The sequence below is a fragment of the Glycine max genome, chromosome 14, assembly GCF_000004515.6.
Source record: "Glycine max cultivar Williams 82 chromosome 14, Glycine_max_v4.0, whole genome shotgun sequence".
Lineage (NCBI taxonomy): Eukaryota > Viridiplantae > Streptophyta > Magnoliopsida > Fabales > Fabaceae > Glycine > Glycine max.
In genome coordinates this window covers 46,823,818-46,887,404 of record NC_038250.2, presented here as the reverse complement: position 1 = coordinate 46,887,404, position 63,587 = coordinate 46,823,818, and the positions used below count along the sequence as shown (strand labels likewise).

Genomic DNA, 63,587 nt, shown 5'->3' with positions numbered 1-63,587 from the left:
AATATATATAGTTATATTTAAAATAATTTATGATAGTTTATTTTATATAATAATTATAAATAGATATATATTTGCAGACAAATTATTATTATTATTATTATTATTATTATTATTATTATTATTATTATATGACTTACATATATTAATTATATTAATAAATATTTTAAAGACAAAATGAATAAAATATAAGAAACTAAAATGCAACTTTAAGTAGTATTTAAAATGCTAAAAATTACATAAAAAGTTTATTCATATAATATTATTAATATAATCAAACAAATATTTTATCTAGTAAAAATATTAAGAATATACTAAAATGTTGGTCAAACATATCTTTAATAATTTTTCCCTTTTTCTTTTTTACCAAAAATATCACCCAACTTACAGGTTGAGATCGTACCTAGCCTTTTAATGTAAGCAAAACTTCTAATAAGTCTAACACTTCGTGTTTTTGTTTTTTGAGGGCAAAACTTAGTGTTTTGTTGATTAATGAGTATGTGCTTACTAATAATGAAAACAAAAAAAATAAATGAAAATTATAGTACGTAAAAACGCTCACGAATATTGAGTTGCGCCCGCTGCATGATTTTTGTCAAGAAATCTTCAAGTGATTATTAAAAAAAAGACTTCCTCTATTTCATCATAATTATTATATAAGAAAAAATTATCCTAAAATAATTATCATTTTAATTTTTAAATATAATATTAATTATCCTTTTCTACTTATATCTTTATAATATTAATGATGGATGATAAATTTATAAATAAATTAATAATAATAATATAAGATTAATTTTATAAAATTATTATTTTTCTTCATCTATTTATTATTTTTTATTTGTTTATTTAAAACAACCAAAGATGAAAATTATTTCGTGAGGAAGGAAGAATTGTTAAGGGATACTTTGTAATTGTAATTGAAAGATCACAATGAAAAATGGTGAAAATTTGTTAGAACCCTTTCTTGTCTTGGAAAGAGACAGCGCTCATGCACTCTTCATTATTCCATTTCTTTACGTCAATGATTAGTAATTTTACATGGTTTCTAGTAGAGTTTAATGACTTTTGTAAATAAAAAAAAAAAGGAATTTAATGACAATATATATAAAACACTTTTACATTTTCATTAATTAATAAAAAAATACTACTGATGAGACTTTTAAAATAGTTTTTTTATAAAGTTAATAAATTTATATTATACATAATATAATTTGTAATTAATGTGTATAATTCTTTTTACACTATGAGTGTGTATATAGTCCATTTTCCCAGAACTTTTTTTAGCAGTCTTTTATTGAACTCTTTTTTTTTCCAGTAGAAAGTTAATAAAGATTTGATGATCACCTCAATTTTTTTTATAAATTCTTGACTATTTTAATTTAAGCTTTCTATTTAATTTGATCTAACATCAATTATTTAATGTTGTTATTTCTCACAATAACATATTCTTTTAACTTGGACGTGTCGTCTCCTAAAATTGTTTAATGATTATATGACTACTTAAAAAATAGCATAACTAATAAAGAGAATATTATCATCTATGTGATCATATCCAATTTAAACATATTTTTTTTAAAGAATACCTATATTTTAAAGAAAAAAGTAACATATTTCTTAATAATTCATATATAATTATATGTTCTTCATTTCTTTCAGTCAATGCTCCTCTCCCTTCTTTTTCTAGTTTAACAAAAATACTCCCTTTGAAGTATATAAAAGCTGATTATTTCATTATGTGCAATTGTGTTGACATTGAGGTCACTAATCAAAGCCACGTCAGGAAAGCATTAAACCGATAGTGTCTCGGTCAAAATGTTTAATTTTAATATATTGTGAAAGCCTGAAAGCTAATCATTCGAGAGACTGAGGTTCGGTTTGTTATTTATTAAATTATATATTTTTAAATTCAATTTAGTTGTGTATAAATAGATGTCCAATCCACTTCTAATTTTTTTATTAGATTAAGTATAATATTACAAGTTAACCCTCTCTAGGGCTTAAATCATTAACGCTTAGTTTGAAACATGAAAAACTGTAAAGAAAAAAATAGCTAAAGAAGAAAACATAAATTTTCACTAACTTTTTTTTTAAAATACTGCCAACGTATTTCTTTTTGTTTAATATATAAGTACAAAAGAAAGGACATATTTACACGCAATCCATGCCAAATCTGTTTTTCTTTACACTGAGGAGAAAAAGAATAGAAGAGAGGGGAAAAAATGTTGTTTGCCCCCCACCCACCCTCGCTCTTCTTTTTACCATTATTTTGTGCATCTTATTATTGTCTTAAAGTATATATAATAAATTTCTGCATTTTACTATATATAATTTAACTAATCTATACTTTAAAATTTTATTTTAACAATAAATTTATACTAAAATTCAGTATAAAATCATTAACTAATAATTTTTACTAGTTAAAAATCATTCAATTTTCAGTTAGAGGCTTAAATGTCTTCACAAAAAAAAATATATGTTCTTTCTTTGTCTATTCTTTCTTTCATACCAAATAATGTGGGGAATTTAATTATTTTCTTATCAACTTCTTTCTATTTATACGTTTTTTTATTCCTCCTAAAACCAAGCAAATGATAAATTGAAGTATATAAATAACTTTTTGTTCATACTTTAGAAATTTCTCATTCATTTTATTTAAGTGTAAATAATCTACAAGTACATGTTTATTTACCTTGTGCTAGATTATTAAGTAAAATTAGATAAATAATCAATACTCCCTCTGTTCCAAATTGACTGATGTTTTAACATTGAAAAAAATCATATTAATTGATGTTTTCAATTTTGAATGAGACATTAAAATATTTATTCTAATTTTTCTCTCCAATAAATATTATTGTTTTGAAAGACTTAATAATACTTTTATTGAAATTAAGAAAGAAAATAATTTTTTTTAATCAAATTGTCTCCTTATAAATGTTACTAACTAGTTTGGTGTTATTTATAAGAAATAAATTGTATTTTTCTTTGATCCTAATTATAAGAAACAATGACTATTTTTCAAACTTACTCGGGGTTAAATTCATTTTTTATTATTAATTTATCGTTAACTTTATTTATAAGACATTCATTCATTTATGATTATTGGCATTAAATGTGACCATCATTTGCAATATTTAAACTAAAGATTTTTATGGAATAATATTTGAATTTATGGTAGTATTAATTAAAAATAACTAATTTAACCACCTTGTTTGGTTTTGACTATTTGTCTTATGTTTCTTGTATATAAGACAAAAGATAGTATTGTCTTGAAATACTTCTTTTTGTTAATTTGTGTGAAAAAATCTTAAATATTATTTAATTTGGAATAGAGGGAGTAATAGTACACTCACAATAATTTTTCTACAATAAAAGTTAGGTTCTAGGACAAAAACTTTAGAGTGTGTTTGGATGAGGGAATTTTAAATTCTGAGAAATTTTAAATTCTAACAATTTCAAATACTTCAATTGAAATTTTTTTATTTTTAAAATTTTGTGTTTGGATAAAAAAAATTAAAATTGTGAGGGTAAAAGAAAATAAATGCAAAGAGAAGAGAAAATATGATTGGTGTGTTTCCAAAGAAAAGAATATTGATGTGACATGGAAAGTGGCAAGGGAACGGGGACACGACTGCGTACATCATCATATCCGACCACAACATTCAGGCAACGACGCAAGGCATGTCCCAGGCCCTCTGTGCTGGTGAGCATCTCCATCGTGTGATAGGCAGCAACGACTCCTCCTCTAACTGACGGGTGCAGTTCTATGGGTCATCCTACTCCCGCATTCGATCGACGCTCCGCGAGCTCAGACATTGTTTCTTGAAGTAGAGGATCATCGGTGTGAGGGAAGAGTCGCGAATTCGAGAACGAGATTTCAGAAATTTTCAAGTGGAAGAGAGGATGGAGAGGATGAAGGTTATAAAGAAAATACACAAATGTTTTAAAAGGTTATTATATCAAGAAGAGAATTTCAATTTCTCACCTTTTAGAAGGAAATTAAAATTTCACATTTTTAGTTGTTTAAAATTCTGTTTTAAAATTTCAAAAATTTAAATTCTTTATAAAAAACATTCAAATAATGAATTTTATATTAAAGAAATTTAAATTCTCTAATAAATTATTTTTCTCGATTAAAATTTTCTATTCAAACGCACTTTTAGTGATTTGTTGAGAATGTGAATGCGAATACAAATCTCCTAAAATTGTAAACATAACTTTAGAAAGTAAATTTTTACATCTCATCATTTATCTTTAATTAGAAGTTAGCTATGCAATGATCAAACTAAATTATTAGATTATTAAAATTTTGATATCATATTATCAACAAATTTTCGTAAAAGCTCAAACAATTACCTAAAAAAACAATTAATTAACACTCAATACTTATACAATCACAAGAACTTTTAGTAGTGAGATTGTTTAGTGGTCAAATAAAGAATATAAGATATGATAAACTATCATATTATAATTTTTGGAAATATAAAATTGATTTAATGATAAAGAAAGAAAAAAAATAGAAAAATTATATATATGAATCCTCTATTAATAAAAAAATTAATAATTAATAATTAATATTTGTCGATAACAAAAATTATATTATATTTTTAATTTATTATTTAGTAACCTAATAAGATATCATATGCTTATCCTATTTATTTATCATATCTATTCATTTCTTTAGTTATCCAAAGGAAGGAGAGATGAGTTAGCTAGAAACAATTAGGATAATATAAAGTTTTTTTTTTCTTCTATTACCTTTCCCTCACACTACATAACTTCTTTAATTATACTGTTTCACCACCAACTACCTCAATTGTTTTGACTTAATATCATCATACCATTATTGACATTTGACACCATTAAATCAGCTCGATTATTCATTAATTATTTAAACTTAGATTCGTTAAATGTTTGATCAAATTTATCTGTTTAATTAAACAAATAAACTCAAACTTAAAATTAAGTTTAATTATTTAAAGGAGATAAGCCTAAATTTAACAAAGCTCTCTCTTTCTTGATTTTAATAGTATTAAAAATAAAAAAAATAGACATAGTTTCTGAATAAAACATATTTTCATATTTTTATGTTTTTTCTTTTTAAAGGTTTTTTTAATCAATTTTACTTTAAATTAGTTCTCTAAGTTAAAATTCTATTTTCTTATATGTCAACTTTTGGTACGTGTCATTTTCTTAGGCAATAAAATATTGTTGGTACATGAAGCCACTATAATCTGTTAGTGGTATTAACAGGGATAACCTTAAAATATTATATTGATATAATTATTTACAGATTTTTTAAACAAAAATTTAACTGATGCTAATATATAATTTGAAAATTAAATTATCTTAGAGGATTTCTTTTGCTTACTTTACTAGTACCTATATAGTGGAATTTTTTCTATTAATACAAACTAAATTTGAGTTTTTACAAACCCAATTTATTTAACAGTTTTTATATATTAAAGATAGTTAATGTACAGTTTTTATAATCTAAATTAAATAAATAAGTTAGAGGATCTGATTTTACAAAAATATTTTAAAAAATGTAATTATCAACCACAAAAACAGAAATTGGCACAGTTATAAATTAAACCAAAAGTTTTATAATATTTTTACATCATTCATAACGTGTGTTTCCAATAAAAACAAATTAATATGTTTTACACTTGAAATTATTTATCCATGTCTTGTGTACACATTTCAATATGAAATATACAGTCGAGATTAATTTAAATCCACATCTTAATTAACTTCAACATTTTATAATCATTTCTATCACAATCAGTTTTACTTAATTTTAAAACAAATTGACACCAAATATAGAACCCAGTAGAGTAATTAGAAGAAGAGACTTTTAATTTTAAACAAAGTTTAATTTTCATGTATGATCAATATATGATTTTTATATTATTAATTAATGAAACAATATTTTAAAATAAACTCTTTTAAATAATTTTATTTCAAAATATCATTTAATAAAATGACTTCGAATTATAACTATTTATTTTCATTATTTAAACTCGCAAATTACAAAATCCATAAGATATTTGTTGGAGACGAAGCATTTTCCAAAACGGCAGCAATCTGTACTTGTGAGAAGGTAAAACAAACAAAAACTATTAACTATATTACATACAAAAATAAAATAAAAAGCAAAAACAATCGATCACAACAACGAATCACGGTTGCACCACGTGGCGCACCATGAGAGGAGGGGATTATAGGTCCGGTACCAGCCAGTGGACGGTAACAGTACACTGAATCAAGGGAAAACGACGGCGTTTCATGGAGCTACTTGGTGGAGTCTTATCATTCATATATTATTATTTATATTTATTCATGCTATTATGCATATAAATACGTGTCTTTGGGAAGAGTCGTGTATACCAAATTGCTTAAGGTCTTCAACTTCACCCATTCATACGTGGTGTTGTTACTGCTGCTCTTTTCTCTTTTCTTTTCTCTTTAGTTCTCTCTTCCCCTTTCTTTTTCTTTTTCTTCTTCTTCTGAGCTTGTTTAAGCTTTTCTTCCATTAACATATTATCACAATGTGTGGTATTCTTGCTGTTCTTGGTTGTTCTGATGACTCTCGAGCCAAAAGGGTCCGCGTGCTTGAGCTCTCTCGCAGGCAATGAATTTATTCTTCTGTGTTTAGAGTTCGTAGTTGAGTCTAATTTCGATGCACTATAATATAAAAGTTTTTACTTGTTAAATTGATGGATGATTTTTAAGATTATTATCATAAAAATTAATAAATTTATCATATAATATCATCTAATACTAAAATTAAAACTCATAACTACATATATACTTTTCACACTTCTTAATATTAGACCAACCTTAATGATTCAAATCATACTTATTTATTAGTATATATATTTTTTAGAATTTTATAATCTTAAAAGGTGAGTTTAAAGTTAACTTAATCTTAAAAGTTAGTTTAAGGGATGAGAATTTTTTAGTTCACGTGAAACTTGAGTTTTTTTTAATACATTTCCGCACGTCTAACCTTTCTTAGGCTTGGTGTGTGATCTTTTGGATGAATCTTAAATATAATCTGATACCATCTTAAAATACAAGTTTAAGTTTAACTCAACTCAAAAACTAATTTAAGAAATAAGAATTTTCCCTTATATATTCTAAATCAATTTTATACTTATGTTTTTTCCAATAATACTTTTATTATATAACTATTTACTTTTTGTTATGAGTTAATAATTTCTTTACACATTCAATGTTAAAAACAATGCTATCTTTCGGTTAGTCTACAAACCAACCTCGTTTTAATATCATATAGTTTGGTTTTCATTAATTTGGGTGCTTTGGATTACAAGTTCATGCTGAAGAATTGATGGTACCAGCACCAGCAAATCCTTTGTTGGAAGTGATTGATTTAGATAACAAGGCACCAGTCTATTTGACAGGGTTTTGTGATAGAGTCAGTGTATGATTTGTGACATTTCAATTTGAAGAGATAATCAGTTATATTTATTTATTTTTTTTATAAAAATTAGTAAAATAGTTTTTTTTTTTAAAAAGAATAAGTATTTTGACAACATATAGAATAAATATGGGACCTAGGTGACGAAATTCATGACCTCGTTTCAACTTTCAACTGGTTCCTGGTCCGTCAAAAACTTTAAAGGAATGGATTAATCATGGTGGAGTTTGAAATTAAAATTGCTTTTTATGCTGGGACTCTTATGTCCATCAGTGAGATTTAGGATACATGACGTTGATAAGGTTAAGTGCGCAACTATGAAATAAAATATACTCTGAAGTCACTGATTGTTTATGAATAAGATAAAGTAGTGAGATGATCGATCGTGAGCTCCTGGTTGAAATTCAATTATTGGTAGTAATATTTAGTGAGAACCTTCCAAAAGTGGATGACGATTGAAAATCAAATAATTAAAAGGGATTACTTGGTCGTAGAATTATTCGATTTTATTTAATGAAAATGATTTTTCTTATTTTGTTTTTAACGCTTACACATATATGACAACAAAACATCTATTCAAAATTGTATGATTTGTGAATAAAATTTAAATTAAGTTTCAAGTTTAATAAGCATGTATTATTAGTATAAATTTTTAACATAGCATCTAATTTTAAATTATTGTTGATATAATTTTTAAGTAATTATTATAAAATATAACAAACATGCTATACATGTCAATTTATGATTGAACCTCAGTTTTAAACAACAAAAAATGTTATATATTAATGATACAAAATAATTTTACATTATTATTTAATTGTTTGATTATTTTAATATTTTTATTAATTTTTATAATAACTATTAGTACTTAAATTATGATATCAGGTTTATTGACAATATGATTTTTTTTTATGTTGAATGCATGTACTTTTTCTGTTTTTTTTAGTGTTGAATTTTTGAAAAAAAAATTATATTTATCTATCATTTGTAAAGTTTAAGATCACATTAATTATACTTTTATTTGTTTTATAATATTTAATTATTTTAAATATATATTTATTGTGGAGTGAAAAAAAATAAAAAAATAAAAAAATAAAATTTTATGAATATTTTATTATAATCAATAAAATTTATTGTCTTTTTAGATTTTTATATAACAACCTTGAAGCACACCTTAAAAGGAAGGGAGAGAGTATTATTTATTCTTAAGTTTGTTAAATTCTGCTTATTAACTTCTCAAATCAAACAATGATACATAAATATTTTCTGATATTAAATGGTTAGGGTTAATGGCATGTTACATAATTTGCATATTATTGAAATTTGTTTGTGGTTGTTGACGTCACAGATTGAAGCACCGTGGCCCTGACTGGAGTGGGCTCCATCAACATGGTGACTGCTTTTTGGCACATCAACGGTTAGCCATAGTTGATCCTGCTTCTGGGGATCAACCTCTCTTTAACGAGGACAAATCCGTCATTGTTACGGTAGACCATTGCCTAAACAACAATAATAGTTCTACACGATAGTTTTTTTTTCTCTTTCATTCATATGTTATTATGATGATATTGGCAATTTTAACGAGACAAACCCGAATCTTCTATACCATCATGATGTGTTGTTGTGAGGGTTGATGCAAAGTGTTTTGTTGTTATTTATTTATTTCAGTTATTAAATTTTGTATCTTATTGTTCTAATTTAATGGATGTAAATCATGATTGATGATAAATCGTCATATAACTTTAAAACAGGTAAATGGAGAGATTTACAACCATGAAGAGCTCAGGAAACAGCTGCCTAATCACAACTTCCGAACTGGAAGTGATTGTGATGTTATTGCACACCTGGTTAGTAATATTTAAGATTTATGTATAATAACTTCTCAATTGAGATGAATTAACTTTAACTAAGTTATTTGTATAAAGTATTTTCGACTTTAATGATCACAATGAAGATAGTTCATGTCATGGGTGCGTGCATCATGTATTAAGCAATACGACTATTTTTTTTTTTTAATGAAAATGACAGGCAAATGAATGATCAGCGTTAAAATATAAAAGTCACGTAATTTTCTTAAGTAATACATTTAAATAATTTTCAATCTTGATTATACTAATATATAATTATGATGTCAAAATTTAATACTAACCATACAGTCATGCATGAATCATTAAGATTGTTTTACTTAAACATATTTGATTATCCATTAGTCAAAAGAAGTTTTTGAAGATCATTTCTTTCATGACTGTCATTTTTTCTTAGTCTAAGCTAAAAATTGAAGCAATCAAGATTGAATATGTAGTTCTTATCAACTCATTGTTATTGATATTTGATGTTAATGTTTTCAATAGTACGAGGAACATGGAGAAGACTTTGTGGACATGCTGGATGGTATCTTCTCATTTGTTCTACTGGACACCCGTGACAACAGTTTTATAGTGGCTCGGGATGCTATTGGGGTCACTTCCTTGTACATTGGATGGGGGTTAGATGGTAATAATTCATAATATATTCAACTTTTGAATTGAATTCATGGGTTTTTAGTTTGTACTTGAATTTTGGATTGAATTGAATGGACAAAGTGTGACAAGTTTGGTACCCTCTCTGTATTCTGCAGGCTCTGTTTGGATTTCATCAGAAATGAAAGGCCTGAATGATGATTGTGAACACTTTGAGTGTTTTCCACCTGGTCACTTGTACTCTAGCAAAGAAAGAGGGTTCCGCAGATGGTACAATCCTCCTTGGTTCTCTGAGGCTATTCCATCTGCCCCTTATGATCCTCTTGTTTTAAGACACGCCTTTGAGCAGGTTTGATTCACAAAAGTCTAAGGTCATGTTTGAATAAACTTCTCTATAAACAAAAAAATAGGAAAGGAAAATTAGAAAGTAAAATTTAATAAATTTCTACTATAAAATTATTATTAGCTTATATATAAGTTAAAGTCAATTTTTGAAAAAATTAAATAGAAGAACACAAATTAGTTTATGCACAAGTTAATTTCAACTAATGGGAAATGCTTATTTTATTTTATATTTTTATTTTCTTCTCCTATAAGTGTTTATGGAGAAATTTATGCAAACAAGGCCTAAGGACAATCGGAATTGGAACTTCATGTAACTCTTAAAGTTCCTTTTTTTTGTGCAACAATTTTTGCATGAACAAAATAATCTATAGATACAATGAATCAAATGCTCAAGATAAATGTTAAATAACTTCAACAAACTTCATTAAATAGTGTGTACTATTATTTAGGTCTTAGTAACCAATGTTCTTAGGGTATTAGTTAAGAAACTAAAATGATAAAGTATTTATAATGAAGATTATAGACAATGTAAAAAAAAAGTAATGGATAATGTAATTTTATGCATTCTAATAATAATATTTTTTTTTTAATTTCTTAACTAATATCCTTAGGTTAACATTTGCCTTATTATTTTAACGCATCTTGAGTAATTGTTTGGTTGGGTCCATAGGCACTATGGTCATGCTAGAATTACTGTTTGAAAGCTTTTTCATGAATAAAGCTAACAAAAATGAATGTGATTACAGGCAGTCATAAAAAGGTTGATGACTGATGTGCCTTTTGGTGTTCTACTCTCTGGAGGTTTGGACTCTTCTTTGGTTGCATCCATCACTTCTCGTTACTTGGCCAACACAAAGGCTGCTGAGCAGTGGGGATCAAAGTTACATTCATTCTGTGTAGGCCTTGAGGTGTGCAATCTAATCAAAACTACAAATGACATTGCAAATTTAATAGTTGTTTTCATGAAATCCTTTAATATTGTATTAATCTTTTGCCATCTCATATTGAGTAGGGCTCACCAGATTTGAAGGCTGCAAAAGAGGTTGCTGACTATCTAGGCACTGTCCACCATGAGTTTACCTTCACTGTTCAGGTAACTAAATACATGAAAAAGTACTTTTCAGCTCACAATTTGGGGTCCTTCAATTTATTAATAAATAATTGATATATGGTGTGTGCAGGATGGAATAGATGCCATTGAAGATGTTATCTACCATATTGAAACATATGATGTGACTACAATTAGAGCAAGCACACCTATGTTTCTCATGTCTCGGAAGATTAAATCACTTGGTGTCAAATGGGTTATCTCAGGAGAAGGATCTGATGAGATCTTTGGAGGGTATTTGTACTTCCACAAGGCACCCAACAAGGAGGAGTTCCACAGAGAAACATGCCGCAAGGTCATAGATTTATATTGTTCATTGACATAAACAATACCTAGTGGGATAAAGCTTTGTTGTTGTTTTTGTTGTTGTATTGACATAAACAATATAAGGGGTTGAAGTTCAAGGGATAATAGTTATGTTTTTTATATGCAGATCAAAGCACTTCACCAATATGATTGCTTGCGAGCCAATAAATCAACATTTGCTTGGGGTCTAGAAGCCCGTGTACCATTTTTGGACAAGGCGTTTATCAATGCTGCAATGAGTATTGACCCTGAGTGGAAGATGGTAAGAGTAAAGAATATGATTTGGCTGGTTCATGACTTTAAAATTTTTAAGACACTTATTTAGCTGGTTTACTAATTTAATGTTCAGATAAAAAGAGATGAAGGACGAATTGAGAAGTGGATTCTGAGGAGAGCCTTTGATGATGAAGAGCATCCTTATCTGCCAAAGGTACTATGCAATTTGCTGCAATGTCTATAGATCTTTGCCAAATTAGTTGGCCAATAAAACTAACATCTAAACATTTATTTTGATGCAGCACATTTTATACAGGCAGAAAGAACAATTCAGTGATGGAGTTGGCTATAGTTGGATTGATGGCCTTAAGGCCCATGCTGCAAAACATGTATTGAATCCAACCTTTTTACTACAATTCAATGATGGGGTTTGCTATTGTCATGAAATTTATTTTGCTTATAATTGGTTCTTGTCAATTTTTCCATAGGTGACTGAAAAAATGATGCTTAATGCTGGTAACATTTACCCCCACAACACCCCAAAAACCAAGGAAGCATATTACTACAGAATGATCTTTGAGAGGTTCTTCCCTCAGGCAAGTTAATCAACCAACTCTTAATTTAGTTTCTTAAAATTTGGATTTAAGCCTAACTGAATCCCAGAAGCTAATAGGTGAGGATTGCCTCCAACATATATACACTATTTTGAACATATCACTATCCAATGTAGAATCTGTAACATAATTAAATAAGGGCTGATTCAAATGTGTGTTTGTTGATTTTGTTCTGCAGAACTCAGCTAGGCTCACTGTTCCTGGAGGAGCAAGTGTTGCATGTAGCACAGCCAAAGCTGTTGAGTGGGATGCTGCTTGGTCTAACAACCTTGATCCCTCTGGTAGAGCAGCACTTGGAGTGCACATTTCAGCCTATGAAAACCAGAACAACAAGGGTGTAGAAATTGAGAAGATAATACCTATGGATGCTGCTCCCCTTGGTGTTGCCATCCAGGGCTAATACAAAGATGTGACAAAGAATAATTTGGGCGACAATGAAGATAACTAAGCTAAAGGTGAATGAAAAATTTGCCTGCAGTGTAATTTCATCTGGGCAAAGCTTTTATAGTTTATAGTTATAAGGCTTTCTAAAAAGTGTTGCGTATTGTATTATCTTGAATGCTGTGATTTGAAGTCTTAATAAAAGTGTTTCCTTTATCAGTTCATAATGAATGCAAAGTCCATTATTTTAGGCTGTATTTTATTTCACTTTTAATTAGCTGAAGCATATTCGTCGTGTTAAGTAAAAATGACTTTGAAGTCTCAAGATACTGGATACTGAAAAGAAAACGATTCACAGTAACACAAAAAGTATGAACTCAAATTATTTGATATGTATGAGATTTTAGAAACTACTCCGTGAAATACTGGAGTATAATAAAAAATGCATATAAATTGAAAACGGACCTACACGTGAAGTAACATCACTACCTGAGAAATGAGAATTGTTAGTCAAGGCATAACATTGGAATTGGAAGAAAAAAATAGTGTTAAGTAGAATGGGTCTTGACACAGACACTAGCCAAGCCCAACTATAGCTGGACATTATGATCACAATTAAGAGCCCAAATAAATAGCAGCCTAGTTCTATGCCAGGCAGTTGCTTCCTGCATTCCAAAAATTGTTTTATGCACCAATTTAGAATTTGTTTTTTTTTTTTACCTTTCGGATTGGCCAATCCAGAAAGTTATTTTTAAAGTGCATGAAGCAATTGCCTTTTATATATCCTTGTACTCGGTGCAAAAAGTTTCTTTTTTTTTGGTGGACTAAGAAAAGTTTTATTTACTTGGTCCACTTAAGACAACCATTACCTATATACTGATCCTGCTACGTACCGGAAAGAAAAATCAACTCAGATTCTGCTACATTGCTATTGAAATGTGCCCATGAAATAGATGCCGTTTGATTTTTTGAGTGGTTATTTTATGTTTTTATTTTTATTTTTAAATTTCTAAGATCTATAAAATATGTACCGGTGGAAATTTGTCGAAACTACGTAATCTTGAATTATGTAATAATTCTCAAAGGGAGAAAATACCATATTGTCTAAAATCATATATATGTTTATGACTGATTTTTATGTGATAAGTTATTAACTATTTTTTATAAATTGAAAAATGGAGTTACGAATTATGTGTGAAAATTAACCAGATCACAAAATTCTATATCGATCTTGTAATATTTTTTCCTCCCAAGAAGGATATGCATGATGAAACAAAAATAAATGTCAAATTATGTTGCATTACAACTTGTTTGGTTTCGCTTCTTCCTGTAACTTCATCCACCAGAAGCAACAGCCAACATGTTATAACTTTCTGGGTGAGACATATTTTGAATATGGCAATATCAATGCATTAGCTTTAATAGCTTGTATCCGAAATTCCTCGTTTCATTTAGGGAATCTTACTTGAGGCAAGGTAAATCTATTTTAAAAGGTGAGGACACACTATCAATTTTAGCAGCAATCTATGACATGATTCATATTTATCTACAAATAAATTAAGAACAAGTAAAATTTTTACAAATTATGCATATGTCATAAGCAGCCAAATGTTTACTACGTGAACCCTTTTACCCTATTTCTGTCCATTGTCCAACATAAGCTGTCATTCATCCTGTAGAACGCCCTTTTGTTACATACTGAAAAGTGAAACCTTTCAAATTCAATTGATACCTTTGATAGAATTTATACTATAATAGTGTAATTCACACTTTACATTAATAGAGCAACAAAGAAACTTTTTCATTTCCTTAGCATACATAACTTCACAGTTGCAACGAGTTGCAATAATTATGCAACCCTCAATTAATGCACCACCTACTAAAGATAATTTGGTGGCAGAAACAAAACAAAAAATAAAAATAAAAATACAGTGAGTGAACAGTGTTAATTAGCTAGTAAATACATAATTTAGTAGAACAAAGCAGTGTAGAATAGTTCATTCCAAGTATCAGGCAATCCAGGAAGACACCAATGGCTGCAATCAGCTCGATTAGGGTTAGCTCTCTTTTGAGGACTCAATTCACCACTGTAAATTGAAGGGTGACCATCCTTCCTCAATGCTGATAACATTGTGATGTCCAAAAGATATGCAGGGTTTTTCATTTCTCTTATGACCATATCAACAACCCTCATCTGCTCAGGGTATGCTCCAGGGTATGTTGTGCCACTGATTGGGGCAGTTTCACCATAGCAGTTCTTTGTTGTCATCACAGTTGTCTGACCCACATTCCATTCATTTGGGCTGCATATTAGTGCCATCTAGTTAATTTGTGCTCAACTTTGTAATAAAAGCATTTAGACAAGCTTAAACAAAATAATTAAGAGCAAATTACAATATCGCCCCCTGTATATTTTCTTTGAAATTCACTCGATATCCTTATCTTTTGTTTCCATGCACTAACCTCCCTTAATTGTTTAAAATATGTTATACTGACATAAGTGCATCCTTTATTACCAAAGAAACACATAAGGGGTTGGTGTAATGTTAAAAAGGCAGAAGTATCATGTAAATTTCAAAAAAAGCAACATGTGATAAAGTGTAATCTGCTCAATAAATAATGAACTTCAAAACACAAATCATTGTTGTATTACCTTTTACTAATCAATGCTTATTAATGTCAAAGACTAAAAGGGTTAATGCTAATGCTACTCAAGTTAGTTGGAAAGTGTTGTGGAAGTGAAGCCAGCCACAGAACTAAGAAGCTGTTTTTTTTAGGTTCATACTAAAAATTATTAGAGACTCATCCATTCACTGTTGCTGACTCTGGACATCTCCATGTGCTATGTCACAGCCTTGCCCCATCGGATTATATAGCACATTTATTTTGGCCCATTTCTGATTTAAATGTATGTTGTTTGCAATTGTTGGCTTCGGATATATCTACTCAGGGGATAGAGTAGTTTTTTTCTTATGGGAAAGTGCAAGAGATAATTTTTAGAGGTACCAAAAGACACCTCATGATCATTCGTGACATGCACTAGCTAGATAAAAGAGAAATACCCCAATGGGGGAAAAAAGTATACAAGAGTTTGTTGTACTATTTTCACGTGTATGGATATTATTAATGTGATGGTGTATCATGTGTATTTTATTTCACCGACACTTTTTTTACCATGACATGCATCACGGTGATCTTGCTGCACTAGGAAAAAACCACCTCTTAAGATCTGACTGGGTTGTTGGGGGAAAGGCAATAAAAGAGCCTATATTGCAAACTCATGTGATCATAAATGACTTTGAGGCCACAAAAGAAGTACCTTTGCATAATTTTGATAGCCTTGTTTTGATAATTGAAATAACGAAACTAATAAGACTGCTATTAAGTTTGCTGTCATAATACTGTTCATATATTGATTTTGATTTTCTGTTGGGCTGAAAACATTTTCATGTTAATACATAAAAAAAGTTTTAGCTTAACTAGAAATTTCTTTAGCGTGATTTTGTTTTTGAAGAATATCTAACTGAACACTTTTAGATCCCATTAGCTAAAATGCTGTTGTTTATACAGAAAGTTCTTTATATATCTTATATAGTTTTTTTTTATCGCAGACATAATTTTTTATTTCACTTGTCTTATTCCTCTTTCTTTCTTTCTTTTGCTTTTTGCCTTTTTGTTCGGATACCACGGCTGATATAATTCCTTTTAAGCTTTAATTTGTAATTGAAATTCCGATTTATTTATATAATGGTGCACCCAGTCATGATGCAATGCTGGGAGTCTTATGCCTAAAACAACTTTGTAGGTGTTAATAACAAAAAGAGACTAATATCCAAATATGTGATAGAGGAATTTAAAGTTGTGAAGGGCAAAGTGCAGAATGATATAATTACTTGTGCGCAAATCAAGGGACTAAGAAAATGAAAATGATATGAATTACTATATAGTCAATTGTTATAAATTGTAAATCGTTAATTTTTTTTTATCAAAAATAGATTTTAGATCCATATTCAGAAAACGTGCAAGGTAGATTTCAACATGTGACAGAGACAGTACCAGTGAGTCCATAAATTTCAACCTCGAGATAGAAGACTCAACTTGCAAGAACCTTTTCGACCGAAAAACTACTTGCAATAATCTATGTGCAAGTTGTCAAGGCCTTGCCAAAAGAAGGGTCCCATTCTCACCCGTTAATGCAAATATTCATTCATTGGATAAAATGCAAATGAAGCTTGACTAGGGGAGAAATATTGGTATTTTGCTGCATGTGTCTGGTCTAATTATCAATCTTCATTTGTTTACTTTTATTAGTTATTTTGCTTCATTTTGGTTAATTTTAAGTTAAATAGAACCAAAATGTCTTTGACTCTGTTTCTTATTAGTAAACAATTTTTTTGGTGTTAATAGTTCCTATCCCAATTAAAATAATATCCAATGAAGCTCAAAAATCAAATAGTTTCTACACAATAATGCAAGAGAGAGAAGAAAACAGTTCAAGATAGTGGAGAGTCAAAGATGGAGAGTCCCTACTTGTAGTGTGTGGGAGAAATGGCCTGAAAGAACACCCTGATTTTGCTTTTATCAATATTATTGTCCACCCAATTAGCCCATGTTTTCATACCCCTTTCCAAAGCTGCTAACCGATCCATATCTGGGTAGTATTTGCCTCCCAATTCTATATAATCCCACCTGAAAGATTGCATTACTAACATTTCTGTTAACCATTAATTGAATAGCTTAATTTTTTTGTATGTGTAAAAAACTTTACATGGTCAATTAATCAATTAATCAGAAATTATTATTAATATGATTTTAAGATAATTAATGTAAAAATCAATAAATTTGTTTTCGTATGTAATGATTTGTGATTGAATAACTTTTATACTCACAAAGCATGGAAAGTACTTTAAAAAACAAAATAAATAAAACAATGACAGACCCAAAATTTCAGTTTTGAATTCTTTTTATTAGTATTTTCTTGAATAAACATACAGAAAGGGCCTACCCTTGAAGAGATCCTTGATGACTCCACCAATGCCCTGTGTTGAAAGACAGCACATCAGCACCCCTCCATGCGTCACCATTCTCATCTACCTTTTCTAGCCTCAGAATTCTCTTCCCTTGGATCACATCCACATCCACCAAATAAGGAGCTCTGTAAAATGAAATGCTCACACCATAGTCCTGCACACATACCATATGAAACCCAGTTTAGACCTCTTCTCTAAAATGCTTTTTTACTCTGCATGGTCTATGTATTATTCTAACTTCTGAGGGCAAAGCATGAAGATGATGTGGCTGCAGTTTGCATCAACTTGACAAATTAAATACCTCACAACACTTTGGGTCCCCTCACACCGATTTTTAAATAGACAGCTACATCTCATGTTCCAATTGAGACTATCTTACAATCACCTTTTCAACAGATTCTTGTCCTATTACAAAATATATGACCCTACCCACCATGGTTTTTAATGAAACTTAACAAAGTGGAAAAAAACAAACAATTTAGTGAATTTAGTGCTGGAAAAATATGTTGTTCTTACCTCTTATTGACCTACCAAAATCTGAATCTTACCCAGAAAAGAATTAGGTAAGTGGCATTATACTCCAGGGTCATGTTTGGATAAATTTCTCAATAAATACTTTTAGAAAAAAAAATAAGAAGGTAAAATAAATTAATCTTTTTTCGGAAGTTAAAATTAACTCAGGGATAAATAAGTTGAATGAGAGAGTTTCAATTGAAGTTCATAAGTTGTTTTTTAACTCAGCTTAATTCATTTTATCTCCTTATTTCTTCTTCAGTAAGTGTTTGTATCCAAATAGGACCTAAATCTTACTGGAAATGGAAATGTCAAGTATTGTCATGATTACTTATTTACTGCTCAGAAAAAATTGATTGGACTCACCAAGAATCTGAAGACTGAAAGAGGATCTCCCCTGACCATATGTGTTTGTGCCTGAGGTGCTGCAGCTGATAGCATACAAATCAAAGACTGCCATTGGTTCCTTCCCAACGAGTCACCGACAAACATCACGGTTTTGCCTTTCATATTCAGCAGAAACTCAACCCCATTGAACCTACCATGACATATTAATAAATGCCACAAAACCATTCGGATTATGCTTAGCATACATACATACACACTAACATTACAACAACAATAAAGACTAATCTCTCATAATGAGATTGGTTACATGGATCACACGATACCATTCGACTTAGTTAAAAACCAAAACTTCAGAAACACCGACACCGACACTAATACTAACACATTATTTTAGGACACATTTTCTTAATGTGGTGTCGTGTCTAATGTTGTTGTTTGTACCTTGGGAGTTCACAATCGACGGGCTTCCAACGGTATTTGAGGTAATCAGAATCGGGTCGACCGTACATTTGGCAATTGAATTCTGGGTCTATGATAGGGCAGCTAGAAGATTGGTAAAGAGGGTATCCTTCAGTTTCATCACGGACCCAAGCACCCTCAAACAATGAACAAATGCTTTGGTTGGTTTTTTGGACCATTGGTCTCTGATTGTTCACATGGTTGTGCTTATGTTTCATGCTTAACAGCACAGCAGAAGAAGCTACTTGGCATTGAAGAGAAACTACTAGGACAAGAAGAGACAAAAATAAGGCCAAAAGACCACAAGAGTTTTGAGAACAACGAAGGGCCATTGCAGAATCTAATAAACTAGTAAGAGAGAACTGAAGAAAGGTGAAAGCAGAAAGGCACAAACAGAGAAACAAAAGTAGTAGTAACTGTATTGAAATGTAGATATAATAAGAGTGGGGAAGTGGGGCTATGAGGTTTAATTTGTCAAAAAATCTAAAGAAAATTTGGAAATGGGGTTTTGTTGTGTGCATGTGAAGGTGGATGAACGTGGTCATGAATCATGATGATGCAACCTTTTAACGCGGTTCAGTAAAATTTATTAAGTGGAATATTGTGCTAATCAAAAGGTTGTTTTTACCCTCGGGTTCATATTAGTGAAGTCACATGAAGGGGACTAAAAATAGTATTTATTAAATTGCTATATATAGTAGCTTTGAATGCTTGTTAAATTTTTATGTATGTTCCGGAAATACCATCAAAACTTTTTATATTTATACCAATTTTACAGTACTTTTCTTTATAGGGGAGAAACAAGAATTTGTGTTTTAGTTTATATAAAAATACTATCAATATCTTTTTTTTTTCAGTCGCCTAATCATAGATTATTATGCATAAAAGTATTGTTGCCTTTTGTGATAAGTATCTTAAAAATTAAAATTATGTTGGATAACACATTTAAGTTAGATTTTATATCATTTTACTAGCTGAAAAATTTGTTTGATTATTTGGTAAATAAGTTTTTTTTAATAGATTTTAACATTTTTTTAAATGCTATTTGAAATAATGTTTTTTAAAATATCTAACTTCTAACTTTTTATATTTTCTTCCATTTTCATCCCCGATATATTTATTTGATTTCCTTTTTATCCTTTTTAAACAAATATCATTATTTTACACTTTTTCATTACTTTAATAGTTAATTTTATCAAACATTTATAATTTAATAAACTAATTTTTCAACTTCATCCTACCAGTTAACTTTTCAGCTAGTTTTATGGAACATGGCTTAAGTTATGTTTTATCATCAAATGAGTGAATTAATTGGTGCTTAGATATCTAAGTTAAGTTAATTCAGTCCTATTTATTTATAATAATACATATAAAAATGCTTTTAATAGGAATGTTTACACATGACATTCTTAAGAGCTCTAAGTAATAAATTTATTTAATTTTTTTTAAAGAGAATTCATTTTAAATTATATAATAATTGTAATTTAATTATAATAATTGATTGCAATATTTTTTAAAAAAATTATGATTATAATAATAAAAATCTATAATAATGCATATGAAAATATTTTTAAATAGAAATGTTTACATGACATTCTCAAAAATTCTAATCAATAAATTCATTTAATTTTTTTTGAAAGAAAATTCATTTTAAATTATGTAATAATTGATTGAAATCTGATTTTTTAAAAATTATAATTATAATAATGAAAATGATTAACAATGTTTATGATAATTATACATATTATATTTTTTACTGCATAGGTATTATTATTATTATTATTATTATTATTATTATTATTATTATTATTATTATTATTATTATTAAACTAATTGTTATTAACTGATGCAAGTAATAAAAAAACTAATTATCAGTGATGAATATGAAATTGCTAAAAATATTTTATACACAATTTTGAATAGGTTAAATGTAATTTTGGTTCCCTTATTTTGCTCAATGTGTAATTTTGGTCTTTTATTTTAAGATAGAGACATTTGGTCCTTCTATTTTAGAAAATTCATAATTTTGATTTCCATATTTATAAAAATGTGTAATTTTTTGTTTAATCTTTAATTTTATCTATGTTTTATTTCTTTTATTTCTTACATTATAATTAATTAAATAATTTTTTATGATACTTTAAATGAATATATTAGGTTTAAGGCTTTGTATCAAAATAAAATAAATAAACCATAGGCAAATTGAAGATTTGACTAAAATTATAAATTTTTTAAAATAATATAATCAAATGTTTCACTATTTTGAAATAGAGGACTAATCATGGTTTTTTTAGAACAGTGGGACCAAATATCTCTATTTTAAAATGGAGAAACCAAAATTAAGGATTGAGCAAAATAGAGGACCAACATTGCATTTAACCTTTTTGAATAAATATCTCGTCAATCTTAAATAATAACATTCTTTGGTATCCTTCATTATTTTTTGCTTATGTGTTAGCCTTGCACTTATTTGTACACATAATAAATTATGTACAATTATTTGCATGCAAAATAATTTTAAGCCAATTATGACATTAAAAAAAATCTTTATATTATCTTTTGATTGAAACATAATTTCACAATCACTATATGTAATTATGTAATTATGAAAATTATTAGTATAAAGTATTTTTATTTTTAATTATAATAGAATTGGAGAATAAAAGACGATTAAAGAAACAAAAAAATGGCAAAATGATGTATTTTCGAAGATAATTTAATATGAGGTAACTATGCGTATCAATAATTAAATAAGTTGATATGTAAATTGAGTAAAAAAAGATGATATCGATAAAAGAAATTTTAAAATTTAGAAACAAATAGAAATATCTTTTATTTGCTTAGTAAAATAACAAAAAATTTAATTTTGATTTGATTGATTTATATGTTAAAATACATAATTTTATTTTTGATGGAAAAATGCATAATTCTATTAAGTTGGTAAAATAACATTTTATATTTTTTTTAGGTCAGAGGCCACATGAGTATCTCCTAACTCATTGTAATTCAATAATTAAAAAAATTAAATATGAAATGAAAATATTTAATCTGAAACACTCAATCATTTATTTTTTAAAATTTAATTTAATTAATTTAAAGTAACTAGGAGTAATATATATTTTAATTTGGATTAATTAATAACATTAATATATTTTGATTCAAAATTATAACATATTCAAATTAAAATAAAATATAAATAATTTATTGAGTGAACATAAATTTAATTCTTATTTTTATTATTTTCATATTTTTTAAGATATAATAATTAATTACATCTTCAACTGACTATTTATATTACATCATAATAATTAATAACTTAAGAAATTTTATATTTATGATACATTATTGATATCTAGCACAAAATTATTAATTTTAGTTTATAATTCCTAATTTAAAATTTTAAAAATTATTTTATATTTTGAAATTTTAAAATTTTTTATATCATTTTTCGGAAATCAGCATATATGATATGAATGACATGTGAGACATTAATTTAAATTTTAAAAATACATAATTGAAAATGTCATTTTATAAATATTTTATTTTGATTTTTTATTATGACCAATAACTCTAAATATAGATTGTTTGTAATATTATTTTTCAAGAATTATATAATTACTAGCCTACTTAACATATAACTAATTATTATTTTTCTCATTGTACTTTTAAAGTCTACTACTTATATATATAACAATCAATAATAATAGAAAAAAATAACTAATAACTAAATGGTTATAATAAACAAGTAAAAATTATAAATAGTTCTTACTAAATTTTTTAAAAAACTATATATTTAAAATTTATTTTATAAAATAATTTTTTTAAAAAATGTTTACCAATGCCAAATTTTGATAATTAAGAATAATATTTGTTAATTATTAAAACTCATACCTCATTTGATAATGTATAGAAACTAGAGTGTTATGACCCATGTCAATTCTATACATTATCCAATGACGTATGAGTTTTAATAATTAATAGATGTCATCCTTAATTATTGAAATTTTGAGTTAATTAGTTTAGGATTAAATTAAATTCATTTTAACTCATCATGTATAAACTTCTATCCAACAGATTCAAATACAATTAATTCCTACTTTAGTAATAGAGTTTAATTTTAATACATTGTTAATTGATATAAAAAATTAAATTATCCTCTAATTAAAATATTATTAATATAATTCTTAAAATAATTCATAAAAAGTTTAGAAATTTAACAAATATAATTGAATAAAAACATAAAATTATAATTTCGGTACATATGCATAAACTATATATTCTCTTTATATGTTATACTACTGTATAAAGAATACCTAGCACTAAATAACCTGAGAAGTTCATCGGTGCACCATGATAAAGTGTTTACGATATAAGCCACATGCTTTTCAAGTACAGGTGGAGGTTATTTAAAGTGGAAGCAGATTGAGAAAGAAAATGTCGTCAAGAACGGGCCATTGTGTTGTAAAGACGAGTGGATAAGAGAAAAAACAAGTATATTCAACTAATAGAGCTGCATGCATGTCTTTATTTATTATGGAGAAGATAACAACTGAGTAGTGAGTACTTTCTTTTTGGGTCAGATATGGGTGTCCTATAATTTACTCTGATACATCAATTTCACATCAATTTTACTAGCAGTGTATAATTGTCATTGATTTTGATTTAAAATTTTCTTAACCAGATCATTAATTGAATACAATTTTTTTTTAGGCCACATGTACATGTCCATTGAAATAAATTTTACAGTAAATAATCGAGTAATTCGCACAGTTTAGGAGATGAGATATAGGATGAACATAAGAGAGGGGGAGATTACTTGAACTGTCATCGATCATTGCTGCAAAATTAATCATTGAAACTGGTTTAAAAAAATTATCTCTTTAAATTATCTCTCTTTTGTGTGTGTTGTTGATTGAACAATAAAGGTTACAAACTTTTTTTTATTGATTTAATAAATTTTATTACTCAATTTATAATTTTTATTGTCTATTCTATAATTTTCAAAGGTAATCAGTATTTTCATTTTAAAAATGTCATGAAGTGAACCCAAGATGAAAACATTAATAAATTAAACTCCTAGGAATAAAAAGCCCAATTAATTAATGAAACTCGTCCTCAGCCTAACACTAACTAATTAATACTGAAAAATCTCCGCACACTTAAACATTAATAAAATTAAACTCCTTGCATCGAAATGCCTAATTAATTAATGAAACTCCTTACCCTAACACTAAAACATAACACTCCTAACACGTTAGTTAATTAATGAAATAAATCATGAAGCATAATAAAATTAAAAACCACCTAGGATAGCTTCCCATATTGGATTGATTCTACAACATATTTCCAGAATCCCAAAGATACGAAGATCGTAAAGATAATGGGAGAATATATTATGAGATGTTCCGATAATCAAATTAAAACGTATGCGTTTCTTGTTATGGAAAAAATCAAGAAAACCAGAAAAGAAGGTGACTGCATAAAATACTTGCTTCATACACCCTTTAATTTCTAATTAAAGCTCTTATTGAGAATAATTTGTTTGCTTTAATATGAACTGATGCCCACTAGTAGGACAAGTTAACAACCTTTCCTTTTTTAAAAAAATAAAATAAAATTCTAACAACCTTTTTTATTTCATCAACGAAAAAAGATGTTAACAGCATTTTGTGTGTCTAAAAAACAACTACTATAGTACGTAAAATTACAAAAAAAAAACTATTTTTTCATCAGTACAAAAAAAAAATATCAAGTTATTTATAGCAATTAATTTTATATTTAAAAATAATCAATTATTTAGAATAAAATGAGAAAACAAAAATTTGGGATAATTTTTATGGTAGACTACGTAATTTTGCTCATGATAAAAAAAAAAGCTTTTACTATTAAAAAAAACTTTTTTCACGAAAACGATTCCATCTATATAGAAGCATTAATTCAAGGATGTCATCCTCTCAAACAAGCCAAAAAGTAGAAAAAGGCATCCATAAAAAGAAAACAAATCTACTCATAAGAGCTTTTCCCATATCAAAGTAAATTTGACACACTATCTTGATAAACAGTACTTATATTATGACATCATATTTTACACTATACTCTTACACTTCTAAATTATGATAACAAATGAAAAGAAAAATTCCAAATTTAAGTTTGTTTCTCAATTTTATTCATTCTCCTTTGCTTTCCCGGTTCAATGCTACTCCACAATATCAAACTTGTCATTACACAGTCTATCTCTCGGTCTAAATATCAGATTAGGAAGAAGTAGGCAAAGTTGGAACACACTCCACCACTTGTAGATCCTTCCTACTTTTGTGAGCCTCTTCAGCTTGGTCCACTTCAAGTGCTGAACTGGACTTTTCAAACTTAATTTTACATTTGACAGTGAAAACATCATGTGGTTTTGGTTGCATCTCTGCTACATGAAAGATCAAAGTTCTAGTTTAGTTAGTAAACTGTTATCTCCTTTATAGCTAAAACAAGAGAATCGACAAAATGTGTCAAGTCAAAACCTCTTGTTAAAACCGATTCGGGGGATGAACTCCTTTTTAACAGCTTCTGGCACATGATGGTTTCCTGAAAATCTAGGAAAGCATAGTCCAAGAACTGTGACCTCTCAAAATTTGTCATCTTTGCAAAACCAAAAGAATTGGTCCATGTTTCTAGCACTCCAGAAACAGCAGGCAAGACTAGCCTCTCCACTCCAAGTTGTGTGAGCCTCTGATAAAAAGAAAAGGTCAACTGAAAAAATGATCCTATACTTAAGAAAATAACAGGAACACTAGGACTTTTTAAGTAAAATCTGACATTGTAATTATTTGAAGTTATAATCGCTCTTACTAAATTCAATACAGACAGATTCTACTACATAGAAAAGAAGTTAATTGAGAGTAAGGAAGTGTATGATTTACATAACACAAGATCATGCTAATAGCTTTTAGTTATGTTTTATAAAATCTCATGTTAAATTGCTAATACATTAAGAATGAACTAAAAAATAGTTGACAGGAATATCCTAATGGAGAGAAAAAGAAATGGCAAGATGGAGGAGAATACTTTAAAGCATCCATGGTGGTTGGAGAAAAAGAATAAATGCATTTAGGGTTGGAAAATTGAAGAGGTGTAGCAGGGTGTTTGAGCAGTTACTTGATTGCCCAAAATGGACATTGCAATATGAGAAGCTGATTATATGAAACCTTATAGGATAAGAAATTAGATCCAAATTGGTGATAGCTTAATTTGAATTCCTTCATAAAACAATGCAGTAGGAATTCCTTTTATAAAAGAAATATGCAATGCATGCTTTTTTATGTTACCTTCTCAAGCTCACCCATTAGAATTCGACACATTCCAAGTCGACGATATTGTATTCTGGTACCTACAAGTGGTACCTCTGCTACTTTCTGTCCAAATACCCTATAAAATGAAATGGCAAGTTAGAATACCATGAAATGACTAGGTATTTAAAACTGCAAATCAAACAGGAAATGCTATCACATTTCATGCAAAACCCACTGCTTGATACTTGGTAGTAGCACAATTCTATACTCACCTAATAGTTGCTACACTTATCAATTCTTCATTTTGCTCCAGAAGTACAGTGTAGAAACCCTCAAAATTCAATCTATTAAGGTCTGACCTACAAATTTCCAAAATACAGATGTCAGGCATTGGCCCTGATGATATAACAAATCCTGAACATAGACAATGTACACTTGTTAACAAATTCACTAGTAAATGGTATGAATTTGAAGAGACTCAGTAATGCACATTATCTGCTCATTTTAAATGAAACAAATCCCCATTAGGACCATGAATCACTTACCAAGATTACCCAACAACAACTTCCCCAACCCCAACAAAGAAAATCATTTGACTTTAAAAATAAACGAACACAGGAAAAACAAAAGCCCACATATTGAATCCAATCGAGACATGTTTAAATTGAATAACCAAGATTGTAATATGAGATTCAAAGAGAGCCAAAATCCTCACTTTAGTCTTATTTCACTAGCTAAATATTCACGATGTCATCCACTGGCATAGAGTTCCACAATAGCCAAGAACAGAAGCATCATTTAAATCACATAGACAACCAAAACTTGCAATTTTAGTTGCAATTTATGTTCCATATAGAAATACGCATAGGAATATATACAAATATAAAGAGACTATTCTAGTGATCTATTCACATAATTTTTTCTATAGTTCCAGCAATTCCATCCTGCATGATAAACCTAGATCCAAAAAAATTTCACAATCTATATATGCATGAGAACAAGCTTCTAAATTCTAATATATCTATCTAATGCATATAAATTTTTTTGTTATGAGATAGCTGGTTTATCAGACAATCTACAATCATCATTCTGGGTTGTGGAGGGGAGCACGAGAACATAGAACTGATTACTCTTGGTTGTGTTACCTGATCATAAATATGGTGTAATGGATAGGTAAAAATTAAAAACAAATATATATCTTGTCAATTAACTGTAAATTGTGAAATGCAGATATGTAATGGATATTAATTTTAGGTTAAGCCCAAAGTGCATAAAACCAGAACTCTATCCTGTCAGATCCCACTTGAATATCATTTTAAAAAATTACGGTGACCTAAATAAGTCACAGCTATTTACTATTGAAATAAGTGTCCAGCTAACATAGAAATATGACCAATGGGATCCAAGCCAAAGATTTACAGATTCAACTCAGCATGCTATAAGAAAGAATTATGAGCATGAAAAACACAATATACAAAGAATTCTTTAAATCTTACGAACATGAATTAACGGATAAGAATTTCAGACCTAGTGTTGAATATAACATCATCAATAATATCTTTACTAGTAAAAGGGTTCTTTAATGGCTCAAAACACTCGTGCATCACCGAAAGGGCAACACTGAGTTTGCTGTATTTCTCTGCCAATAAGTCATTCTTAGTACTACCAACATCACAACTCTCAGAGTTGATAAACTTCACCAATGTCCATGTTAGATTGTTCGCACCCACTATAAGTGGCTTTCCTAATAGACTTTGGAGTCCTTCATATATCTGCAAAAAATACACACAGGTAAATGTTTCTAGCAGTATATAATGAAGAAACGAAGCCTTAAATTTAAATGTGTTCTTCTTGCAATGTCTTAACACATATCCATAGCCAAAATCTTCCATTGTTGCTATTAAATGAAAACCATAAATAAAAGCACATATGACCTGAATAAAGAACTAACTCTTGGACTAGAAAACATTAATTCTATAAGATCTCGTGCCGAATAGTTAACTAGAATTACATATGGGGAAGTAATTGGCAATGATTACTTTTGTTTTGATAAAAAAAAAGGGTAAAGTAATGCTTTCATGGAATGCAAAATCACAATAAATAGAAGAAGATAAAAGGAAAGAAAAGAAAGTTTGAAAGGAGATCAAGCAGATTTATTAATTCTACATGCAAACTATGATTAAAATTCTCCTAATTATAGAAGAAAAAAGGGAGGTGGATTTGATATACCTGTTCACACTCTTTTCCACACAGCCAATTTTTCATATATCTTCTTGACTCAGATTTTTCTCTATCTTTCAAGCATTCAACATGATCTACATAGGGTTGACAAAAAATATCATAAACATTACAATATTGATCAACATGTGCAGTCATCTGCAAAAACAAACTCACAAAAAGAATGGATGAAATATTGAAGCAAATATGCAAATCAGCTTACATTTATGTTCACATTGAATGCAAGCAAGTAAATCACCATCCTCAGTCCCTTCTATTTTGGTTTGTCTGCAAATCCCGCAACGACAAGATGGACAAAACCAGTCACCATCAGGGATATCCTACTCATGCAGAGGCAAATCAGCCCAATGAAAGACCCAAGATGCAAGACCAGTTGTTCATATATGAAAGTAGTGAATTGAAGTAATCACCAAGAGGGAAAAGGAAAGGAAATAGAACAAGAAGATAGATAGTACTTAATATATTATATATGGCATAATTGAGAAGGAAAACAGTTAACATACCTCCAAACCAAGACACGCGCTATGAAATGCTGATGGACATCGGTCACACAAAACAAGTTCACCGCCATATTGACAGACAGAACAAATGTTGTCATTTTCTCCTTCACACAGATCACTGCACGGTCTGTTCATATCTTCCCTTGTTCTATGATCATGCATTGCTTTTATCATGCAATCTAAGATTGACCTACCATCCTTCAAAAAGATACTAGCAGAAGGCCTGCAGTCACTACTTCCACCAGCATGATTAACAAAGCCACCAAGACCATATATTTTCAAGCAACAGCTACACTTGATTCCATCATAAGTTATCCTCCCCTCAACCACATTAGAGTTCCTGCCTCCTTCTGCCCAGCAATAGACCTTACATCTTGACATCACCACACTGTTATCAATCAACCAAGATGAGACATTTCGAGGTCTTTGGTGTGACGGACTAGGGGCAGACACCTTCTGCACCCTTTTGCGTGACCATAGCACACGTGTTGATAATCCTTTCCTGTGGCTCTTTGGCATGGAAGCTTTTGAATTCCTGGTGCATCTATGGTTTCTATTCTCAGTTGATCTACTTGCTGGTGAAGCAGTTAGCAATTCAGACTCTTTTTCAAGCGTTTGGGACAAAATTTTTAATAGGTTCTCACTATCAATATGACCTTCACCGGACTCATTTATGGCTGGGACATTCAAAGGTATCATACCAGAATTAGTCCATTCAGAAATCTTTTCTTTAATGTGTATTCTGCATGCACCTCGAAGTAAGCCCAACCACTTATTTCCTGGAGATATGTACAAAGTTGTCTTTCGCTTCTTGGTTGGGTAGTCAAAGGTCCATCCTTCTGCTAACAAATGCTTCTTTGCTTTCAGTCTCCATTTTCCTCTATCAACCCAATGTTTGTTTGATGCATTCAAGTAATATTTAACAACAGCTTGAGGACAAAATTCCGGCTCAACTACAACTTTGACATTAGAAGGTTTCCGTTTTGGAGGAGGACAAACATCTACATCCTGGTCGTTTGGGGGTAAATCTGAAAGCAGATGTGAAAGATTAGTGTCATTTGTAGAATGCATCCTATTGTGATCAATTTGGGGCTGCACAGTGTTCATGTTGGACTCCATTTGCATGTGTGTCAAAACTTGAATAATTGAAGTGTAAACCTTCTGCTCCTGTGCATCATCAGGTGACTTGTACCTGTAGCGTCCTCGCCCAGGAAAATATTTATCTTCAGCCCACTCAATTTTCCATCCAAGATATGCAAGATGTTTCCTTACTTTAGTCTTCAAAAGTTCCCTAACAGTCTTGCTCCCACATCCATGTATATATTCGTTAATAACATCAGGACAGAATTCAACATTGGTCAGTACCAGCGGCTCCCAATATATGGATGCTGAGCGTCCACGTTTTCTCTTCTTTCCACAACAGCTAGCACCTGGCATTACTTCACCAGCCTCAGGCATGATCTCTTGAACTGGAGATGCTGGTTCTTGCTGCAAAATAATTTCCTTCTCGGATGCCCCATCCACCAAAGGATCTTTATCATATTCCTCTTGAAGGGGAATGCTGTCAGTAGGTTCAACTGACTCTGGTGTTTCTTTGAAGAAATCCTCTGGAAGGTTTAAGGCTGGGAAAACTTGTTCTAGTGTGAGAACATAGTAGTTACCAATCACCTCTTTTACAAGGTCTCTCCACAATTCCTTCACATTACAAGTCCAGTGCTTTATATTGTCATCAAACTCCTTTGTTGCCCTCACATCATACCATATCTGCTTGAATGAGACTGCAACAACCGATTCCTTCTCGCATTCCTCAACCATCTCGAGGAACACCCACTTCCCTCGCGACTCCCAATTCTCAGTAACTTCATCCCAATCCTGAGTTAGCCGCATATGATGAATTCCTACCTTCATTTCATCACCCAAATCCGGGAAGAGCACACTCCTCTCCTTCGTTCCATTGCAGTGATCAAATATAACTCCTTCCCACCAGGCTTCTTCATAATTCACATCAACACAGAGACCAAATGGAAGGTCCCTCTCCCCAAATGCAAGCGGAGGAGGCAGTGGTCTAATGAATCCACATTCATTGCTACAATCTGAAGAAGAACCAAGACCATCCAAAATAGCTGAAACACGCACCACATCCACGAGATACTTTGATCCATCATCTTCTAGAATGTTGTCATATTTGACATGACGCTTCTGCCTCTCACAACGGACTACTGTCCCTGGGTGCCATGAACCCTGAAAACCCTCTTCCACACTCTTCAACTGAAAATAAAAACAAAATCAAATGAAAAATTAATTTCCTGAACTGGAAATTTCAGATAAAGGGATCACCACATTCACGTTTATCACAAAGTAACAATTAAAACGCACACACACAAATGACAATGATAAAAAATAAATACCAGGACTCACACAAATCACAATGAGAAAAAATATCAGGACTTGTAAATGACATTGACTCCACGTGATGTTACCATTAACCGTGCCTCATTTCAATTTTCATCATTTGCATGAACGGCTCATGAGAATTCAAAGCAAACCCTGAACAAGGGTTCGACAAAGAAACCAACAATCGGAGAGGGAAAATCGTGAAAAACATATCAAAACCAAAAATTGACAACAGAACATCAAAGGATCATAAACATAAAAACAGAAGAAAAAATAAGCAAAACCTGAATTACTGACACACCAAGAACAAAATAATTGAGCAATGCATCACCAAATGAAGACCCAGAATTTCAAAAACGAAAAAGGATCATATGTTTACAAAAGAGAGAAGAGAGAGAGAATTTAGATAGCATTACCTCAACTCTCTGGTTGACAAGAAGCTTTCTTTTACTCGACCCTTTTCTACGCTTACTCCTCCCATGAGAATTCTCACCATCAACATCCATTGGAGAATGATTCAGAGACATGGTGAAACAATGGAGAATGCGGCATACACACACCACCCTTTTGGCCTTGAAAAAAACGATACAAAAACCAAAGAGTCAAACGAAACAGCAACAATCCGCTACGTTAGACGAACATGCCCAATTCACCCACCATCAGTCACCACTCTTCATGCGTTTCCTTAAAAACACAAAACACTCACTCACTTCAGTTCTTTTTTGTTTCGTTTCCCACTGTGTTGTGTTTGTTTTGTTTTGTGCTGTGTTGTGTTGTTGTGTTGAGTTTGATCACTTATTTCACTTATACTCTCACATGAAACTGGCAGCGGCGAATTATAATCCTCTGTTTCCTGGTCTCTCTGAGTCCTTTGCTCTCATTGGTCCACGCTGGTACTTCGTGCGTAATATCCCACGTGGCACGCGGGCGTGGTTTTGGGAAGGTGGTTCTGTCCGCAGGCTATAACCCACTCTCTTAACAGGTTCAATAGAAGAACGAGGAGTTAGAAAGTTGGCGGTCTAGTGCGGGAGGGTGCACCGTGTGGGCGCAGCCGACCTAGGAATGGAAGGCACGTGCACGAGGTGATGGACCCTACTACGGGATTTTAAATGTAATTAGGGCATAGAAAAGAATTTCAATTTCATTCAATTAATGCACCATATTTTTTATGATAAAATTCATTCAATTAATGCACCAAATTTTTTATAATAAAATTCATTCAATTAATGCATTAACAGCATTGAATTGAAAAGACGGGGGTGAAAGTGGAACGATGATGCAACGAAAATCTTGACAACGTTCGAGTATTTATGATATATTTGTCCTGATATAAGGATTTATTTTGTAGATACTTATGTTTTTTTTAGCATAAGATAAAACTGTTATGAACCGATAAAGGAGATAGAATTTAATTAGTAGTATGTTATGAGACTTCTAATTATAGTTTTGTAACGTATGATAAAATATTGGCTTTGTAATTATTATTTTAAAAGTGTCATATCTAATATGATCTCTAAATGATTGATCGTATAATTTTTTTAACGTTGAACATAAATTAAAATTCAATTCTTTTAATTATGTGGCAATTTATAACTAGATAGTAAGTAAATTCCATAAATGTATTCCAATTAATTTCTTTAATATTTACTAAAAAGGAAATAAATAAAGAAAATTAACAAGAGCTAAATATTAATTATTTGTCGTGATATTATTAATTAAGCAAAATATACAATAAAATAATTAAATATTTTTTTGTAAATAAATTTTTATTGCATTGTTAACCAACCAATAATAAACATTAGGGAATTAAGCATGTTTCTTCTCTTGTGTAAAACATACATATTTTTTTATGGAGTTTAAGAAAATTACTTTAAACTCAAACAAACCTCTTAAATATGATCTAAATATTTAATAATAATAAATTATGTAAGTTGACATTTTTGATTGAAAAAGATTAAAATATATTTTTTATTCTCATAAATATAAAAATATTTAAAATCTGTCGTTACAAAAAAATTATTTATTTATTGTAGTTGCAAAATTTAAATCTGTTACCTTTTTGTCCTAAAATAAATACAAGTTGAACCTACATGTATATTGTAGTTATAGAAAGTGTTAGGTTTTTTAAGTTTTTATATCACTTTTTTAGTTTTTTTTAAATCAAAATTATTCACACATGTGATTTATTATTGTCAAATGCTTATACCTTATCTAGTAATTTTGTGTAGGTTTTAAAAATAAAAGAGAGATATGTATAATTATCTTAAACCTGATGAGAGACATATAATTTCCTTAAATATTATTAGAAAAATGTGTATGTTTTTCAAAAGAAGATGAAACATATATAATTACCTTAATCCTTATAAAAAAAGTATGTATAATTTAATCAATGAACATCTTAAAGATACCACTAAAAATGTAATTACTTAAAAAATCTTAAATGACATTTAAATAAGAAAAAATAGCCAAGAGAAAATAATTTATTTTATGTTATTATATAATTACAAATTATCATGTAAATAAATTTATTAATTTTTTATAATAATTATCTTAAAATTCAGATAATTTTTTATTTATTGATAACCTAAAGTTTTTTTATACATACAGAGCTTAACCATTAAACACTTTACAAAAATCAACATTTTTAATAATATAACAATTTTATGATTAGACGACACTTACTATTCACACTATCAATGTATTTTAATTAAATTCTATAATATTTTTAAAACGAAATAAATATAGAGTTCAGTTTTTATGTACCAGCAGCGCAGTATAGAGATTTTTTCACTATCACCTTAGATATTCTTTCAGAGAACATTTAGTACGAAAAATAGTTTTTATTTTTCCAAAAATATGATATTAGAAATGTTAATTTCCTATATTTATCCTGCAATTTTAAAAAATCTAAAATAAATTTAATTCTTTGATCGATATCGTACTGAATCAAAAAATGTATGTAATATCTAGGAAGTGTTGATATTAGGTCGTCTCCCAACGAGTTGGGGGTTGTTTGTTTTTGTAAATTAAACAGCAAATTGTGAATTAGAAAATATCAAAATTAAAACTACAAGTCCATAAATAAAATAAAATATAGACAAAATAAGATAAGATTTAATAAAATAAAATCTAAAAAAAATAAGATAAGATCTAGATGAAATAATATCTAAATAAGATAAGATTTGATAAAAAAAAATCTAAATGAAATAAATTTAAATAAGACAAGATAAGATAAAATCTAGATGGAATAATATCTAGATTAGATAGAATCTAGATAAGATAAGATTTGATCTCCATAAAATAAGATTTGATAAAATTGTCTGCTTTCAAGCCCAATTCTAAATTCAAGCTCAATTACTTATAATTTTCCTGAAATTAGATTAAAACATTGAAGTGTAAATAATCTTTCTAAACTAGGAAGGAAGAAAGTTTTAATGATATAAAAAAGTTATAATATCCTTGAATTAGGAATGCTAGTTTTTCATGTAAATTAAATAAAACGAAAACATTGTTTGTCAAGAATGTTTTTAATGATATAAAAAGACTATAATACTCTAGTTATGGATGGTTTTTCGTTTATCTTGTGAGAGTCGAAGATGATTTTCCATGTTTTTAAATGTTATTCTTTTGGTACACGAAAAAAAAAAAAAAGAGACACTAAAAAATAATAAAACCGGAGCGGAACAAAGAATCCGCCTGAAAAGATGAAAGATAGTTAGGAGACGATCAGACAGGACCAAAAACTCCTAGGTGGTATTTAAAAATTATTATCTTTTTTTACATTTTCAAATAATCAATAAAAAAATTTAAATATAATTTAATTATAAAATAATTATTATTAAAATCAATAATTTTTAATTAATCAATAATATATCATAAACATTACAATATTGATCAACATGTGCAGTCATCTGCAAAAACAAACTCACAAAAAGAATGGATGAAATATTGAAGCAAATATGCAAATCAACTTACATTTATGTTGACATTGAATGCAAGCAAGTAAATCACCATCCTCAGTCCCTTCTATTTTGGTTTGTCTGCAAATCCCGCAACGACAAGATGGACAAAACCAGTCACCATCAGGGATATCCTACTCATGCAGAGGCAAATCAGCCCAATGAAAGACCCAAGATGCAAGACCAGTTGTTCATATATGAAAGTAGTGAATTGAAGTAATCACCAAGAGGGAAAAGGAAAGGAAATAGAACAAGAAGATAGATAGTACTTAATATATCTTCCTGAATAAAGAACTAACTCTTGGACTAGAAAACATTAATTCTATAAGATCTCGTGTCGAATAGTTAACTAGAATTACATATGGGGAAGTAATTGACAATGATTACTTTTGTTTTGATAAAAAAAAGGTAAAGTAATGCTTTCATGGAATGCAAAATCACAATAAATAGAATTAAAAAAACAAATTTTGCTTAATATATGAAAATTAAAAAAACAAATTTTGCTTATATGAAAATTCATAATTAATAATGGTGCAAATTTATTCCAATTAAATTCTTTAATATTTGCTAAATAGGATATACATATACAACTTTAATAAGTTTTAAATATTATTTATTTTATACCCAGTCAAAAAAATATACTAATTATTTTTGGTTATATTATTAAAAGGAAGGAAAAGAAAATGATAAAATAATTAATTATTTTTTAAAAATGTTTTTTAGTGCATGTCTAACAGTGTATTTGTTTTAAACATACACGGTTAAATGCTATTTTACAGATTCTTAAATGACATTTAATTAATTAGTTACTATATAATTCAAGTAATTATATGATAATTTATGATTACATGTTTACATTTTCAGAATATTTTAATTAAATTCTCTAATATTTATTAAAAAGGGAAAATATAGTTTAACTTTTAAGTAAACTAAGATTTTTATTGTCAAACAATTAGCAATAATCTTAGATTTGACTTTTAAGGAGTGTTTAGTATAGAAAAGTTTTTAGTTTTTTTCAAGAATATGAAGTTAATATAGAGTTTTAAGTTAAAAGATAAGCTACATGCATGGTAGGAATTGATTTTTTAACATTTTGATTTAGGTGATTTAAATGTAAAGGGTAAGATTGTATTTATCGGATAAAGCTTATTTGAATGGATACATTAAAAGTTATTTTTGCATATTATTCAGATGTCTTGTGGATCTGAAACTTTCTCTCAGATTAAAGAAACTACCACAGCCAGAGGGGCATGGAATACCTTGGCATCTTTGTACAAGTCTAGACTTGCAGCTAAAGCTGATATAGAACAAGGTAAATCCAATCCAATTCTAATCCCTCTTTTCCTTTTCTTTTTTTATCTTGTTTTATATTAATGTAATTAATTGTATCTATACCATTTAGCCATTGAGTTTTAAAATGGGTTTTTTTCTTTTTTAAAAATATTGTGATTTTTAAGTATAAAAATAGATATCTTTTTTTATTCATAGTTATTAAAGATAATTATCAGGAAGTTTATAACAATTAATATATTTTGCTTAATAAATTGAGTTATTTCTCATGCTAGATATATTTTTAATATGTAATATATGTACTAATAAGTAAAATATTTTTACACTATCATGTATTTAAATATTTTGCATGATAAGGTAGTTAATTTTTGTAATATATTATATTTAATTATCTTAAAATTATATCAATTAAAATTGATTTTTTTTATTGTTTGATCCTATTAAAAATTTTATATTAACAGTTTTTTTTTTCACGGACGTTAGTTTGTTAGTTTTATTAAAATATCTTATATTAAATGTGCATCTCTTATAAGTTCTATTTTTTTTAGAAAAATTAAAACTAGTATATTTGTATAGTCTAAATACTTATTTAAATTTAATTATTTTCAATTTGATTATTACTATCTCTAATTGTTAGGTCATAAAAAAAGGTTTAATTAAGTTTTTCATATATAAAATATAGTTATTTTTAAAAACGATTTATATTCCATATATATGAAAAATTTAATTAAGCAAAAAAAATTCTCATCACACATGCTCTATGGTTAATCAACAAAATGGCAGGTCTTCCATTACTACACAGATGTGTACAAAGAGGTGATTGGGACACTGCACGCACTTTTGTGAACAACAATCGTAAGGCAATGTATGAAACTTCAAAACTGGGCAAGACGGTTGTTCATGTTGCAGTTCTCACAGGACAAGAAGACATGGTGGAAAAGTTAGTAAACAAAGTGCCCAAACGGCTTTTGTTGGAACGTGACACAAGAGGGTACACGGCACTGGCTCTTGCTGCAGAGTTGAGTGACACCATCTCCGTGGCCAAATGCATGGTTGATAGAAACAGAGACTTGTTAACAATCAAGACTAATGAGGGGCTGATACCACTTGTTTTGGCTGCTGTTAAAGGCAACAAAAACATGGCCAAATATCTCTATCACAACACTCCTAAGCAAGTGTTCAATGAGGACAATGGCTACACCAGTGCTTTGCTTCTTACCAGATGCATCACTAGCGAGATCTTTGGTAAGAACTTAACAGTGCACACAAATCCTAACAGTCAAATATGTCTATTTGGAATAAAAGTGTAAATAGACAAAATGCTTCATAGAATGATATTACTTATTAGGCCTAATTTGATTTAGGTTTATTTTTTAAATGTTTTAGGCGAGAGTTTTCTTTAAAAAAACTTAATTTATTAAAAAATTATAAATAAATTTTTAGGTTAGATAATTTCTTTTAAGAAAAATTGTACCCGATTTTAAAAAAATGACTTATAACCAATTAGGAGATCATGCCCAAATCTATGCATGGCTTCAAAATTAAATTAGACATGAAGTCTAATTTGACTGACTTATCTCCATCCGCAACACAACATTAATTTACTTTTCTTATAGATGATTACTTTATTTAATATTTTTTATATTTTTATATTTACACAATTAACCAGACGTTGCATTGAATCTGCTCAATCGTAATCCAAGAATACCTCTCACCATGAAATTTGATGGTGTTAGCCCTTTATTTGCATTGGCTCAACAACCTTCTGCATTCCCCAGCGTAAATCCGCCTAAATTATGGCTACAGTGGGTGTATAAAAGTAAGTTATCTTCTTCTGGACAAATTTAATTTTGACTTTTCGCATTCTATTTTGGAATGTTCTTTTTTTAAAGAAGAAAGGTTGAAAATTCTAAGTGACGGATGAACTTCGATTCCATTTTATTAGAAACAGATAAAATGAGTATCATAAGTTAACCTATACTTAATTACTAACCACTTTAATTGTTTTAAATTATGGGATTTCAAAATATTTCTTACTCAACTCATGTGGTATATGAATGTATGGAAGAGCCTATTTATAGATTGCTATTGGCATTCAAGTTTGTATCTTCAAGATTAGCACTAGGTGTTGGGCAGTCTTTTATCTTATTCTTATATTTGAATTGCTTAGTGTGCTTATAATTTGTTGTTTTCGTTATGAACTTGGTGACTCTTGGTCTTGTTCTGGTCTCGGGTTATTCAGTATTATTCGGTTAGGATATATATAATGCATAACCGGTATATTTGCTGACCTTGGAACCTCTTCGTATTTTTGGTACCACTGATACCCGTTATTATATTATTTGTCAACAACAATAACAACAACAACAACAACGCCTTATCCCACTAGGTGGGGTCGGCTACATGGATCAACTTCTGCCATAATGTTCTATCAAGTACCATACTTCTATCCAAATCATTAAGTTCGAGATCCTTTTTTATAACCTCTCTTATAGTCTTTTTAGGTCTTCCTCTGCCTCGAATAGTTTGTCTTCTCTCCATCTGGTCTACTCTCCTCACTACAGAGTCTATCGGTCTTCTCTCTACATGCCCAAACCACCTAAGTCTATTTTCCACCATCTTCTCTACAATAGGCGCTACTCCAACCCTCTCTCTAATAGCTTCGTTTCTAATTTTATCCTGTCGAGTCTTACCACACATTCACCGCAACATCCTCATCTCCGCTACACCTACTTTATTCTCATGTTGGCTCTTGACCGCCCAACATTCTGTTCCGTACAAAATCGCCGGTCTTACCGCAGTCCGATAAAACTTTCCCTTTAGCTTGATCGGTACCTTTGCATCACATAACACCCCCGATGCTTTTCTCCATTTCATCCATCTTGCTTGAATGCGATGATTCACATCCCCTTCAATTTCCCCATCATCCTGTATTACAGACCCAAGATATTTAAACCGTGTGACTTGAGGGATAATATGGTCTCCTATTTTCACCTCTGAGTTAGAAACCCTCCTTCTTTTGTTGAACTTACATTCCATATACTCCGATTTGCTTCTGCTTAGGCGAAAGCCATGTGTTTCTAGAGCTCGTCTCCAAGTTTTCAACCTCTCATTCAACTCCTCCCTCGACTCTCCAAGGAGGACTATGTCATCTGCAAAAAGCATGCATCTCGGCGCTATCTCTTGGATTTGTTCCGTGAGGACATCCAGAATTAAGGTAAAAAGGTAGGGGCTAAGGGTTGACCCTTGATGTAAACCAATTGTGATGGGAAAATCGTCTGACTCTCCACCCTGTGTCCTAACACTAGTCGATACCCTATCATACATATTATATTATTTGTCAATTAAAAAAAAAAACTCAGGTTTGTATCTAACCCATATTGGGAAGCATTGGTCAAGACACGACTCTTAATTTATAAATTTATTAAATTTTTTCATGAGGAGTTTAAGGTTCACATCTAAGTGGGTCTTAAATGTTGAAAGTTCAAGTGTATGTGTGAATAATGAAGACTCTCTTCTAACATTTTGGTTGTGGTTTAATTAAGGTACTAATCTCGTTACTTTTCTTTCTTCTTAAAGTAATACTAAAAACATTTATTTCCTGATCATATAATTAATTTCATTTTGTTATAATAGTATTGTTTATAGGATTTCATAAATATTTGTTTTAGTCATACCCATAACTCATGAGGAGGCTGGCGATCTGATGAAGGAAGACGGAGGAAGGATCATTAAACCAGGTTTGTTTCAAACTAGTCCTTGATTTTTCTTTTTAAAGTAAGTATTGAGAACTTCAGATCATATTAAAGTGTGAAGGAGAAGAAAACATTAGGTGAACACTAACATTTATAAGGAATTGAAGGGTTTTAATTAAGTGCATTTTTTAGGTTAAATGACCATTAAAATCGCATAAAAACATATTTATAGAAAATGGATTTTGAAATATTCAGACTCGTGTATTTAATATATAATTAAAAAATTGATTATATTTAACATTTGACTTACATATATTTAGTTGTCAACACATAGGCTTACATATATTTTTGATTTAAAAAATATGATGATTTTTAAATTGTATTTATTCAATATATATGTATATAATGGAAAGTATATATATGTCTTTCTAAATTCATACTTATAACTTAGTAATTAGCATCTGTTCAATTAATCGAGAAAAAACTAAAGTTTTACATTAACTAAAGATAGTGTCAAGATAAAGTATATAAGATAAGGATAATCCTCATCCTTTAAACTAACTTTTAGAGTTAAGTTAGACTCTAATTTTCTACTTGAAGAAGTGAATTGAATTGAGAAAAAACCCTTGACTATAGATAGTGTTAAGATAGAAGATATAAGGTGAGGGTAATCCTCACCCTTTGAGCTAGCTCTTAGGTTGAGTTAGACCCCAATTTTCTACTCAATTAACATCAATGTTCCAACCATGTTGTAGGATTTTTTACATGATCAAGTTGCTTGCATTTGTGTAACTCATGTACATTCTCAAATCTCTTCAGGTCTCTTGTCTCGTCTACGGGATCATGTGATTACCATACTTCTTTGTCTTCCCGGTATGGAACGTATATTAGTTTTAGAGAAAAAAAGATTATGTGTTGATAATATAAAAAGTTTTATACGATTTATTACTTCTAACTAGTATTTATTAGTAACAGTAGTTTCATTTTCTGATCACTACTACCCATTCATCATATTCTTTCATTTGCAGGGATAAAGAAAACACACAAGAAAAAAATGACTCACCATCGTGCAGTTGAGATTCTTAATAGCATGGCTAAAGGAATTATGGGCTTTGATGAAACAAAGCTGAGAGAGGCCTCAGTTTACGAGTCCTTATTAGAAGCGTCCAAAAGTGGAATTGCAGAGTTCATAATCAAGTTGACTCAGGCTAATCCTGATCTTTATTGGGTTTTTGATGAAAATCAAAGAGGCATTTTTTCTTATGCCATTTTGTATCGTAGAGAAAACATTTTCAACCTCATAAATGGCTTGAAAGGACAAGGAAAGGTGATTATTTCTCGCACAGATATATTTGGTAACAATATGTTGCATTTGATAGGGACTTCAGTGCCCACGGCCGAGCTTGATCGCAAATCTGGTCCAGCTTTGCAAATGCAAAGAGAACTTCAATGGTTTAAGGTTATTATTTTTTCTTTCTTCTCAAACTGTAGTTATATTATGCCATACACTTTAAGACTAATTATTTAGCTTTAGTTTTGTAAAAAATATCACATAGCCTCCTAGTTGTTCTTTTTTTTTATTATATAACAAATTGGTCTTTTAAAAGATTTAAATGATTTAATTAACTCCTTTTATCATGACATTGTTGATATGATTTTATATTTGCTTAGATACTAGATAGCACTGTTATTGGCGACATAAACATCATATTAAGTATACTTTGCTTACAGTTTAGAGGGAGAAAACTTGGATGCAGTATATGACGTGCATTCAATATTGTTCACCAATTAAAATGAGAGTATACCCTTAGGAATTAAAATTTATCTTTAATTTCGACTTTTATTAGGTGAACTAACCAAATAAAACTCCAATTATGATTAGAGAACAACTCTGAAAGCACTTACATGCTACACTTATGTTTTCTCCTTTTTATCATTAGCTACTAGTGTTACTAATCTATGGTATCATTTTCTTGAATTTAATGTACGTAATTCATATTTTGAGAGATTACCATGGACAACATATGGTGAATACCATCATTAGTGTCATAAACAAACAAAAATAGAAATAACATGTGACTCACATGGTTGACATCATGACACATTATATGATGTCATCATGTGTGAGAGTAATATTATTACATCCAAATTTAATTTTTTTTGCTGATATAGAGATCACATGACGTGATTCAACAATATTAAGCCATAATGTCGAATATTTCTTTTGTCGTATATTTGATGTAATTGTTGCAGGCGGTGAAAAGAATTTTGCATCCAAAGTTTCAACAAGCTATAAATGGAGATGGCATGAAGCCTAAAGAATTATTTACTAAGAAACATGAAGAACTGTTGAAGGACGCAGAGAAATGGGCAAAGGAGACGGCAACATCCTTCACAATAGTGGGGACTCTTATAATAACCATTGTGTTTGCAGCAGCCTTCACTCTTCCTGGAGGAAATGATCAAAATACTGGTATTCCTATGTTTTTGCACAAAAGAATGTTCACAACTTATATGGTGGCTGATGCTATCTCACTCTTTTCTTCCTCCACTGCTGTGATGACTTTTATTGGAATTCTCACATCTCGTTATGCTGAAAGAGATTTCCTTAAATCCTTGCCACTCAAGTTGATGTTTGGCCTTTTCACACTCATATGTTCTATCTTGGCCATGATGGTTGCATTTTGCTCTGCCTTTTCTTTGATGCTTGAGGATTCGGGTCATTCCAAGATGGTAAAATTTGTCATTTCCATTGCAAGCTTATCTGTGGTCATATTCTTACCTATGCAACTTCGTCTCCTACTTGAGATTTTTAATTCCACCTTTAGATCAGAGGTGTTGAATATCAAGAAAGTATAAGCTTGTACAAGTGTATTAGTAGCTAAAAATATTAGATTAGATTTTACCTTTACTTTCAATGTTTGTAAATCAATCATGCCTCGTTGAAATTCAAAGGCAGGACATTGATGTAAGTGATATTAGTAAAAACTTTATACCATTTTATTTTAATGTTTAAAAAGGGTACATTCCAACTGCAGGGTCCCATTTAACATACGTGTGGTGAAAATTTATGCAAGTCGCACATCCAACAGATGAAAGGATCCTTCTGTCCTTCATGAAATTACTTCTATAATATTGTTCCCTTTGGAAAACTCTCTTGTCTGGCTGAAGAGACAGGCAATGATTCTCCTTAAATTTATTTTTTTTAGTTCCTATAATAAGTGATTTTTTTCTTCTAAATTTTATATTGTAATTCTAAAAAATCCCTGTCCTTAAATTTTTTTAATTCATTATTAAATTTTAAAAATTAAAATATCCATTTATTAATTATAAAAATTAAATAAATAGTTAAACATTAATTAAACAACAACACGTGACAACAACGTCATACACTCCCATCCCGCGAAAGCAGCCTCTTACATCAGTCAAGTCAAACAGACCCACATCTTTGGAAGCCCTTCTTCCCTGATGATCTCACTGCATCTATCCTCGTAAAACAAAACAACCTAAGTTAAACCTTCACACGTTCTTTCACCATGTCCTGGTTCAGACACCTCTCCACCAAGTTTTCCGCCATCACCACCACAAGCACGCACCGCTTAAGTCTTCTGCCCCGGTTTAGCACCTCGACCGCTCCGGTTCGGCATGCGGGCCTGGAGCCCACTCAGGCCCACGAGAAGCCCAGGGTGGTGGTTCTGGGCTCCGGGTGGGCCGGGTGCCGCCTCATGAAGGGGCTCGACACTCAAATCTACGACGTCGTTTGCGTGTCCCCGCGCAATCACATGGTCTTCACGCCTCTCTTGGCTTCCACGTGCGTCGGAACTCTCGAGTTTAGAACCGTTGCCGAACCCATCGCCAGGATCCAACCCGCTATCTCCAGAGAACCCGGTTCTTATTTCTTCCTCGCCAATTGTACTGCCATTGATGCTGATAACCATGTGGTATGTTAAGTTCTTAACCAACTACTTTTCTTCAAATTATTGTGCTTGATAGGGGGAATTGTGAATTTGTGATTTGATTAAATGTTATATTAAATTGATCGTTATTTGGTTACTTGATAATGGACATGTGTGGCCAACGTGCATCGTATCAACCTATTTGAATGACATTTGTTAATTGACATAAGTTTCTGCAGCTTTTAATATGTAGGGATTTCCTCTACTCAACTATGTACATATCTGGTTTTGTGACCTTGATACTAACTGGACTAGAACATAAACAATAAAATTCACAATCAACATGTTATAATATGGTTGGCAAAATATCATACTTCTTAAATATGTGGTTAGGGATTTGATCTCTGAATCTGTATATGAAGATCAATCCCTTACATAGATCTTGATATTTCATGAGATTAGTATGATCTTTTACCTAATGGTTCAATAGAAAACAAGAAAAACTGAACTAAGAAAAATCACTGATATCATAAGAGGGATACAAGAAAGATTAAGTAGCAGAAATGAAAATATGGAATGAACTTATGGCAAATGGAATGTGTAGATTGTTTTGCTTTAAGGGGTGAAGGAATGTGTTCTGTTAATTGATTAAACTTTTCCCATATGGGTTGAAAATCTAAGGGATCTATTCGAAGTTTGAAATCATTATAAGGTACCCTTTTTGTAAATGGGTTTATTGAAATTTTGTTTTTTGGTACCTTCTTTTCTTGGTCTACCCTATCTAGTAAGAAAAGGCTTCATTGGAAGTAAAACGATTAAAGCAGCTCCTGGTCCTGAAGCCCCAATGAAAATTCAATTTCATATCTATTTCTTACTCTTTCTACGCCTCCTCCAAACAAAAGGGCATCATACTAGTTTAAGTTGAAATATTCGGTACTCACAATATGGCTTAATTTTGGAAAATGACTAGTTTTAATTGAAAATTGGTACTTACAATGTGTCTTAATTGAGGAGAATCTGACAAATGGTTTTTAAGGTGCATTGTGAGTCTGTAACTGAAGGGGCACAGGCACCAGATCCTTGGAGGTTTACAATCTCATATGATAAGCTGGTAATTGCATTAGGAGCGCAACCTACCACTTTTGGAATTCATGGAGTCTATGAGCATGCAATTTTTCTTCGTGAAGTTTACCATGCACAGGAAATTCGTCGGAAGTTGCTCCTGAACTTGATGATGTCTGATGTTCCAGGTTTACAACAATTTTCTATTTTAGCTTAATATGAAGTCACTTGAAAATAATGGTTTTTATACATCACCTATGCAATCTGTATTTGATTTGGATGCAGGGATTGAAGAAGAGGAAAAACAAAGGCTGTTACACTGTGTGGTTGTCGGAGGTGGTCCCACTGGAGTGGAATTCAGTGGTGAACTTAGTGATTTTATTGTAAGAGATGTCCGTCAGAGATATGCTCATGTGAAGGACTACATCCACGTTACTTTAATTGAGGTATGCTTAGTAGTTAGTAGCATTATATATGTGATACAACCAAATAGACTACATATTTTGCTATGGCCTATGGCACAAACATCTTGCTCTTTCCATTGTTTATCCCCATGTCTTACAATTCTTGCCAACATAATTGTTTGAAATACCTTAGAGTTCCTGGAAGCCATTTTTTCATAATAAGTTGTCATTTTTCTTCATGCCTTATTGTCTTTTAAAATAATTTGTGTTAACAAATTTATTCGTGCCATTTTAGGCCAATGAGATATTGTCTTCCTTTGATGTCCGACTCAGGCAGTATGCCACCAATCAATTGACAAAGGTGAGCTATATATGTCAAAAAGAGCTTCTCTTCTGTTTGTTGAAAATAATCCTGCTGATTTCGAACTTCTGAATAGAAACAAAAGCAAAAATAAACCCAGATTTCTATTTAAAGAAATGTAGTCTATTCCTATGTTGTTAGTTTATATCTCCTCATATTGAAGTTTCTATCAGTCAGGAGTTCGACTTGTCCGTGGCATTGTGAAAGATGTTGAAGAGAAGAAGATTATCCTAAATGATGGTACTGAGGTTCCGTATGGGTTGCTGGTATGGTCTACTGGAGTTGGTCCATCTGCTATTATTCAATCTTTGGATCTTCCTAAAGCTCCTGGTGGAAGGTTGTTCTTGCTACACAACATAGTTGTTCTTATTTTCTTTTTACTGACAGCTGTTTCAAATTTACAAATTGGCAGCTGATTTTTTAATATAGTGTGTTGGAATACAAGTGTGAAGTGAGGATAAGAGTCATAAACCCAAGCCTTAAAGTTTTGGGTTGAAGCGTGGTGTCAAGTTAACTTATGTGGTTGCTCGATGTCTATTGGTTTAAATCTCCCTGGTGTTTACTCTCCTCAATTTTCTAACAATTAGTATCAAAGCTGATGGTTTAACATGGTGACTGGCTCGGACGAGCATAATGGTATTGACAATGGATCCATGGACATATGAGATCCCTTAAACTGAAATTCTTTTGGGCAGATGAGCCCATGCATGGAGGTCAGACAACGGATTCTACACTCGGTGCAAGGTACTGGAGCATGTTGACGGCAATGGTTAGGAGAGTCGAGACAGTCAAGGTTAAGCTTTAAGGGTCACCATTGGATACTTGTGGATTGAAAATGACTTTTGCTTGAGAGGGAGTTACCATGTGAAAGAGATTCACACTTGAGAGGGAGATTGTTGGAATATAAGTTTGAAGTGAGAATAAAACCTATAAACCTAAGCATTAAGATTTTAAGTTAGAGTGTAGTGTCAAGTTTATTTATGTGGTTGCTTGTGACCCATTGATTTAAAATCTCCTCATTATTGATTTCCTCGATTTTTCAACATAGTGCGTGTTTGGTTCTACGTCACGTTGAACCAAAATCACGTCAAATTCCAAATTAACGTAAAAGTTAGTGTATGTTGCTTTTGATTTCCATGTCCAATATGCATATATTCCCTCTCTAACATGCAACCAAACATAGTGATAGTATTTTGATCTTTCTTATCACGAAAGCAGGTTTTAGTTTGTCCAAAGATGTTACACGTTATATGCATGTATTTATGAACAAGAGGACCGAGTTTGGCATGGATTAAAATAAATATAAAGTCAATGAATAAGTTTTCATAAAAAATTTAATTTCAAGGTTGGATTTGAAAGTTTATTTTAGGTACGTTATGCTCATAAAATTTCATATAAATCCAAGATTTTTTTTTAACACGTAGTTTTTTCAAATATAAGCAAATATCAATAATTTGATTATCTACTCATTTTTTAATGTTCAAAACTTTGGCATGAAAGTCATTACGTAGAAAGCCTATAAATCAATGGTTGTATTGTGGTGTAAGTATGTTAAGGCTGACATCTAAACTACATATATGTAGTTACATTTTGCTTTCTTAGTCATTTGTTCACCCTAAGCTCGTGATAGCTATATTAGGTTTCCTTGTATTTGACATAGTTGATGTGCCTTTGTCTTGTCTTCTGCTCTCATGTTTGCTTTGTTGTATGGTGACTTTTAACTATAAAGAACTGCATTTCCATGAAGCAAATTTTTAAAGTTTCTTATTCACAGGATTGGCATTGATGAGTGGCTTCGTGTTCCTACAGTAGAGGATATCTTCTCAATAGGTGACTGCAGTGGATTTGTTGAAAGTACTGGAAAAACACCACTACCGGCTTTAGCCCAAGTACGTGACATTGGGTTCATTAATTTCTCCTACATACAAATTCATTTCTTAAATTCCTGCCATTTGTAGTTCTGATTTTACCTAAGGTCTTTGTCCCTGACACATTTCATTAGTGGTTCATTCCGAATGTGTTACTGCTATATTTACTGTTAGTGGTTCATAAGGGAAGTGATTTTGCATGTGCCTGAAAACTTATCCTTGCCAATTTAATGCATTGCCATTTGAAATTGAACCACAGGTGGCAGAAAGGCAAGGTAAATATTTAGCATTCTTATTAAACAAAATAGGTAAAGCCAATGGAGGCCGTGCAAACAGTGCAAAAGATGTAGACTTTGGGGATCAGTTTGTTTACAAGCACATGGGAAGCATGGCATCTATAGGGAGTTACAAAGCTCTAGTGGACCTCAGACAGAGCAAGGTGACTTTCATTTCTGAGCTTTTGCTGGTGCTTCAAAAACTTATGTATGGTTTTATTCATTCACGTATCTCCTACAGGAGGGCAAAGGGTTATCTCTGGCAGGTTTTGTCAGTTGGTTTATTTGGCGCTCGGCATATCTAACTCGAGTCATCAGCTGGAGGAACAGATTCTATGTAGCTATCAACTGGGCTACTACTCTTGTGTTTGGCCGTGATATAAGCAGAATATGAAACTTTTTAAGGTAAATAAATACTCTCTGCATGCAATTTTTCATTAAGACTTAGAAATGTTAATCGGGCCTTTCAGATTATACTTCTCTTTATTGGTTGTTTTGCAGGCTATTAGTAAAGCAATAAGATGATTAAGTGTATTTAATTGGATCATTTTGGATTAGCATTTTTCAAAAGCCAGTAAATCTCAAGAGATGAATTTCAGTAAGCTGAACAGCAAGGAACTGTACTAGTTCTTGATATCAACTATGCATTCAATCTGTCTGAAACAGTGGGAACTAAAAAAAGGTTACTCGGGAGTTGGCTTGAAGGGGAAGGCAATAAATTAAATTTGGCTGCCTCTGCTCTTTTATAATAGTGTATACACGTTATCATTCAATTTGTAGTATATTTGATTGTATGGCTCTAAAAAACCTATGTCGTGTTTAGACGGATCCCCAATTGTATGGTCAAATTTGACAATATATTATTAAAGAGATTCTTTTGGGTGCATAAGTTTTGCAACTGCCAAATAGTACGAGACCCCTCCTTTTACAAATGCAGTGATATAGCCAAATTTTCCTTTTCCTACCATTCAATTTTTCACGTAATTTGAGCTGATAATGAAAAGATATCACAATGGAAAAAAAAAAAAAATTAAAACATTCAAACTCTGCACAAACTATTAACTGAGTTTTGCCTTCAACAATCACTTAGTTCTTTCAATACAGAAAGTTCATACTCCAGTATACATCTGGAAACCTTACAACATGATAATCCTATTATATCTGTATATCAACCTTTACTTCATAGTGGAATGGCAGGCCCAGTTACATAATTTATGACAGCTCAAAATATGTCTCCACCAAAGGCACTAAGAGGTCAATTCTGACACACCATTGACACGTATAGAATTTGTCATCTTTTTGGTAATCAGATCCTTCAACTCGATCTCTCCAGGAAACCTTCCCTCCTTCAGTTTAGAGAAAACCTTCAAGGGCAGAAGAGTTTGAAGAAATGAGTAAAAATTCAAAAGCATTGAAAATGACATATTACAGTACCTTCCATCTATAACCATCATCTAAGTAAACTCTAGAGTCTGAAGAGAGGCAAGGGGCTTATGAAAAGATCGTTCAGATAAAAAATCTTTAAATAGAATAGATGATATTTCTTTGGAGCTACACTTTAAAACACTGACTGCAAGAAACCTAATAATCAAAATAATGTTACAAAGCCAAATACTAAATGAATTGAGAGTTGCAAGTTGAATGTTGAATGCAACGTATGTAAAAGCTCTCCCCAATCACCCAGAAAAGGCATATAGATATATAATATAATTGTAATCGGAAAGTAGATGTTCCAAACTACAAAAGTTCGTATAAAAATATCAATGGGACCACCATGGAGTTATTTGGCTCAAGGTAACAAAGACGTGCTTTATTTAGCTGGGATGGATGATAGGCCCCAATTCCCCAAAGTCTGCCCACTTTTTCACAATATCTTGCTGCAGAAATCTTGAACTAGTTTTAGTTTGTTAAATACAATATCACTCAATAAAGATGCATTAAAGAATGAAATAGAACCCTCTGCAGAAAGAGTGATAATTGATAAGAATACAGCTAGTACAGCCAAAGGTAATGATGGTGCTTAACATATTATATGATAGTAACTAAATTTTTCTTAGTGAGCCCCGAGTTAACCGTAGAAATCAAGTGAAGTGGTAAAAAGGTTGATCAAACAACTTGTGTGAGACATCTAGTCATCTACCCAATTATGATTGATTACACATGCTCACGGAGTCACAAAGCATAACAAAACTTGCATTAGCTTACCGGAGAGAAAGATCAGATGCTCAACTAGCAAAGAAATGTTTACTAATAAATGTAAGAAAGACAGAAGGAAGGCACCAACCAGTTCACCATTGAAGTAAACTTCGAAAGCCCCAGAGCTCTGTAAGAATGACTGCAAGGCATTCCCAAGAAGCCAAGTACTTGCAATGGTTCCAAACCTATTAGCACGCAAGTTGTAATACCAAGGAGGAGGTGCAACAAAACCCAACATTGGAAAAATATGTTCCCCTGCAACAACAACCCCTATAACACCAATCTGAACAACTGGAACCAATTTGCTTAGCAGACGCTTCGGAAGCGTTGGGGGATAATTCGCAAGAATAACCTCAGTTCCAGGAAATGCAATCTCCAACATATTTTTCATCGTCACTGCTGTTCCCCTACACACCACACAAACAACACAATCATCCACTTACACTGACTTCCCCATCCTAAACGCAAAACGTGCAAGCAATGAACCAACTCTACTGTATGTTTGGAAAGAAACTAGAGGGAGGAGAAATCACGAACGGTGATGCATTTTCTTTTGTTAAGTTGGAAGAGAAAATGGAAAGAAAAGTTGAGTGTTAAAATCACAAATTGAAACATGAACAACAATGCATTTCCTTCGATTCAAATTTTAAACTTTTCTCTTCCCCTCATTTTCCTTCTACTGTATTAAAACAGATTGTTAAGAAACACAAAACAATAAGAGAAGGCAATAATCTTGAACAACACTTGTCTCATTCTCTGGCTACTGACAATCCAAATTCCAAAGCACTTGATATGATAAACAGCCCACGTAAGATTCCACACTTTTGGTGCATTAACCAAAAACCTAATGTAATGCATAAATATTTTGGTTCAATTCTCCTATTCCCGACAAGGCAAATGCTACCCAGTACCTCAAGGGCATTGGTTAAGGAATTTAAGTAAAAATGTTTTTATTGGGAAGTGAAAAATTGTGCCACCATGATCTTTTTTATTTTCTTCTATAATTTATACAATAAATATTTTTACCTTTTAATTCCTTAATTAATCTCCTAAAGGACACTTGTTATCTAGACTTTACCCACAAACTAAGTGAAACAGTTAAGCTCAAAAACCTATCTTTTCTATCATTTTCTCCCTCTCTCTCTAAAAGGTCATCAATATTAAAAAAAAAAAAACAGCAGGACGATAATACTAAGAATAACACGAAAGTGAGGACAAGTACTTGTAAGAGCAGGAAGAGCAGAAATTGATGTGGACAGTGTTGCCGAGACCCGGAGTTGCAATATTGTTGGTGGGTTTCTGAGGAAAACAAGAACCAAACCATTATTGGTAACTTAAAAAAGTGATAAGAAAAAATTGCATGAAAGAAGTGAAATTACCTCGGGAGGGAAATCTATTGTCACCGGCTGGTGATGGTGGTGGGGCGGGTGATGATGGTGGTGGTGGGGTGGGTGGTGATGGTGGTGCGGTGGGTGGTGGTGGTGGTGCGGCGGGTGAGGATGGTGGTGGTGGTGGTGGTGGTGGGGTGGCGGCGGTGGATGATGAGTGAAAAGGGAGAAGAGGTCAGAGCAGAAGAGGAAGAGGGGTACACCCAGCAACAGAAGCTGAGCGCGATCCATAGACACAGCCAAGTTGTAACTTGGAATTGGAATGGAACACTCAGAACTCAGAAGATATGATGCTGAGGAGGAGAAGTTTGTGGTGGTCCAGTGTGGCTGAAGGTATAGGTGAGGGAGAGTGACTGAGGGGCAGAAAGGGTCCCATTGATTTACTAAAAATTATAATACTAGGCTAAATATATTTTTGTTTTAAGTTTGAATTGAAAAAACAAGAAGAAAGAAATAGCATAAATCAGGCACATAGATAAAAAAATTTAATTTTTATTGCTCGGAAAATTATGTAATAATTTTTTATATCGATTAAGTATTAAAAAAATACATATATCTATATTTTTTTATCTTTCTAATAATTAAAAAATAATAATTAATCAGCCTAATCATTTTAAAAAAGAAATATCGGATTTTTTATTTTATTTTAATACCTCTCTTTCTATTTTGGTAAACACATTAAATTTGATATAAATTGTATTAAGATAATTAAATATGAGATATTATAGTAATTTTATTTTATTATACTTGTGTTATTCATTATGGGTGTGTTCGATGCATAATATAAATAATGTTGCGTTGTATCTTGTTTAATGTGTTTATGTATTGAACAAAATAATGCAAATTTTACTATAAAACTCTGGTTGCATTAGCAGCACCTTGATACTGCAACAAAGGAGAGACACCTCTACGGAGAAGGCACGACTTATGAGGTAGGGCTTGGCGGCGTGAGACCGCCATAGGGTCATAATGATGATAGGGATGACACAACGTGACCTCGTCGAAGTTGGCCAAAAGAAGAAAAAAAAAGCATAGCGAGAAGGAGGAAGATGATGATGGAAGCATATGAATAAACTAACAATGAAAAGAAAGAAATAATAAGCATAAAGGAAATAATAACAGTCCTTACGGCTCTCACAGTCAAGATACAACGTTTGGAGATGGAGGTTTAGAGAAGGAGATGCATATGAAAAAAATGTGTAGGATAATAAAAATTCAAAAAATAAGAATAATATTGTATTTTTACTTTTGTTACACAAGACAAAAAGTTGTACGAGTTTAGTAGGTTACAAGTTTTTGGGTATTTGTTCCGTCTATCATTTTTTATTTTGTATTGTCCCTCGGTGATTCTTACCATCAAACGTTGGACAAATATTTTTGTGTTTTTTAGTCCCTTATTTTTTAGCGAATCAAATGCATCATATCTATCAAACATTATACAAGATAAAAAAAAAATTATCCTATAGCTTATATCTTTATTATGTGTTGTTCTTTTTTCCCTCTCTAGTATTATATTTTTGGCTTAAATATAATTTTGGTCTTCCTCATATTTTTCAAAATCAATAATTTTAGTCCCCTTATTTTAAAATAAAAATATTTAATCCTCAAGTTTTGTGAGATCTACAATTTTAATCCTTCCATGGCAAGAAATCATCCTAACGTGACCCAAATTTAATGATGTGACACACAATTATTTGTTTAGTCAATATTAATCTCTTAACAATTAATGTCTTTAGTTTGATAGGAGGATTAAAATCACAGATTTTCTAAAAAGTGAGAAATTAAATGTCTCTATTTTAAAATAAGAAAATTAAAATTATAGATTTTAAAAAATAGAAACACTAAATGTTTCTATTTTAAAATTAGAGACCAAAATTATAAATTTTAAAAAATAAGAAAATTATAATTACATTTAAGCCTATATTTTTAACAAATCTAACATATCCTAAATAGTTGTATTTACATAAACTCAAATTCAGATTATAGACAATTTAACAAAATTATAGGTGGTCCTTTTTAAAAAAAAAAAGAAACAACATATATTTTATGATTAATTACAATTTATTAAAAATTATGAAGTATGGTAAAAAGAATTTGGTTGGCCTGAAGTTCGGTAATTAATCTCTCTTGAATTTAAATTATTTAATAGATTTTAACTAATAATAAATGTAAGTTAAAAAATTGTATTACTAGTAAGAAAATTTACTTTCAAACTAGGATATCTTCAAATTAAGTAATGAAAATTTTAAGTATTTTCGAACTAGTTTTATCTATGTTCTCCACTAATTTTTACATAGTCAAAGTATTAAATATTTTTAACAATTTTTTTAAAGGACTTAAATCATTTCATCAATAATCAACTTATAAATATAATAAGGGATAATATCAAAGGAATGTGAAATAGCATAAAATTTAGACACTTTGCTTAATTTATAAGCGACTAAATTAGTTTGTCTACGTACGCACCAAACTCAAGGATGAGTTATTTATCAAAACAAGTGCATGTTTACAATAGGGGTGCCATGGTTTGGTTATTTAAATAACCATAACCAATAAATAACTAGATTATAAGTAATTATAATAATTATAATCATAACTAATTTTGCATAATTAATTATAATTTGATTTAATTAGTTGTTGTTTTTAAAAATTGGAAATATAACAAGTTATATTTAAAATTAGATATATAACCGGTTATGGATAAATAAAAATAAATTATTCAAAATAACTATTTCTATTAAACTGATTATATAATTATTTTTAAATAAAAATAGATTATTTAAAATAATCATTTTTGTTATAGTTTTATAAAACAATTGGTTATTATGTAATTAGTTATTGTTAGTTATATTTTTTTTTTCAAAATAGTTTTTTTTAGCAGTCCTAAGCACTAATAATAGCACCTAATTCGGTGTTCATGGGCAGTATCCTGATTGCAAACTTTCAAAGAGATATTTGCAGTCAATTTCAGAAACAACATTTTGCAATCTGAGTTAAAGAAACCATGAAATAGCTGTAGCAAAGAGGAGGATTCTGCTTCTGCAACTGGAAGCACGCCTTACTTTTAACAATATACTTTTTAAATCTTAAACGAGAAGCATTGTGATTGTGACTTGTTATGTTTAGAATTGAAATTCTATCTTCAGTCATATCTCGTTTAGCATTAAACTAACTACTAGTAACACACTAACTAACAAAGTAATATATCATTGAGCTTGCTAAATCAACAAATATGAAATTAATCTAATTTAACAAGAGTGAACAAGTGATTTCGAATTTAAGTATTAAATATATTGTTACATCATACACTTAAGAAAAATATTGTCATATATAATTTTATCTAACTCTAATAAAATTCTTTTATTTAAAAGATACATTCTTAAAAGATACATGTTATTCAGTAAAAAAAACAGTAATATAAAAATATGTTTGTCTATACAATTATATAAAAGATTCATATCCTGTTATTCAATTTGTTTGTATTTTCAAGATTAATTTCAAAATCATGTCCTATTGTATATATATCTATACGTATTGTTCAACACCAAATGGTCCATAAGTTTTCTTGTTACTCTCAAAACTCTGTGACCGAACTAAGTTTGGCCCCCTTTGATTTAAGCTGCCATAGTATCCATGAATTTTAGTTAGGAACTCATTTGGACAATCAAGCTTCACCTGCAACACAGTCAATAGTAGTTAGTTATTATATGCACAAATTTTAGTTAATACCAACTTCTAACTTAGGAACTCAACACATGAGAACTCTTTTTATCATCAGAAATGAGAACTACAAGTATAGAACATTAGATCATATTTAAATGGTAAGGATTAAAAGAAAAAATGTATATGACTTTTTAAAGTGGTTATGTGACACTAACCAACCTTCATGTATAGAAGTGTGACTCAAATTATATAATTCACAATAAGAAGAGTTCTCACCTGATATGCCCTCTTTCTACCTTAACATATTCTTTAGTGCCATTATTGCAAATTAATGTCACTAGATCAGCTAAGGACATGGAACCTTTACCTTGTCAGTTTTACGGCCTCCACTTCCACCATGCCTCTCTGACCAAATAGAGCTTCCTTTCTTATCATATTCAATTTGAATGGAGTCAATCCCTGCCCCATGAACCATCACCAATTGCCTTACTCCTGAGTATATCCCATCATCCCAACGGGACCCTTCATTGCCTCCCCATGGTCCAACTGACTGATGTTTCTTTGTGGAATCCTCAAAACTCTGCACCCAAAACATCATGCAAAGGTGTTAAAAAAAGAGGGTAAAAACATATAAATTTCTTGAACATAAACTTAATCTATGCATTGAGTCCTATGTAACATAAGCAGTTGTATGTGTGTGCTACCATCTTCTTCTACTAGGGGAATAAGAATGATTAAACTTTGGACTATGAAAACTGCTAGAGTTGTATGTGAGTGCAGTTAGGGGAAGGCATAGGATTAATTTATGGGGGAAGAGGATGAGTTTGTTGCAGGAGACTTTGTCCAGAAAAATAATATAGATTAGGAACTATGTAGACAAAGCTAATTCAGGTTGCATCATGGAGGGAAAGGATTGAAAAGCAGAGAATCAAATTTCCCATAGATAGCAGTCCCTTGTTTTTATATAGAGAAAGTTTCGTGCACCTTTTATGGTCAAGGAGCAATCATTTTCTTCCCATAATCTTATATTTTTATTTCCCATGTTTTGAAGAAAATTATTGGAAAAAAGAAAGGAACATATCATCTTATGCTAAATTCCAGTTTTTGGAATTTAGTCAGAAGCACTCAAACTCTAATGCTTCCGTAGGCACTAGAGGTCTGGTGCCATGAGTGGTACAGATTTCTCTGTGAATATGATTTCTATTGGACATTGCATATTCTACATCCTTTTATACTTTGTTGTTTAACCCTTTTTAGTTATGGTCTTTATATTAGAATTTTACACCATGCAAACTCGTATGGCGTTTCTTATAAACTATTCAGGGAAGAATCTAATCCTCTTTCGTGGATGCATGCTCATGCCACTGTTTTTTTTCTACCTATCATTTTCCAGGTTGAGTTTTGTCACTCCAATCATTAATATATAAAGCATCTTTGAATGATAATCTGTCTCTTATAGAAGAACATGAAATGACTACAATGATGATTGATTTTATGCTTTACTTATATCTTCTCATTGGAAATTACCAACAGGACATACTTCAAAATCTTTCTTCAAAGCATCACAAATTCCTGCTTAGTAACCAAATGGGGTTCTATATACTATATAGCCTGTTTCATAATGTGAATAGTTTCTAGTTACGCCAAAGTGCAGTTTTTGTTATTTTCTGTTTTTCCTCCTTAACCTCTGCAATAAATCTGAACAATTTTATTGCTTTTGATTTAATGTCTTTATAAACATATTAGAACTGAAGCTCCCAAATATGGAGGATTGGAAAAAGATTATACATAGAAGATACATCATTTCATTTTTATTGGGTATTTTACACTTTTACTACTATTTTAATTTAAAATGTTGCATTAGCATGCGTCCTATTTTGAAGTGAGTGGCTCAGAATTATTTTTTTTCTTTTTTAATTCTGCACTATAATGTTATTTTTTTAAAATAAATTACGCTTGCATCCCTATATTTTTCTCAAACTACACTTTTGTTTACATTACTTTTATTCATTCTGTTAATTAATTAAAATATGTGAGTAGATGAAATTATCCTGATATTTTTGTTATACTCGCACTATGTGTTTTTCTCAAATTGCACTAAATATCCCTCACTCTTTTTACATTACTTTTACCTTCTTTTATTAGCGTCATTGACTAACATCAATTAAAATATATAAACAGACGAAATTGTCCTAACATCTTTGTTAAATATTCAATAACAAATTAACAATTTACCCTATGAATGGACATTTCTTAAGACAATAACAATTTTTCCTTTAATATTTGACTCTTACTTCATTGTTGTTAGTACTTGAAGAAGATGCACATGTTGATTGAGATATTATATCAAACATCTAGCCATAAAAAATAAATATTTCAAAGAAAGGAGTTAAAAACACAAATGCAGGAGCAAAACACTAAAATTTGAAGCAAAGGACCATATTCAATCAATAGGCATTGCTGGGAACACGTCCAACAAAAACACAGTAATCAAACAACCCAACAAACACCAAAAAATTGAACTAAAAAGAACAAAAAGAAGAAGAAGAAGGAAGGATGTTAACTCATGCGTACCAATAAGGTGAATTCATATCCAATTAAAGAAAAAAGAAAAAGAATGAAGAGTGTTAAAATATTTTCAGGTTGAAAATGATATCATGTCATTTATGGAGTTAAAAGGAAGAAGATGAGTGTATTTTAGAGATAAATTTTCATTAAAAGTCATGTGACCAGTATGTGCTTATTTTCTGTTAAATTATTAAACAATATTTAAGATGGAGGAAGTCTAAGTGTAATGTGAGTTAAACAATTAAGAATTTTTTATAGAATGTAAAAAAGGACTATCGGGTGTAATTTGGAGAAAACACAAGGAATGAAAGTGTGAGAAAGAAAATGAGAATATTTTAAATATAAATTTTCAAAAAAGTCACATGATCAACATGTGTATACTTTCTGTTAAACTATTAAACGGATTTTTAGGGGGAGGAAGTCTGAGTAATATGAGCTAAATAATTAAGGAGTTTTTTTAGGGTGAAAAAAAATGTCAAGTACAATTTGAAAAGAAAAAAAATACATGAGATGCAGGTATAATTTACTTTATTTTTTATTAATTACTTGTGTCTCATAAAATTTGAGCTTACCGACAAGATTCCTTTGACTATATGACGCAATATGTCGTTTTTTTTCTCATAAAAATCTTGAGCGTTAAGAGGTAATGTTCCATCTCCATTCCTAATTAATTATGTTAATCTCAAATGTAATTTAAATTGATATTTAATCTAGAATAGTTATCATTGATCCAATAACTAATCCTAAACTAAAAGTCCTTCTTGAAATTTTTTAATAACATTGATTGAATATGAGTGTATTAACTCAACTCTACCAAATTTCAGCACGAATTATATATAATTTTAAATTCTTTTAGGTCATCCACATATAATTAATTCCCTTTTGCTATGTCTGAAATTATGAGAAATACAACAGTAAAGCAGCAGCTGAGATTGGACAAACTTTGAAGTTTCAACTTTTTATTCTTACATGTTTTCCTGAAGAAACTGGAGTACCATGTTCACTTGTGTCTATTTCTTCACAATCCACAACCCTTTAAAACTGCACAAGTATCAGCTACCTAAACCACGGAAAACCTTTCAAATTGCGTGCATTTTGCATTGACTTGAAAGAATACAAGACACAAATACAAATAATGGGAAACACTATTACATAACACCAAGGGTCAACCTTAGCAAAATGACATTTCTAACAACTTTTTATCAAAAGTATAATTTTATCAATTCACCGTTAAATTTAAATTTCTCATAAAGTATATCAAGTCTATAAAATCTCACAACTAAAAAGTTAATTGTTTCTTGATCGCTCCATTTTATTTCAACATATAAATATATTATTTAAAATATAAGTAAATAACTGATTTTTCATTACATATTTACAAATGTCTAAATCATGAAAAATTGTCGTACATGATCATCATGATAATATCACAAGATTCAATGGTTAAATTGATAACATTTACTTGCAATAAAAGTTATTAGAAGTGTCAGTTTACTAAGTTTGTTATCTGGTATTATTTAATCATATACTTGGCATAAATTGATAACATTTACTTATATTTTACTAAGTTTGTCATTAAATTGATAACATTTACTTGCAATGAAAATACTTCACAAACTTGCAAAATGAAGAAGAGCGAACAAGGAATTTCTTGGCGTGTCAATAGAATCCTAACCTTTCTAGCTGAGCCTCCCACTGTCACAGAGAGAAGCTGCCAACGAACACAAGCACAGAGAGGTGATGATTCTTCTACCTCACCATCATGGCTTGAGATCTCATTCACGAATGGGGAAGAAGATAAGTCACATGACTTATTTAATGATAAAACATGAGCCTTTAGACTAAAGTAGAATAGAGGGATAAGTTTTGGTGTAAGCATACAAATTGACACTTGGTGTCCATTGATCTTATCCCTTTATTTTATTCATGTACTTGTCATCAAAAGATCTATTTACATCAAGAAAAATTATACAATAAGACAGATTTACATATTTCTGAATTCATTGATTCTCTTCACATGTACTTGCTCTACCAATAATCCCTACAAGAACAATGACCATCTTTAAAATGGTGTAAGCAATTTGAATCACTTAAATATATTTCACACCCATATGCCAACGATATGTATTTAGCTGTGTCGTGGCAATCTCTACACATTCTCAAATTCTTCACTATCCGTAAAATTTGAGGTGTATGATGAAAATCTATTAAACCAAATGCAAATGCAAGTTTTTCACTATGTACACTACCAATATTTTCCTTCTCCTCTTCCTCAATGCGAAGTCCATTGTCAGAAATATGTGCCTTGACATTTTCACCTACCCGTTTTAGCCAAGAATGTATCTTGTCCAAATATGGTATTGACTGATCATCACCAACAACAAAAGTATGGACCATGTTATTCATTTCAATCCAGCTTTGCCCAACAGGCATTTTAACAAACTTTTCTTTCTCCAGCTTTGTCATTTTTTGAGCTTCCCAAGATTTCCCACATACAGAATATGCCTGTGAAAGTAAATGCTGAGTTATTATATTTTCAGGATCCAACTCAAGCATATGTTCTCCTGCAAAGATTGCCATTCCAAAATTCTTATGAATTCTGCAGGCAGTCAACAAGGCAGCCCATACAGAGGAATTAGGCTCAACAGGCATGTTTTGAATAAACTCCAGTGCTTTGGCAAGCTTACCTGAACGACCAAGCAAATAAACCATAGCAGAATAATGTTCCAGATCTAATCTAATCTGATATTCTTCACTGATGTTTGAAAACGCATGCTTCCCCTCATCCACCATTTCAGCATGACTATAAGCTGAGATAATACTTGTAAGAGTAACTCTACTTGGATGAAGTCCATCCTTCCTCATCTGATCAAAAAGATCAAGTGCAGACTCTGAACAGCCATGTAAAACATAACCAGATAGCAGAGAGTTCCAACTGATGATATCTTTTGGAGACAATCCATCAAATACTTTTCTGGAATACATTATATTTCCTGACTTAGCATAACTGTCAATGAATGTATTTGATACAGAAAGTTCAGACACTAAATTTCTACGTGTTGCACAGCAATGAATTTCTTTCACTTTCTTTGCAGCCACTAAGTTTGTACAGGCAGGAAGGATAGTCAGAACTGTAACTAAGTTGGGAGCCATGTTGGAAAACTGCATCTGCCGAAATATCTGCAAGGCCTTGTCCTTTTGTCTATTCTGAAGGAAACCAGAAATTAACGAGTTCCATGATGCTACATTGGGCTTTATTTTCCCATCTTTCTCAATTCTTAGAAAAAGATTCAACGCCTCATCCTCATCACCATTCTGCATAAATCCTGTGATCATCACATTCCATGTAACAACATTAGGTGGTGAATCAGACTCCTGCATTTTCATGAATAACTCATGGGCTTTGCCACAGAAACCAGCTTGGCAATATCCTCCAATAATTGAGTTCCAAGAATATACATCTCTTTCTAACATCACATCAAAAATGCTTTGAGCAGCCTCCAGATCACCACCCTTGGCATACATGTCAATCAGTGAATTACCAATTAGAATATCATCAACCATACTAGTCTTAACAGCAATAGAATGGATTTCTGATCCCATACTTAGTGATTTTACTGATGCACATGCCGAGGCTGCACTAGCAATTGTAATACTGTTTGGCTCAACCCCTACTATAAGCATATCCCGCAACAAATCAAAAGCTTCATTTATTCTTCCCTTTTGAGTAAACCCAGAAATCATAGAAGTCCAAGTATAAACATCTGGAGTAATCCCAAAACTCTCCATCTTCCTCATTAAATCCATAGCAATATCACAATGCCCTAACTGACTATAACTGGCAATCAAAATGTTCCAAGTTACCAGTCCTGGTTCCATTCCCTCCTCCTGCATTGCATCAAAATACTTCTGAGCTTGTTCAATCTCACCCCTCTGGCAATACCCGGTTATAATCACATTCCAGGAAACACAATTCCTCTCATCCATTCTCCTAAAAATCTTCTCTGCACAACTCATCTCTCCACACTTAGCATACACAGCTAGAATTGAATTGTTCACATGCAAAGAAGAGCACATTCCGCCCCGAATCACCAACGAATGGATCAACCTCCCAGTCTCAATATCCCTGAACTTCCCACAGGCTTTCAAAACCTTTGGGAGCAAAAAATCATCAGGCAAAACCCCATGTTGCATCATATCATAAAAAAGCTCCACAACTTCCTCCCACTTAAGGTCTCTGGAGCAGGCACCAATCATAGCAGACCAAGTGAACAAATTCCTCTCACGCATTTCATCAAAGACCTTCCGTGCCTCATCCAAATGCCCACACTTAGCATACATGCTGACCAACTTGGTCTCCACAAAAGGGTTCACCTTTCTCACCAACCCAATCCTAGTATGCAATTCCCTACCCACCAAAATGCAGTCTTTATCAATGCAAGCCTGAAGCAGGTTCATGAAGGTAATGGGTCTCACCTTGGACCCTTGCTGAGCCAGAGAATCAAGAATTGCCACAGCCTCACTCAGGGAACCATTGGCACATAACTGGTTCAACTGGGTATCTACCAGTTTTGGGTGTGACCTTTGGGTCATAGAGACACTGTTGGAGTTAGCAAGGGCCCTTGTTGAGCCATGCCACTCCAATTGGGTGGAACTGTGAGAAGGGATTAACAGAGGATGCCATGGTTTACTGGGTAGAATAATGAGGTTCTTCTCCATTGTGTTTTTTTTTTGTTCCACTGTTTCGAAGTGCCTTATCTTCTTTTTTGGGCTTGGCAGAAGTATGTGGAGATGAGGTTAGGTAACTGGGTAAGGCTTACATACGCAATATGGTATATATTTTTACTTTTTTGTTTTGGTATCAAAAAGTGGTGGAAGGAAGGAAATGCCACCAGAATTTCATTCAGACGACTGTACATTCAATTGGTTCTTGAGAATCAGGATTCAGGAGGTTCTTTTTTACTCGATAGAGATTTTTTTTACGAGTAAGAATAAAACATAAGTAAGCCTCACATATTCAAATTCAAAAATGTGTTTGTGAACCAGTTAATGCAACTGGTGTTGAAAAAAAGCTACCTCACATATTCATATTGTTAGTTTTAGCTGAATGTGAGTTTAAATCCTTATCCAAACAAACAAGAGTTTATTATTTTTTTGTTTTAAATAAAGTAAAACTCAATTATTTATATCTTACTTTTTATATTTGATATCAAATTTTGATAATTTTGAAAAAATATTTATTTTTTAGTTTGAGAAAGAATCAAACAACATAATGAAAAATACTAGATTTAATTGTGAATTTTTAACTACTTATTCCAACCTACATTATC

At 30.9% G+C, this 63,587-nt stretch overlaps 7 protein-coding genes across 8 annotated transcripts; 3 read left to right on the top strand and 4 right to left on the bottom strand.

Moving 5' to 3' along the window:
• The first annotated feature begins 6,355 nt into the window (after window positions 1-6,355).
• AS2 (asparagine synthetase 2) lies at window positions 6,356-13,127 on the top strand. Its single transcript, NM_001248792.2, has 13 exons — window positions 6,356-6,628; window positions 8,790-8,928; window positions 9,193-9,288; window positions 9,793-9,934; window positions 10,059-10,249; window positions 10,992-11,153; window positions 11,258-11,338; window positions 11,427-11,648; window positions 11,787-11,921; window positions 12,009-12,089; window positions 12,178-12,264; window positions 12,364-12,471; window positions 12,668-13,127. The coding sequence occupies exons 1-13, from the start codon at window positions 6,549-6,551 to the stop codon at window positions 12,887-12,889; spliced, it is 1,746 nt and encodes a 581-aa protein (NP_001235721.2). The 5' UTR covers window positions 6,356-6,548; the 3' UTR covers window positions 12,890-13,127.
• A 1,490-nt stretch (window positions 13,128-14,617) lies between these two features.
• LOC100795193 (protein PMR5) lies at window positions 14,618-19,812 on the bottom strand. Its single transcript, XM_003544841.5, has 5 exons — window positions 19,203-19,812; window positions 18,780-18,951; window positions 17,876-18,054; window positions 17,401-17,559; window positions 14,618-15,173 (listed from the first exon to the last, which is right to left on the bottom strand). The coding sequence occupies exons 1-5, from the start codon at window positions 19,763-19,765 to the stop codon at window positions 14,840-14,842; spliced, it is 1,407 nt and encodes a 468-aa protein (XP_003544889.4). The 5' UTR covers window positions 19,766-19,812; the 3' UTR covers window positions 14,618-14,839.
• A 5,401-nt stretch (window positions 19,813-25,213) lies between these two features.
• LOC102661511 (uncharacterized) lies at window positions 25,214-32,417 on the bottom strand. 2 transcript variants are annotated; one of them, XM_041008953.1, is made up of 9 exons: window positions 32,049-32,417; window positions 29,242-31,506; window positions 28,941-29,058; window positions 28,730-28,815; window positions 28,028-28,272; window positions 26,773-26,859; window positions 26,537-26,636; window positions 25,733-25,940; window positions 25,214-25,638 (listed from the first exon to the last, which is right to left on the bottom strand). In XM_041008953.1, exons 1-9 carry the CDS (start codon window positions 32,157-32,159, stop codon window positions 25,475-25,477), a joined length of 3,384 nt encoding a protein of 1,127 aa, XP_040864887.1. In that variant the 5' UTR covers window positions 32,160-32,417; the 3' UTR covers window positions 25,214-25,474. The 2 variants fall into 2 exon arrangements, with proteins under 2 accessions (XP_040864887.1, XP_040864888.1); XM_041008954.1 differs by having other exon boundaries at window positions 25,214-25,635.
• Window positions 32,418-36,782: 4,365 nt separating this feature from the next.
• LOC100820583 (ankyrin repeat-containing protein NPR4) lies at window positions 36,783-43,435 on the top strand. The gene is made up of 5 exons (XM_003544249.1): window positions 36,783-36,903; window positions 37,665-38,126; window positions 40,553-40,621; window positions 41,605-42,035; window positions 42,830-43,435. Exons 1-5 carry the CDS (start codon window positions 36,783-36,785, stop codon window positions 43,433-43,435), a joined length of 1,689 nt encoding a protein of 562 aa, XP_003544297.1.
• A 533-nt stretch (window positions 43,436-43,968) lies between these two features.
• On the top strand, window positions 43,969-49,328 carry LOC100794663 (internal alternative NAD(P)H-ubiquinone oxidoreductase A1, mitochondrial). The gene is made up of 9 exons (XM_003544840.5): window positions 43,969-44,517; window positions 45,509-45,722; window positions 45,820-45,980; window positions 46,234-46,299; window positions 46,473-46,636; window positions 48,074-48,188; window positions 48,427-48,606; window positions 48,684-48,847; window positions 48,944-49,328. The coding sequence occupies exons 1-8, from the start codon at window positions 44,113-44,115 to the stop codon at window positions 48,834-48,836; spliced, it is 1,458 nt and encodes a 485-aa protein (XP_003544888.1). The 5' UTR covers window positions 43,969-44,112; the 3' UTR covers window positions 48,837-48,847; window positions 48,944-49,328.
• Window positions 49,329-49,489: 161 nt separating this feature from the next.
• LOC100794131 (selT-like protein) lies at window positions 49,490-52,403 on the bottom strand. The gene is made up of 4 exons (XM_006596365.4): window positions 52,018-52,403; window positions 51,861-51,937; window positions 50,727-51,045; window positions 49,490-49,806 (listed from the first exon to the last, which is right to left on the bottom strand). The coding sequence occupies exons 1-4, from the start codon at window positions 52,255-52,257 to the stop codon at window positions 49,690-49,692; spliced, it is 753 nt and encodes a 250-aa protein (XP_006596428.1). The 5' UTR covers window positions 52,258-52,403; the 3' UTR covers window positions 49,490-49,689.
• Window positions 52,404-60,148: 7,745 nt separating this feature from the next.
• On the bottom strand, window positions 60,149-63,318 carry LOC100820050 (pentatricopeptide repeat-containing protein At1g19720). Its single transcript, XM_006596364.4, has one exon. It carries the CDS (start codon window positions 62,974-62,976, stop codon window positions 60,286-60,288), a length of 2,691 nt encoding a protein of 896 aa, XP_006596427.1. The 5' UTR covers window positions 62,977-63,318; the 3' UTR covers window positions 60,149-60,285.
• Between the last annotated feature and the right edge of the window lie 269 nt (window positions 63,319-63,587).

Coding starts and splice junctions, on each gene's coding strand:
- LOC100820583 (XM_003544249.1), top strand. CDS start 36,783: ATGTCTTGTGGATCTGAAACTTTCTCTCAGATTAAAGAAACTACCACA. Junction 38,127..40,552: donor CATCACTAGCGAGATCTTTG/GTAAGAACTTAA, acceptor TATTTGTTTTAG/TCATACCCATAACTCATGAG. Junction 42,036..42,829: donor GAGAACTTCAATGGTTTAAG/GTTATTATTTTT, acceptor TAATTGTTGCAG/GCGGTGAAAAGAATTTTGCA.
- AS2 (NM_001248792.2), top strand. CDS start 6,549: ATGTGTGGTATTCTTGCTGTTCTTGGTTGTTCTGATGACTCTCGAGCC. Junction 11,649..11,786: donor ACAGAGAAACATGCCGCAAG/GTCATAGATTTA, acceptor TTTTATATGCAG/ATCAAAGCACTTCACCAATA. Junction 12,090..12,177: donor AGCATCCTTATCTGCCAAAG/GTACTATGCAAT, acceptor ATTTTGATGCAG/CACATTTTATACAGGCAGAA.
- LOC100794131 (XM_006596365.4), bottom strand. CDS start 52,257: ATGGATCGCGCTCAGCTTCTGTTGCTGGGTGTACCCCTCTTCCTCTTC. Junction 51,938..52,017: donor CAATAGATTTCCCTCCCGAG/GTAATTTCACTT, acceptor TGTTTTCCTCAG/AAACCCACCAACAATATTGC. Junction 49,807..50,726: donor TTTACTTCAATGGTGAACTG/GTTGGTGCCTTC, acceptor CTGCCCTTGAAG/GTTTTCTCTAAACTGAAGGA.
- LOC102661511 (XM_041008953.1), bottom strand. CDS start 32,159: ATGTCTCTGAATCATTCTCCAATGGATGTTGATGGTGAGAATTCTCAT. Junction 29,059..29,241: donor GCGCGTGTCTTGGTTTGGAG/GTATGTTAACTG, acceptor CTGCATGAGTAG/GATATCCCTGATGGTGACTG. Junction 26,637..26,772: donor ATAAGTGTAGCAACTATTAG/GTGAGTATAGAA, acceptor TTCATTTTATAG/GGTATTTGGACAGAAAGTAG.
- LOC100820050 (XM_006596364.4), bottom strand. CDS start 62,976: ATGGAGAAGAACCTCATTATTCTACCCAGTAAACCATGGCATCCTCTG.
- LOC100794663 (XM_003544840.5), top strand. CDS start 44,113: ATGTCCTGGTTCAGACACCTCTCCACCAAGTTTTCCGCCATCACCACC. Junction 45,723..45,819: donor GATGATGTCTGATGTTCCAG/GTTTACAACAAT, acceptor ATTTGGATGCAG/GGATTGAAGAAGAGGAAAAA. Junction 46,300..46,472: donor CCACCAATCAATTGACAAAG/GTGAGCTATATA, acceptor AGTTTCTATCAG/TCAGGAGTTCGACTTGTCCG.
- LOC100795193 (XM_003544841.5), bottom strand. CDS start 19,765: ATGACCACGTTCATCCACCTTCACATGCACACAACAAAACCCCATTTC. Junction 17,560..17,875: donor CATCAAGGATCTCTTCAAGG/GTAGGCCCTTTC, acceptor GCAATCTTTCAG/GTGGGATTATATAGAATTGG. Junction 15,174..17,400: donor ATTTCTCCCACACACTACAA/GTAGGGACTCTC, acceptor ACTAATATGCAG/CCCAAATGAATGGAATGTGG.